At 45.0% G+C, this 72,089-nt stretch overlaps 1 protein-coding gene across 2 annotated transcripts; it reads left to right on the forward strand.

The window, feature by feature from the left end:
- The first annotated feature begins 4,258 nt into the window (after positions 1 to 4,258).
- On the forward strand, positions 4,259 to 35,760 carry LOC148523022 (WAP four-disulfide core domain protein 8-like). Of its 2 annotated transcripts, none has more exons than XM_088473317.1 (7): positions 4,259 to 4,396; positions 14,872 to 15,045; positions 16,323 to 16,469; positions 23,057 to 23,191; positions 26,161 to 26,307; positions 28,187 to 28,218; positions 35,488 to 35,760. In XM_088473317.1, exons 1-6 carry the CDS (start codon positions 4,306 to 4,308, stop codon positions 28,195 to 28,197), a joined length of 705 nt encoding a protein of 234 aa, XP_088329443.1. In that variant the 5' UTR covers positions 4,259 to 4,305; the 3' UTR covers positions 28,198 to 28,218; positions 35,488 to 35,760. The 2 variants fall into 2 exon arrangements, with proteins under 2 accessions (XP_088329443.1, XP_088329444.1); XM_088473318.1 differs by having other exon boundaries at positions 35,491 to 35,760.
- Positions 35,761 to 72,089: the final 36,329 nt, after the last annotated feature.

Raw genomic sequence — 72,089 nt, forward strand, 5'->3', positions numbered from 1 at the left:
ATAAGCTCTATCTATTCCCCCTGAGCCCTTCCCAGTGTATAGAGAGGTAACACTATATAAGTGCTCTGTATATTCCCCCAGAGCCTTACCCAGTGTATAGAGAAGTAACACTATATAAGCGCTCTATCTATTCCCCCTGAGCCCTTCCCAGTGTATAGAGAGGTAACACTATATAAGCTCTATCTATTCCCCCTGAGCCCTTCCCAGTGTATTGAGAGGTAACACTATATAAGCACTCTATCTAGTCCACCTGAGCCCTTCCCAGTGTATAGAGAGATAACACTATATAAGCGCTCTATCTATTCCCCCTGATTCCTTCCCAGTGTATAGAGAGATAACACTATATAAGCTCTATCTATTCCCCCTGAGCCCTCCCCAGTGTATAGAGAGGTAACACTATATAAGCTCTATCTATTCCCCCTGAGCCCTTCCCAGTGTACAGAGTGGTAACACTGTATAAGTGCTCTATCTATTCCCCCTGAGCCCTCCACAGTGAATAGAGAGGTAACACTATATAAGCTCTATCTATTCCCCCTGAGCCCTCCCCAGTGTATAGAGAGGTATCACTATATAATTGCTCTATCTATTCCCCCTGAGCCCTTCCCAATGTTTAGAGAGGTAACACAATATAAGTTCTATCTATTCCCCTGAGCCATTCCCAGTGTATAGAGAGGTAACACTATATTAGCTCTATCTATTCCCCCTGAGCCCTTCCCAGTGTATAGAGAGGTAACATTATATAAGCTGTCTATCTATTCCCCATGAGCCCTTCCCAGTTTATAGAGAGGTAACACTATATAAGCTCTATCTATTCCCCCTGAGCACTTCCCAGTGTATAGAGAGGTAACACTATATAAGCTCTATCTATTCCCCCTGAGCCCTTCCCAGTGTATAGAGAGGTAACACTATATAATTGCTCTATCTATTCCCCCTGAACCCTTCCCAGTGTATAGAGAGGTAACACTATATAAGCTCTATCTATTCCCCCTGAGCCCTTCCCAGTGTATAGAGAGGTAACACTATATAATTGCTCTATCTATTCCCCCTGAACCCTTCCCAGTGTATAGAGAGGTAACACTATATAAGCTCTATCTATTCCCCCTGAGCCCTTCCCAGTGTATAGAGAGGTAACACTATATAAGTGCTCTATCTATTCCCCCTGAGCCTTTCCCAGTGTATAGAGAGGTAACACTATATTAGCTCTATCTATTCCCCCTGAGCCCTTCCCAGTGTATAGAGAGGTAACATTATATAAGCTCTCTATCTATTCCCCATGAGCCCTTCCCAGTTTATAGAGAGGTAACACTATATAAGCTCTATCTATTCCCCCTGAGCCCTTCCCAGTGTATAGAGAGGTTACACTATATAAGCGCTCTATCTATTCCCCCTGAGCCCTTCCCAGTGTATAGAGAGGTAACACTATATAAGCTCTATCTATTCCCCCTGAGCCCTTCCCAGTGTATAGAGAGGTTACACTATATAAGCTCTATCTATTCCCCCTGAGCACTTCCCAGTGTATAGAGAGGTAACACTATATAAGCTCTATCTATTCCCCCTGAACCCTTCCCAGTGTATAGAGAGGTAACACTATATAAGTGCTCTATCTATTCCCCCTGAACCCTTCCCAGTGTATAGAGAGGTAACACTATATAAGCTCTATCTATTCCCCCTGAGCCCTTCCCAGTGTATAGAGAGGTAACACTATATAAGCTCTATCTATGCCCCCTGAGCCCTTCCCAGTGTATTGAGAGGTAACACTATATAAGTGCTCTATCTTTTCCCCCTGAACCCTTCCCAGTGTATATAGAGGTAACACTGTATAAGCACTCTATATATTCCCCCTGAGCCTTTCCCAGTGTATAGAGAGGTAACACTATATAAGCTCTATCTATTCCCCCTGAGCCCTTCCCAGTGTATAGAGAGGTAACACTATATAAGCTCTATATATTCCCCCTGAGCCCTTCCCAGTGTACAGAGTGGTAACACTATATAAGCTCTATCTATTCCCCCTGAGCCCTCCCCATTGTATAGAGAGGTAACACTATATAAGCAATCTATCTATTCCCCCTGAGCCCTCCCCAGTGTATAGAGAGGTAACACTATATAAGCTCTATCTATTCCCCCTGTGCCCTTCCGAGTGTATAGAGAGGTAACACTATATAAGAGATCTATCTATTACCCCTGAGCCCTCCCCAGTGTATAGAGAGGTAACGCTATATAAGCTCTATCTATTCCCCCTGAGCACTTCCCAGTGTATAGAGAGGTAACACTATATAAGCTCTATCTATTCCCCCTGAGCCCTTCCCAGTGTATAGAAAGGTAACACTATATAAATGCTCTATCTATTCCCCCTGAGCCCTCCCCAGTGTATAGAGAGGTAACACTATATAAGCGCTCTATCTATTCCCCCTGAGTCCTTCCCAGTGTATAGAGAGGTAACACTATATAAGCTCTATCTATTCCCCCTGATCCCTTCCCAGTGTATAGAGAGGTAACACTATATAAGCTCTATCTATTCCCCCTGAGCCCTTCCCAGTGTATAGAGAGGTAACACTATATAAGCTCTATCTATTCCCCTGATCCCTTCCCAGTGTATAGAGAGGTAACACTATATAAGCTCTATCTATTCCCCCTGAGCCCTTCCCAGTGTATAGAGAGGTAACACTATATAAGCTCTATCTATTCCCCCTGAGCCCTTCCCAGTGTATAGAGAGGTAACACTATATAAGCTCTATCTATTCCCCCTGAGCCCTTCCCAGTGTATAGAGAGGTAACACTATATAAGCTCTATCTATTCCCCCTGAGCACTTCCCAGTGTATAGAGAGGTAACACTATATAAGCTCTATCTATTCCCCCTGAGCCCTTCCCAGTGTATAGAGAGGTAACACTATATAAGTGCTCTATCTATTCCCCCTGAACCCTTCCCAGTGTATAGAGAGGTAACACTATATAAGCTCTATCTATTCCCCCTGAGCCCTTCCCAGTGTATAGAGAGGTAACACTATATAAGCTCTATCTATTCCCCCTGAGCCCTTCCCAGTGTATAGAGAGGTAACACTATATAAGCTCTCTATATATTCCCCCTGAGCCTTTCCCAGTGTATAGAGATGTAACACTATATAAGCTCTATCTATTCCCCCTGAGCACTTCCCAGTGTATAGAGAGGTAACACTATATAAGCTCTATCTATTCCCCCTGAGCCCTTCCCAGTGTATAGAGAGGTAACACTATATAAGTGCTCTATCTATTCCCCCTTAACCCTTCCCAGTGTATATAGAGGTAACACTGTATAAGCACTCTATATATTCCCCCTGAGCCTTTCCCAGTGTATAGAGAGGTAACACTATATAAGCTCTATCTATTCCCCCTGAGCCCTTCCCAGTGTATAGAGAGGTAACACTATATAAGCTCTATATATTCCCCCTGAGCCCTTCCCAGTGTACAGAGTGGTAACACTATATAAGCTCTATCTATTCCCCCTGAGCCCTCCCCATTGTATAGAGAGGTAACACTATATAAGCTCTATCTATTCCCCCTGTGCCCTTCCGAGTGTATAGAGAGGTAACACTATATAAGAGCTCTATCTATTACCCATGAGCCCTTCCCAGTGTATAGAGAGGTAACGCTATATAAGCTCTATCTATTCCCCCTGAGCCCTTCCCAGTGTATAGAGAGGTAACGCTATATAAGCTCTATCTATTCCCCCTGAGCCCTTCCCAGTGTATAGAGAGGTAACACTATATAAGCTCTATCTATTCCCCCTGAGCCCTTCCCAGTGTATAGAGAGGTAACACTATATAAATGCTCTATCTATTCCCCCTGAGCCCTCCCCAGTGTATAGAGAGGTGACACTATATAAGCTCTATCTATTCCCCTGATCCCTTCCCAGTGTATAGAGAGGTAACACTATATAAGCTCTATCTATTCCCCCTGAGCCCTTCCCAGTGTATAGAGAGGTAACACTATATAAATGCTTGGCATGTTGATAAATTACATATTTTGATATTTTGGTACAAGCAGTTCTTTTTTGTGATGCTAATTAATATTGTGAGAACTTTGCCTCTAGCTAAACACTTACATGCTGCAATAGTTGAACACATTTTTTCTTGTGACATTAATAGAATGCTTAGTGTTAAGTAACGCCTAAAATAATTAGGATGGACAGTGTGCATAGTTACTATTGTGAAATAATGTACAATAAAGAATGTCCTCTTCCCTGTTCCTCCTTTGCTACTTCCTTGTGTAGTTCCTATAAAGCGCTCAGCACTTCCCCTGGGTCACACACACTTCTCCGGGACTCAGATATGTCTCCTGTTACTGGCTCCGTCTTGCTGCTTATCCTGTGCTGTGTGGGCTCCTCAGCTACAGATCCAGCTAACTCCATCCTAGATCCAGGTAAGTAACACATCTGAATGCAGGAAGACCCTCCTGAGTTACAGAATAGCGACGTTACACTTATACACTGTGACTCAGTGGCGTAACTATGGAGGGTGCAGGGGGTGCGGTTTCTATGGGGCCCGGTGGCTTAAGGGGCCCGCCGGCCCAGCGATTGCACCCCCTGCACCCTCCATATGCCGGACGCCCACTGAGATTGTGTTACCAGCGGACGCCCGGCTCCTAATCAAACCTCCGGCGGCAGCCGGAGGACGGAGCTCACTCCGTCTTCCGGATCCCGCAGTGCACTATGGGAGTGACATCGTGACCTCACTCCTATAGTTTCGAGGAGCTGGGGCCGGGGCGGACGGCGGCTTCGCTTCACAAGAGCGGGGATAAAGGTAAGTGGTTATTTTTTTTGTGTGTGTGCATGCGCGCGCTCGGGGTCAGGGGGGGCAGCTACAGGGGGCTCACTGCTGGGGGCATTACAGGGGGCAGCTACAAGGGGCTCACTACTAAGGGCAGCTACAGGGGGCTCACTACTGGGATCTCGCTACTGGGATCTCGCTACTGGGGGCTCACTACTGGGGGCAGCTACAGGGGCTCACTACTGGGGGCATTACAGGGGGCTCACTACTGGGGGCAGCTACAAGGGGCTCACTACTGGGGGCATTACAGGGGGCCCACAACTAGGGGCATTACAGGGGGCTCATTACTGGGGGCAACTACAGGGGGCTCACTACTGGGGGCACTGCGTAAGGGGCACCATTACAGTGGGCATTTAATGTTTTAGGGGAACTACTATGGTTATTGTGTAAGACCTAAGTTAGGGGGGGCCACTTAAAAAAGTTGCTATGGGGCCCAAAAAGTTCTAGTTATGCCCCTGCTGTGACTGATACACTAATGTGTGAATGAATCCTGTAGTGTGATGATATTCTGTATGATGAATCTCTCTGAATGCTTTACCATTGCAAGAGAACACAATATAGATATTTCTATATGTACTGTAGTATTATAAAGGTAAGATCCTATTTTGTGCTGATGTGATTCTATAGGTTCCTACTTAAAAGCTAATTGCACTTTGTAGATGTTTCCTTAATTCTTCAAACTATAGAAAGTCCCTGCCCTGCATATTACAGTATGGTCAGAGCCTATTGCAGTAGTGGTACAGTCATATGTTTCTGCTTCTATCAAGTGATGTGGAAACTAAAAAGGTTATAAGTAAATGGGTATAGAAATATGCCGTTATATGTAGGAGATGGGTATAAAAATATGCCATTATATGTAGGAGATGGGTATAGATATATGCCGTTATATGTAGGAGATGGGTATAGAAATATGCCGCTATATGTAGGAGATGGGTATAGGAATATGCCATTATATGTAGGAGATGGGTATAGAAATATGCCGTTATATGTTGGAGATGGGTATAGAAATATGCCGTTATATGTAGGAGATGGGTATAGAAATATGCCGTTATATATAGGAGATGGGTATAGGCATATGCCATTATATGTAGGAGATGGGTATAGGAATATACTGTTATATGTAGGAGATGGGTATAGAAATATGCCATTCTATGTAGGAGGTGGGTATAGAAATATTCCGTTATATATAGGAGATGGGTATAGAAATATGCCGTTATATGTAGGAGATGGGTATAAGAATATACTGTTATATGTAGGAGATGGGTATAGAAATATGCCATTCTATGTAGGAGATGGGTATAGAAATATGCCGTTATATATAGGAGATAGGTATAGAAATATGCCGTTATATGTAGGAGATGGGTATAGAAATATGCCGTTATATATAGGAGATGGGTATAGAAATATGCCGTTATATGTAGGAGATGGGTATAGAAATATGCCGTTATATGTAGGAACTGGATAAAGAAATATGCCGTTATATGTAGGAGATGGGTATAGGAATATACTGTTATATGTAGGAGATGGGTATAGGAATATGCCGTTATATGTAGGAGATGGGTATAGGAATATGCCGTTATATGTAGGAGATGGGTATAGAAATATGGCATTCTATGTAGGAAATGGGTATAGAAATATGCTGTTATACAGTCAGGTGCATAAATATTGGGACATTGACAGAATTCTCATATTTTGGCCTCTATTCACCACCACAATGGCTTTGAAATGAAACAAACAAGATGTGCTTTAACTGCTAACTTTCAGATTTAATTTGAGGGTAATTACATCTAAATCAGGTGAACGGTGTAGGAATTACAACAGTTTCTAAATGTGCCTCCCACTTTTTAAGGGGCCAAAAGTAATGGGTCTATCAACTCAAAAGCTATTTCATGGACAGGTGTGGGCTATTACCTCGTTATTTCATTATCAATTAAACAAGTAAAAGATCTGGAGTTGATTCTAGGTGTGACATTTGCATTTGGAATCAGTTGCTGCCGACTCTCAATATGAGATACAAAGAGCTGTCACTATCAGTGAAGCAAGCCATCATTAGGCTGAAAAATCAAAACAAACCCATCAGAGAGATAGCAAAAACATTAGGTGTGGTCAAATCAATTGTTTGGAACATTCTTAAAAAAGAACGCATCGGAGAGCTCAGCAACACCAAAATACCCGGAAGACCACGGAAAACAACTGTGGTGGATAACAGAAGAATTATTTCCCTGGTGAAGAAAAACCCCTTCACAACAGTTGGCCAAATCAAGAACACTCTGCAGGAGGTAGGTGTATATGTGTCAAAGTCAACAATCATGAGAACACTTCACAAGAGTGAATATAGAGGGTTCACCACAAGATGTAAACCATTGGTGAGCTACAAAAACAGGAAGACCAGATTAGAGTTTGCCAAACAACATCTAAAAAAGCCATTACAGTTCTGGAAAACATCCTATGGACAGATGAGACAAAGATCAACTTGTACCAGAGTGAAGGGAAGAGAAGAGTATGGAGAAGGAAAGGAACTGCTCATTATCCAAAACATACCACCTCATCAGTGAAGCATGGTGGTGGTAGTGTCATGGCATTGGCATGTATGGCTGCCAATGGAACTGGTTCCCTTGTATTTATTGATGATGTGACTGCTGACAATAGCAGCAGAATGAATTCTGAAGTGTTTCGGGCAATATTATATGCTCATGTTCAGTCAAATACTTCACAACTCATTTAACGGCGCTTCACAGGGCAGATGGACAATGACCCGAAGCATACTGGAAAAGCAACCAAAGAGTTTTTTAAGGCCAATATGTGGAATGTTATGCAATGGCCAAGTCAATCCCCTGACCTGAATCCGATTGAGCATGCATTTCACTTGATGAAGACAAAACTGAAGGGAAAATGCCCCAAGACCAAGCAGGAACTGAAGACATTTGCAGTAGAGGCCTGGCAGAGCATCAACAGGGATGAAACCCAGCATCTGGTGATGTCTATGCGTTTCAGACTTCAGGCTGTAATTGCCTGCAAAGGATTTGCAACAAAGTATTAAAAAGTGAAAGAATAATTTAGGATTGTTTAGTTTTTCCAATTACTTTTGCCCCTTAAAAAGTGGGAGGCACATATAGAAACCGTTGTAATTCCTACACCGCTCACCTGATTTGGATGTTATTACCCTCAAATTAAATCTGAAAGTCTGCAGTTAAAGCACATCTTGTTTGTTTCATTTCAAAGCCATTGTGGTGGTGAATAGAGGCCAAAATATGATAATTCTGTCAATGTCCCAATATTTATGCACCTGACTGTATGTAGAAAATGGGTATAGAAATATGCCATTATATGTTGGAGATGGGTATAGAAATATGCCGTTATATGTAGGAGATGGGCATAGAAATATGCCGTTATATGTAGGAGATGGGTATAGAAATATGCCGTTATATGTAGGAGATGGGTATAGGAATATGCCGTTATATGTAGGAGATGGGTATAGAAATATGCCGTTATATGTAGGAGATGGGTATAGGAATATGCCATTATATGTAGGAGATGGGTATAGAAATATGCCGTTATATGTAGGAGATCTGTATAGAAATATACCGTTATATGTAGGAGATGGGTATAGAAATATGCCGTTATATGTAGGAGATGGGTATAGAAATATGCCGTTATAAGTAGGAGATGGGTATTGGAATATGCCGTTATATGTAGGAGATGGGTATAGAAATATGCTGTTATATGTAGGAGATGGGTATAGGAATATGCCATTATATGAAGGAGATGGGTATAGAAATATGCCGTTATATGTAGGAAATGGGTATAGGAATATGCCGTTATATGTAGGAGATGGGTATAGGAATATGCCGTTATATGTAGGAGATGGGTATAGAAATATGGATGGCTTCACTGTAGTCAAAAGCATTTTGGATATTTTTATAGCTGCGTACCAGAAATTGTGCTCATACCAGAAATGTTACCCCTTGCACGATGTAGAGATACAATACAATGAACCATGCTAACCACAGCTAAACTCAACTTTTCTTATGCTCTTCAACAAATTTATGAACTTTTATATTTGGAATCTGGATCAGAAGATATTTTCATGTTACAGATTTGTAATCTCTACAGCACTCACCCCACCCTCCACCATTCAGAGTATTATGCACACGATGTCTCATACAAAGCTGCATCCAGATGTTTTCCCATGTAAAACATACAACTCGCACAGTGTAATAGGATGTGAGCCTAAGACCCACACAAAACTAGTTAAAAAATTTGCACAATAATAGATCTGTTTCAGGCTAGCCAGTTTAGCCTGAGCAGCAACATGTAGCAGAAGCCTGCACAGATCAGTGAGATCCATTAGGTTTCTGTGTGTACAAAGGGTATGAAAGTGTTAAAAAATTAGGTGAAGTCTTCCCCCAAGAGCACAACCAGCACCAAGCTCTGTGAGCCAATCCTGGTTGTAAAAATATGGGGTATTAAAAGACTTGGGGGTCCCCAGTATTTTCATTCACCAGCATCAGGCTGTGACTCAGTTCTGGCTGTGGATATATGGGGAAAAAAATGAGTAGGGGTCCCCACATATTATCCTCAAAGAGCACTTGGCTCTAGCTAGTGGGGGTATAATTCCACAGCAGTGGGATACACTTGATGGGGACCCCAGTCAAAACATTCACAACCCCACACTAGTCAGCTATAGGCAGAGGTTCCTCAGAAAATGGTAACCCCCATAAAGGAGTTCCCCACTTGAGTATATACCAGGCTGATATCCCGGGCTATCCTTTGTGCCCCTGGGTAATAGGTGCAGAGTTTATGTGTATAAAATATAAATAATATTGTAATTTGCAGTGGGACTACTGGTCCCAGAGTCCTGTGCCGACATGTTGGCACTTGGAGATCCCCAAGTGCTGACATTCCGAGACCTAAGGGCACCTCTAGTCCCATTGTAAAGAAAATATTGAACAAAAGACATGACACACCAAATATTGTATTAGTTTAATACACAGTCACCCGTACTTGCACTCACACTCACACTACAGAATCACCTACTCCACGGTGTTCATCTGTCCTCTTCTCCATGCAGGAATCCTGGGACTTGACAAAATACAAAAATGAAGTAGCAGAGCCCATGGACAATAGTACTGTACTCTAAGTATTGTCATTCCTGAATGAGCATTCAGCTGCAGCAATGCCCATAGAAATCGATGGTCAGATCATTCATTGGCTGATAGAGGCAAGCCCCCGGTTCTCTCTGCCAATAACCACTTCATCCCTTAGACTTCAATGGTAGGAGGTGCCTAGTTATTCAATTTCATTCTTACCACTGAAGTCTATGGGGGAATAATTTATTGGCTGAGAGGGCCGGGGGCTTGCCTCTCTCTGCCAATAAGTGGTCCACGGCTGGTGGCTCATTTGGGATGTGTTGTACTTAGAGTACAGTACCATTGTTAGTGGGCACAAGTAATTCATTTTTTTTTAACTTTACCAAGACCCAGGATGCCTACATGGAATGAAGAGGACCTGAACCAAGGAGTGGGTGAGTATTTAAATTTTTTGTTAAAGCCAGGATTGGGGATTCTACTGGAAAAAGGGACGGAGTAGCAGCAGGGAGGTAAGTATTTCTACTAATTACTAATGCTTTGTTTGGCTAAATATTGGGCTATTCATGTGAATGTCCTAATGATCTAGATTGGGGGATAATTAATAATTTTAGGTAAGGACAATATTAATTAACATTTTAATTACAGGGGTCATATAAATTTATTAATTTTCTATGGGGCATTCATATTTGATTCATCAAGAGGGTAATCATTGTATATTATGAGGGCAAAACCTATAGTATAGTGCATATCTGGATCTCTTTTACAACAAATAAAAACTAATTTATTATTTAACACACAGCAACAGTCCATGTTTATGAGCACAGATCGTTCATGGAGTGTGGTGTATTTTGTTGATGTTAAATAATGGAGATATTGGGCTGACTCGTCTGTGTTGATGTTGTGCTCCTCCATTGGCACTAGGGCATCTACTACTCCAGCCACATGTACAGGTTTGGGGAGCACAAATGAAGGGGTGTAAATCAGTATGTTACCAGTAGATCCATGGGCTCATAATCTGGTTCCTGCTGTCTGATGATGTGACATATACCGAGGCATTAATACACCAATAACAACATGATATTTGCAACAGCTCAGTGATGATAGAGTCAAAGTATCAACTTACTGTACTCTCTTACTGTACTCACTTACTGTACTCACTCACTGTACTTATTTACTGTACTCACTTACTGTACTCAATCACTGTACTTATTTACTGTACTCACTTACTGTACTCACTCACTGTACTTATTTACTGTACTCACTTACTGTACTTACTGTACTCATTTATTTACTCTAATCACTTACTGTACTCACTTACTGTACTCACTCACTGTACTTATTTACTGTACTCACTTATTTACTCTAATCACTTACTGTACTCACTCACTGTACTCACTCACTGTACTTATTTACTGTACTCACTTACTGTACTTACTGTACTCACTTACTGTACTTACTGTACTCACTTATTTACTCTAATCACTTACTGTACTCTTACTGTACTCACTTACTGTACTCACTGTACTCACTTACTGTACTCACTGTACTCACTTACAGTACTCACTTACTGTACTCACTGTACTCACTTACTGTACTCACTTACGGTACTCACTTACTGCACTCACTTACTGCACTCACTTACTGCACTCACTGCACTCACTGTACTCACTCACTGTACTCACTATACTCACTGCACTAACTTACTATACTCACTTACTGTACTCACTCACTTACTGTACTCACTCACTGTACTCACTTACGGTACTCACTCACTTACTGTACTCACTTACTGTACTCACTTACTGTGCTCACTTATTGTACTCACTTATTGTACTCACTCACTTACTGTACTCACTGTACTCACTTACTGTGCTCACTTATTGTACTCACTTATTGTACTCACTCACTTACTGTACTCACTTACTGTACTCACTTACTGTTCTCACTTACTTACTGTACTCACTTACTGTACTCACTCACTTACTGTACTCACTTACTGTACTCACTGTACTCACTTACGGTACTCACTTACTTACTGCACTCACTTACTGTACTTACTGCACTCACTTACTGTACTCACTTACTTAATGTACTCACTATACTCACTGCACTAACTTACTATACTCACTTACTGTACTCACTCACTTACTGTACTCACTTACTGTACTCACTTACTTACTGTGCTCACTTATTGTACTCACTCACTTACTGTACTCACTTACTTACTGTTCTCACTCACTTACTGTACTGACTTACTGTACTCACTCACTGTACTCACTTACTGTACTCACTCACTTACAGTACTCACTCACTTACTGTACCTCTCCAGGCAGCTAATCATATTCCTACCCCTCATGTTACCTCCATAAGCTTTTCTCCCCACTCTCCCCCTCTGTGCATTGCACATAGATTTTACATCAGTTTTGTCTGCACTCACAATTGAATCATATACAGCCCACTAAGAGCTCTGCAATCTGGCCAGACCAATAAGCAACATGTAGCACTTATCCTGGAGCTCAGGCCGGGGAGCCGGGGAAATTCCAGGTGGGCCAAACTGTTTCATAGCCACACACACTCTATCATGGGAGGGTGGGGACTATGGTGATGGCGATGTTCACTGTAGAAGTGCCAGGCTGCAGTGCTTCTGCTTGCCAGGCAGTCATCAAGGCCAACCCAGCTGGCATCTACACACAGAGGAAAAAGCACTGCACTATGTACTTCCCATGAGCCTCTGTGGATGGATCAGGGGAGCATGTGTACAGCTCTCATTGTTGGAGCCCATCACATGTTCCTCTGACCCTGACTGGAGATCAGCAGCAGCACAGCCTCAGACTGTGCCTGGTCTCCTGGCTGACATAGGCTTCTTGTGAGTACAGCAATGCTCCCAGTCTGCTGCTGTGTCTTCCCATCCCAGCACCCTTTCTCCAAATTACTGTTCCTCCCAGCACCCCTGCTCACAGTCCAATCACTCCTGCTCCCAGTCCCAGCACTACTGCTCCCTCTCTCAGCCCTCCTGCTCCCTGTCCCAGCACTCCTGCTCCCTGTCCCAGCGCTCCAGCTCCCTCTTTCAGCCCTCCTGCTCCCTCTCCCAGCCCTCCTGCTCCCAGTCCCAGCACTCCTTCTCCCTCTCTCAGCACTCCTGCTCCCAGTCCCATCACTCCTGCTCCCAGTCCCAGCACTCCTGCTCCCAGTCCCAGCACTCCTTCTACCTCTCTCAGCACTCCTGCTCCCTCTCCCAGTACTTCTGCATCCTGTCCCAGCCCTCCTGCTTCCTGTCCCAGCCCTCCTGCTCCCTGTCCCAGCACTCCTGCTCCCTGTCCCAGCACTCCTGCTCCCAGTCCCAGCACTCCTGCTCCCTCTCTCAGCACTTCTGCTCCCTCTCCCAGCCCTCCTGCTCCCTCTCCCAGCACTCCTGCTCCCTCTCCCAGCTCTCCTGCTCCCTCTCCCATCAATCCTGCTCCCTCTCCCAGCCCTCCTGCTCCCTCTCCCAGCACTCCTGCTCCATCTCCCAGCACTCCTGCTCCATCTCCCAGCACTACTGCTCCATCTAGCAGCACTCCTGCTCCATCTAGCAGCACTCCTGCTCCATCTCCCAGCACTCCTGCTCCCTGTCCCAGCACTCCTGCTTCCTCTCCCAGCACTGCTGCTCTGTGTATCAGCACTCCTGCTCCCTCTCCCAGCACTCCTGCTCCTTGTCTCAGCCCTCCTGCTCCCTCTCTCAGCCCTCCTGCTCCATCTCCCAGCTCTCCTGCTCCCTCTCTCAGCACTGCTGCTCCTTGTCTCAGCCATCCTGCTCCCTCTCTCAGCACTCCTGCTCCCTCTCTCAGCACTCCTGCTCCATCTCTCAGCACTCCTGCTCCCTCTCTCAGCCCTCCTGCTCCCTCTCTCAGCTCTTCTGCTCCCTCTCTCAGCTCTCCTGCTCCCTCTCTCAGCACTCCTGCTCCCTCTCCCAGCACTCCTGCTCCCTCTCTCAGCACTCCTGCTCCTTGTCTCAGCCATCCTGCTCCCTCTCTCAGCACTCCTGCTCCCTCTCTCAGCACTCCTGCTCCCTCTCCCAGCCATCCTGCTCCCTCTCCCAGCACTCCTGCTCCCTCTCTCAGCACTCCTGCTCCCTCTCCCAGCCATCCTGCTCCCTCTCCCAGCCCTCCTGTTCCCTCTCTCAGCACTCCTGCTCCTTGTTCCAGAATCCCTGTGCCACCCACTCCCTACACCCATATTCTAGTTTCCTGTTCTTTTTATTCTTAGTCCCAGCATCCCTGCTCCCAATCTTCTGTTCCTCCTTTTCCCAGTCCCAGCACATCCTTCCAGTCTGTCATCCCTTCCTCTCCCACTCACGGAATTACTTATCCCATTCCGCTGTTCTTTCCCTCCTAGTCCCAGCATCCCTATATTCAGAGTGAAAAAGTTAAAGAGCTGAATGATTTATATGGTAGCCAATGGGAATGATGTGGGAGGAGCTGTGAGAGGTGATATAAGCTGGTGGTGGCTATGTGCAATAGTTTTTGTTTTCCGGGGAGCAGACATTACCCTCCCGTCCCTTGCTCATCTCAGTCTGCGCCATATGTATGTGATCACTGATGCCAAGGGGCAGAATTGTAAGCCAGTTGGCAGCATAATACTCTGCTTGGATCAGCCCTAATGTGTGTACTCAGGTCTATTACCAGGAACAGAACACACACAGGAGTCACTCATTAGGCGGGAGATGAGCCTCTCGGCGCTGTCTGGCTGCATGTTACCCTTATACCCTTATAGTGGATGGATCTGGGAGATATAAGGGATATTTCCCAAGGTTTAAGCGTTGTCATTTAAGGACATTGGTATTTTTCTAACCTTATTATGTTAATTATTCACTGTAATGTGATTTCCTATCATTTGTAATCATCCATTTATGATATAACTGCAGTATATTAAATATTTCTCAATTTTTTTTAGTAATAATTGTGACTTTATTAAAGTTCATTTTACCTTTGAATTTTAGGGATTGATGGTATCTTTACTATACAGAAACTCGGCACTTGTCCCGCAGATGTGGATTACCCAACCTGCAAAGACTCCATGTTAGCATCAGAATGTAAGACAGACAAAGACTGCAAGGGGGAGAGAAAGTGCTGCTACTCGGGCTGCCGAATGCGCTGCCTGCTGCCTGTGGGAGGTAAGAGATGGCGATTGCTCACATGATGGCAGGAGACCATTCTCCTCTCTAATCTGTGTGACCAGCAACAACATAATATTTGTGTATTTATATTAGGGATGTACAGGCTCGGATAGGTTAGAGTTTGCACGCCGAGTTCAGAGTTTTCCCTCCAAAAAACAGGACTCAGAAAGAGGCAAATCATCATCTTGCATGGACAAACATCATCATTCCTGGATAAAAGTCCAGGAGTGATGATGTTTGTCCATGCAAGATGATGTTTAGGGTCTTTCTGTGTCCCATTTTTGGGATGGGAAAATCCAAAATCGGCGTGCAAACTCTAACCTATCCGAGCCTGTACATCCCTAATATATAGTCTATATTATTAGCAGAATGTATGGTGATACCAGTTACAGATCATTCAGGTTCTGTGTGACATCTTTCTGTTTCAGAGGAGATTATTAAACTGTCAACCCTTGGTCTCTGGGAGGTGCTCAGGCCAAAGACCCCGGTGCACATCCATATATATATGTCAATAATCCCTTTAATACATCACTAAGATTTATTATGCCTTTTGGATCAATTGTCAGGCATACATTTTTTTTAAAAGAGCACTACATGATCGCTGTGAGCTTAGGTTTAGTAAAACTATAAAGCAGCTTCATGCCCCAATAATTTGTATATTAAGAGCAAGAACATATTCCAAATATCTTTGGGATATGGTGCAAGTACAATTTTTGAGTCCTGTTTTTGATTTGCCAATTCTACAGTAATTAGAGCTGAAATGATGATCCCTATCCTCTATGATACAATATGGTGCAATTCAGATGGGACTATAAACAATTTATACCAGATTCCAATGGACACAAAATGTTCTGAGCATATGGGTGGAATCAGCAAATATCTTACTGGACAGTTTTGAAATTGTGACTTCTCTACTTTCAGTATGCGGCAACGTGCCAGCAATGTACGATAGCATGCCACCACAGCCCCAGGGCATCAGTCACATGCCTTCTTCTGTAATAGTTCTTACATGTCTGTAATACTATTATTGTCTTGTGCCTGAGAGCTGGATCTGGGAGAATCATTTCTCTTTATCATGCAACAAGTTTCGTGGGTGGAATCTTTTCTGAGTAGGTAACATATGGTGAGGGACAGCACTGGTAGGTGCCAATTCTCAGAATACTTATATTGGGCAGGACGATGGCTCAGTTGCTGGTACTAATAGTAACAATAAGTTAAAAATAAAAATGACAATAATAAACTCTATCCTTCATTGTGTTTCTATTTATTTTCAGATAAGATAAACTCATGCCCTTACTTCAATTCTTCTATATGTATATATGCCAAGCCTGGCGCACCCCCAGAGTGCCACAGTGATGACCAGTGCCAAGGAACTGACCGCTGCTGCTGTGTCGGTTGTAGAAGCCAGTGCACCCCAACTGGTAAGAAGGCCAACCACCCAGGAAAATGGATGTTCTTCTAGTGAATGGATAATTATCAGCCTAATAAATGCATGAATGCCACACATATCAGATTTTTGGGGGGGCCGACCAAATGATATTTGTAATATCAAAAATCCCCAGGGTAAATAGCAAACACATGACATCAACAAACAATTGTCTATGAGATAGGAAAACCTGACACAAAGGGGAGCAGAGCCAGGTTACATTGGGAAAGGAGGAATGGGTAATAACCATAAAGTATAATGGTCAAAACCATAAAACCACTGGGAGATCAGCCAATCAGGTTCAAAGTTCATGCCCCCCAATGGAAATGTTGCAAGTACGAAGCACAAGAACCCAATGCAAATCACGAATGCACATGTTTGATTTATAATTATAAGATCAGTTCTATTGATCTAGAGATTGAATAGTTCCCACCCTAAACTCCCAATCCTGCAGCGTAAGTGGCCGCACCTATACAAAATGCAAGTGTGACAAAATAGTCCAAACTCTTAGACACTAAGACATGCCTGGCCAGCCTGTGGCTCTCCAGCTGTTGTGAAACTACAAGTCCCAGCATGCTTTGCCACAGTTTTATTTTTAGGGTATGCAAAACCATTTGCAGGGGATGCTGAGATATGTAGTTTCAGAGCAGCTGGAGAGCCACAGGTTGGCCAGGCCTGCACTAAGACACCACTTCAGTACAGCAATAAGCTAATACAGAGTTGTGCCCTCATACACCTATCCTTGGTCTGGGTACAGTACTTAGGATTAGTATTTTTGGAATAAATGAAATGGCATGAAGTTACTAATTAAGTATAATGATGTTTGGCATGAGAGATGCTGTAGGTCACTCGTATTGGATGTTTGCTTTATACCCAGATTAGTGACTGAGGGGTCTATGTACTAAAGCCTTGGAGAGAGATAGAGTAGGTGAAGATAAAGAGCCTGATTCAGAGACGCTCGCTGCTGGCACTACAGTACAGAATGCACAGTCACAGGCAGCATCTGCTGATTACAATGATATACACCATGCCTATATTCTGTGTGTGATGTGTACAGTACAGTATGTACAGTCACAGGCAGCGTCTGCTGATTACAATGATATATGCCATGCCTATATTCTGTGTGTGATGTGTACAGTACAGAATGCACAGTCACAGGCAGCATCTGCTGATTACAATGATATACGCCATGCCTATATTCTGTGTGTGATGTGTACAGTACAGTATGTACAGTCACAGGCAGCATCTGCTGATTACAATGATATGTGCCATGACTATATTCTGTGTGTGATGTGTACAGTGCAGTATGCACAGTCACAGGCAGCATCTGCTGATTACAATGATATACGCCATGACTATATTCTGTGTGTGATGTGTACAGTACAGTATGTACAGTCACAGGCTGCATCTGCTGATTACAATGATATGCGCCATGCCTATATTCTGTGTGTGATGTGTACAGTGCAGTATGCACAGTCACAGGCAGCGTCTGCTGATTACAATGATATACGCCATGCCTATATTCTGTGTGTGATGTGTACAGTACAGTATGTACAGTCACTGGCAGGGTCTGCTGATTACAATGATATGCGCCATGCCTATATTCTGTGTGTGATGTGTACAGTACAGTATGCACAGTCACAGGCAGCGTCTGCTGATTACACTGGTATGCGCCATGCCTATATTCTGTGTGTGATGTGTACAGTACAGTATGCACAGTCACAGGCAGCGTCTGCTGATTACACAGATATGTGCCATGCCTATATTCTGTGTGTGATGTGTACAGTACAGTATGCATAGTCACAGGCAGCGTCTGCTGATTACAATGATATGTGCCATGCCTATATTCTGTGTGTGATGTGTACAGTACAGTATGCACAGTCACAGGCAGCGTCTGCTGATTACAATGATATGTGCCATGCCTATATTCTGTGTGTGATGTGTACAGTACAGTATGCACAGTCACAGGCAGCGTCTGCTGATTACACTGATATGTGCCATGCCTATATTCTGTGTGTGATGTGTACAGTACAGTATGCATAGTCACAGGCAGCGTCTGCTGATTACAATGATATGTGCCATGCCTATATTCTGTGTGTGATGTGTACAGTACAGTATGTACAGTCACAGGCAGCGTCTGCTGATTACAATGATATGTGCCATGCCTATATTCTGTATGTGATGTGTACAGTACAGTATGCATAGTCACAGGCAGGGTCTGCTGATTACAATATGCGCCATGCCTTTATTCTGTATGTGATGTGTACAGTACAGTATGCATAGTCACAGGCAGTATCTGCTGGTAACAATGATATGCGCCATACCTATATTCTGTATGTGATGTGTACAGTACAGTATGCACAGTCACAGGCAGGTTCTGATGATTACAATGATATGCACCATGCCTATATTCTGTATGTGATGTGTACAGTACAGTATGCACAGTCACAGGCAGGGTCTGCAGATTACTATGATATGCGCCATACCTATATTCTGTATGTGATGTGTACAGTACAGTATGCACAGTGTGACACAGTCAGATTAGGAGGTCCCTCTCCTGGGTAGGGGACTCCTTCCTTACACACACACACAGCAGCAGGGAAGCAGCACACCAGTCTGGAAGTGAGTACAAGCTGGTCGGCGCCAGTCTTTATTGTACAATGTCAGAAATAACATAAAGAAAACATAAACATAAATTCTAGCCCTGTCGGGGCACTAACTTCACAGGTAGTTCCCTCACTACCAGAACCTGGCAGGGCCTAATGCCCTCACCAGCAACAAAGCACAGCACAGTACTCACAGATAGGTTTTCCAAGTGTCTCTGAGCAAACTCCCTGTCTGCTCTCCCAGGTGAGACCATCAGCCCTAAACACACTAGGCTTATATTGGCCACTCTCAGGTGGAAACCCTAACAAGCCTGTTACCAGGCTAAGAGAACCAAAACCTGAAGTGTCCGTGGGTGGATGCCTCCCTCTCCTCTCACCCACAACCCCCAGGTCCCAAACCGGCTTTTCAAAAAGCCGAAACTCAAGCCTGCTACACTACAGACTTTCTCCTGGGGGTTTAAAATACAAAAGACAGGAATCTGGGACAAATGTACCTGCCACAGACCACTTTACCAGTGATCCTATCACATATCCCCCCCCTTTGTTTCAACCTGTGGGGCGGAACAACTGAAGCCCCCAAACAATGAACGCGTGACAACGCATCAGCATTGGCCAGCTGGCTTCCTGGCCTGTGTTCCACTGAAAATTTAAAAGTTTGTAACGCCAAGAACCATCTTGTAATTCTCACATTACTGTCCTTATTTTCAGACATCCACTTCAGAGGGGCATGGTCAGTGATCAATTTGAACTTTCTTCCGACCAAGTATTACCTGAGAGCCTCTAACGCCCACTTTATGGCCAACGCCTCCTTCTCCACTGTGGCATAGTTTCTCTCATGTACATTCAACTTTCTGCTAAGATAGAAAATAGGGTGTTCCTCACCCTCCTTGTTCTGGGACAGGACCGCTCCTATACCTACTTCTGATGCATCGGTTTGTACTATGAATTCCCTTTCAAAATTAGGAGTCATCAGGACTGGTTGGGAACACAACGCTACTTTCAACTCCTGAAAAGCTTTCTCTGCCTCAGGACTCCATTCTACCATGACTTTTTGTTTGCCTTTGGTCAGGTCAGTCAGTGAGACTGCCATGGTGGCAAAGTTGGGTATAAACCTCCTGTAGTACCCCGTAATTCCCAAGAAGGCTCTCACCTGCTTCTTATTCAGAGGCCGTGGCCAGTTTTGTATGGCATCAACTTTATTGAGCTGAGGCTTTATCAGGCCTCTGCCAATGGTGTATCCCAGATATTTTACTTCCTCCATGCCTAGACAACACTTTTTTGGTTTGGCTGTCAAACCTGCCTTATAGATGGAGTCCAACACTGCTTGTACCCTGGGTAAGTGAGACTGCCAATCGGGACTATGAACGACCACGTCATCCAGATAAGAAGCCGCATACCGTCTATGGGGCCTTAGAATCCTGTCCATCATTCTTTGGAAAGTAGCAGGTCACACCAACAGTTTTCCCCTCATGCCGTAAGGGGTTCACCAGCTCAGCTTTTATAAGTGTCACCAAGCTACCAGAGTCTAACAGTGCCTCTACTCGGTTGCCATCTACAGTGAGTACACACATGTGCTTATCAGTCACAGCCTGCCGGTCAGCCGTACAGGCCATCTGTGCAAAGAAAGACCCCCTGCGGTAGACATGAGCAGTATCACATTGCATAGGTTCAGTTGTAAGTGCACAATTAGCGGCAATATGGCCGAAGCCACCACATCGGAAACACTGAGTCATATTAATGTCTAGTCGTTTACGAGGCAAGAACCTTCCCGGCCTGTCAGGCCTGTCTCCAGGTTCTACACCCTCAGTCTTAGGTACATTCCACCGCCCAGCACCCTTCTCCCATGGAACAGTCTTACCAGTGTCTGTGGGAGTTTGCCGGTGTGCCATCGGGGCTCGGTGGGGCATACTCATCAGCTCCTCAGCCGCCACGTACCTCTCCACCAGCTCGACCAATTGGTCCGCAGACTTAGGGTCTGCATGGCTCACCCACTTGCGCAGAGTCACAGGTAATGATCGCAGGTACCGGTCCATCACGACCCTTTCCACGATCTGTGGTCCCGTCAGTGTCTCTGGCTGTAGCCATTTTGAGGACAGATGGACGAGGTCATGCATCTGTGAACGTGGAGGCTTGTCCTTATGGAACTCCCAGCGGTGGACTCATTGGGCACGAACAAAGGTGGTGACTCCCAAGCGAGTTAGGATCTCCTGTTTTAGTTTTTTATAGTCCTTGGCATCAGCCAGGCATAAGTCGAAATAGGCCTTTTGTTGCTCCCCAGACAAAAAAGGTGCCACCAGACTTGCCCACTGCTCCTGGGGCCAACTCTCCCTTTCGGCCGTTCTTTCAAATGCGGCGAGATAGGCCTCCACATCATCGCCCGAAGTCATCTTTTGGAGGATGTGACTGGCTCGTACGGAGTGAGTGGTAGTGGGAGGACCAATAGTAACATCTCTGGGCCGGGCGACCAGGTGCTATCCCACCTCTCTTATGGCCTGGCTGTTTTCCGCTAAGGCCTGGCGGGTTTCCTTGATGGCGACCTGTTGTTGCCTCTGGGCTGTCTCCAAGGCCAACAGTTGCACCCTGGTGGATTCCTGCTGAGCCCTGGTAGATTCCAGCTGAAGTTGGTTCGTCTCCTGCTGAAGTTTGTTCGTCTCCTGCTGAGCTCCTGTAGCTTGGAGCAAGGCCTTAATAATTTCCTCCATTTTGTCCTGGGGTGTAGGTTGGAAGCTGAACCTTGCCTCTCTGAGCATTGGCTGACGCCTCCTCTATGGGACTCCAAGGACACAGTGTTATTTCCACACTCACAAATTGGGTGTCTGTCCCTTTAATTTTTAAATGGAAAGTTTTCCTCTCGCTGCAACTTCAGTGTGTGTGGCTGCCCACATTCTCCACCATATTGTGACACAGTCAGATTAGGAGGTCCCTCTCCTGGGTAGGGGACTCCTTCCTTACACACACACACAGCAGCAGGGAAGCAGCACACCAGTCTGGATGCTAGTACAAGCTGGTCGGCGCCGGTCTTTATTGTACAATGTCAGAAATAACATAAAGAAAACATAAACATAAATCCTAGCCCTGTCGGGGCACTAACTTCACAGGTAGTTCCCTCACTACCAGAACCTTTCAGGGCCTAATGCCCTCGCCAGCAACAAAGCACAGCACAGTACTCACAGATAGGTTTTCCAAGTGTCTCTGAGCACAGACCACTTTACCAGTGATCCTATCACAACAGCACAGGCAGCATCTGCTGTTTGCAATGATATGCGCCATGCCTATATTCTGTGTGCGATGTTCTAACCAATGGTGAAATGGTCGGATCCGCCAGCAGACTTGAGCATTGCTCAGTTATAGATGTGTCCTCATACAGCTATCCTCCTCACATATTACATAGCCCTTCTAGTTGTGCCATGCCGTGACTCGGTAGCACTGACTAGATATTGCTGCATGTCTTTTTGAACAACTTTTTACCTTCGAATGCATCTTGTTTGCAAAGCAATGTGTATAGGATGCACAGGCGGCTTCAGCTGATTAAATGTGGCATGCCTGTAGTATGTTCTGTATGCGCCTGCGGATGTATGTGCATGCCTATGTGTATGTGACAGAGGATAGGGGTATGTGACAGAGGATAGGGGTATGTGACAAAGGATAGGGGTATAAACGTCTTATTTCCTCAGCATTGTAAAAGAGTCACCCTGTAATGGAAGCACGAAAATTAAACTTGTTTGGAAAATCAGGGTTTTCTGTGACTTTCCTTATGAAAAGTCTTACCATAGATATGTATATGCGTCTTCAAATGCTAGTATATAAGAGCTCCGTGTCACCCCTTATGTAAGATCTTCATATGTAACTGTGATATTTGTAAATATTGGTTATAAAAACTAAGCAGAGCATGAAACGCTTCATATACAGTAAAGAGCGGATAGGCAGCACCCTCCCCCCATGTTATTGTTGAATGCTGGTCTCCTTGTTGTTATAGTGAAACCGGGGCTATGTCCAAAGAAGTTTTGTGGTGGAATACTGTCGCTTCCACAGTGTACGAACGACAATGGCTGCACTGGAGACATGAAGTGCTGTGATGTGTGCGGGAAGAAGTGTGTGGCTCCACTAAAAGGTAACACATATATATAGGCACTTAGCAATTCTATATGCCAAAATAGATTATTCCATCGGTGCCATTTCTGAAGGTTAATACCGGGGTGACCTTCAGTAACATGTCTATTGCTAAGTGCACTCAGTCATTGGGGGTAATTCTGCTCATATTTCATGTACAAGCCAATTACCCCCAGTTTATACTGATGTCACAGGCAGAGGGACTGAGATTTAGGTCTGCCGGTCATTCATGAAGTATAGGATGGTTATCAGAGCAAGTGCAGCTAAATCAACTCTTTTCAAATGTATCAAGTGCTTAACAATATACAGTAACATTGGAGAAAATAAATGGGGATTAAGCACATACAAATACGGAGTCAATGTAACTTAAACATCTAGATGACTTGACGCGTTTCTCTACCTATAACAGCAGTTTCACAGAAGGATGAGATATAAACAGGTGGAGGATGTTCCACTGTTTGCTATAATTTCAATCTGGTGCTAGAACATAATAATGTCCTGAATTGCACCTTTATCTGACCATTTACTTACTAGTTACCATCAATACAGCTATTGAATGTCACAATCACCTACACTGTCCATTTATTTAACTCCACAACTTTTAAGATAAATAGTTTTTCATGAGTTTACTTTGTTTTTGTTGTTTTAGGTCTTAGTTGATTGTTCATAGTAACCTGTATGTTTGTTCTTATTATGTTGAACAGGGGTTTTTTATTTGTATTATATTGTGATCTTCATGAATATATTTCCGTCTTGAAATAATTTCCATTGGATTATGAAATGAGTCTTAGGACCTGATTCAGACCCACTTGCGAGCGGCTGTCCGCTCGCAAGTGGGTCGATGTTATGGACTGAGCATGCGCACGACAGAGGGAGCTCCGTCGTGCGCATGCGCCAGACGTGACGAACGAAGGAAAGTCCTTCGCTCGTTGTGTCCGATCAAAAGGGGGCGTGCTGTCAATGTTGATTGACAGCACGCCCCCTTTGGTGGGCGTGCCGGGGGCGTGCCTCTCTGATGGGGCGTTCCCACGGGAAGGCCTCCCGTCAGAAGCCGGCCCACTGACATCACTAGTGATGTCAGTGGGAGTGGTTTTGGCTCTGATAGAGCCAAAATCACTCCGGAGCTTGCGGTTGAAAACCTCAACCGCAGGCTCCGACTCGCAATTTCGATGGTCGCGATGGTCTCGACCATCGCGGCCATCACAATGCACGCTCGTATAGCCTGTGGGTGGTGACCCACAGCTATACGAGCGTCCAGGAGGACGCTCCATGAAAATGGAGCCCGGCCCTCATTCAGAGCGTGCGCTCTGCTCAGAGCGTACGGCTCTGAATGAGGGCCGTAGTCTACTATTAATATATATGATCATTGATTACTTATTTCATTGCATTTTTTTAAATATATTATGAATTGGTATCTATATACTGTATGTTTTCATATAATGGAATATTCATTTTATTACTAGAATTGTTATTATTTTGGGGGTATTATATTTATGTACAGTATCTGTCAGGTTGGAGAATCTATATGTAGATTTATCGGTTATATAATATAGGAATAGTTTTTTATTGTATATTTGAGAGCAGATAATCCGGGACAGAGAATCGCTATTAATGATGATAGTCGCACATAATACCAGTGGGGCAGTGACCCTGATGTAGAGCAGGATGGAGTACCGATGTTTGTACAGACGAGTGAGTTGTTGCACTCCACATGCACAAATAATTCTGGGAAGCGCTTACTGCGCCTGCACGAGCCCAGGTGTGCGATGGCGTATGCAGTTGTGTGAGACATTGTTAGGGTTAGATCGGAACTTGTTATTCACGGGCATTCCTGGGTGGGAACTGGAAGTGGAAGTAAAAGTAATCCTTTCATAGGCATGTTACGGGACTGCCATGGGCGTGTAAGTGCATGCTGCTGCGTTCTCTTGTGCAGCACCACAGTCACAGTGGCCATATTTTGAGAAAGGTTAAAGTCAATGGTGCGTCAGTGGTGAAGTGGTCGGATACACCCAGCGGACTTGCTCAGCTACAGATGTGTCCACGTACATCTAGCCTCCCTGTGCGTTATATAGCCCTTCCAGCCGGGCCATGCCGTGGTGAGACTTGGTAGCGCTGAACGACTTTTCGTGTGACTTTTTCCCTTAAAATGCGTCTTACTTGCAAAGTGATGAGAACACACAGGCAGCTTATGCTGAGTAAATGCGGCATGCCTGTGTTCTGTGTGCCACTGCGGAGGAATCTGCATGTGACACGCTGCATTACAGCCGCTGGCAGTGTAACACAGAATATAGACATGACACTTATCATTTTAATCAACAGTAGCTGCTTGCACGCCCTATGCACTTTGCTTTGCTAATAAAATGAATTTTAAGGGAAATAGTCACACAAATGACGTTCAGTGCTACCGAGTCACACAGCGCTTGTGCGTTATGTGTAACACGACTTGTAGCACACGGAGGATAGATGTATGTGGTCACTTCTGTATGCAAAGTAAGCATCACAGCAGATATGCCAACGTTCTGGCTGCTCCTTCCGGGAGGGGGCAGCCAGATCGGCAAAATTGGGGGGTGTGGCCAGGTGTTGTGGGTGAAGTGGGGGCGTGGCCACACACTTGCATCATTTTGGCCCCGTTCCCGCTGCACAATGCCGATTCGGCATGAATCGCATCAAAGGCCCCCCGCTTCCTGGGGCTTCTCACTGATCGCAGGTTGGGACAGGAGGGGTCGGCAGCTTGCATGAGACTCGCCTGCCTTCCCAGTAGGCTGGGAGTGGCACCCGATTTTCTGGATGCTCCCGACCAAATTGGGAGGGTAGGCAAGTATGGTTTACTCAGTCCATGGCACGCTAAAGCACAAGGGGAATGCTTACACTGGCGTTTGCATATTTTTGCACATGCAAATCCATATGAAAATTCAACTATTCAAGAATAACGCCCTTCCCTAAGGCACAATATGTGTTTCTCATCCACAGAGCATGATGGCTTCTGCCCATCCTACCCTGCAAACTTGCCATGTGCCACCCTGAAACAATCTCTGTGCAGCTCAGATGCCGATTGTCCCAAGACCCAGAAATGCTGCACATCTGGAAATGTTCAGAAGTGCACAGGACCCGTCTTACGTAAGTGTATATGGATCCAATAAATCTTATTCTGCACATTTATACAGGGCAGGTAAATTGTGACTGCTGGGATGTGCCACCAACTTATAGGCACAAGGGGGGACCTCAGCCTCCACTGGGTCATGGCCCACCCCGTCCCCATCCCTGGGTTAGTTAGTAGTCTATGAGGTTTATTTATCAAGCAGTGAAAAACTTAGAGAAGTGACCAGTGGAGAAGTTGCCAATAGCAACCAATCAGATTTGAAGTAACATATATCAAGTACAGTCTATAAAATAACAGGCAGGAGCAGATTGGTTGCTATGGGTACCTTCTCCATTGCTTCACTTCACTGCTTGAAAAATGGACCCTCTGGGCCTGATTCAGACCCGCTCGCGAGCGCTGAGCGCTCGCAAGTGGGTAGATGTTGAACAAATACACATGCGCATGATGGAGGTGCCTCCGTCTTGCTCTTGCGCGAGACTCGAATAACGATGGCCAAGCCATCGCTATAGGTCTCGCACCAAAGGGGGCGTGCTGTCGATGGTGAGTGAGAACACACCCCCTTTGGTGGGCGTGCCGGGGGCGTGGCTGCCCAGACGAAAACATTCCCATGGGAACACCTACCGTCTTGGTCCGGCACCACTGACATCACTAGTGGGAGTGTTTTTGGCTCTGATAGAGCTAAAAGCACTCCAGGGCTTGCGGTCAACGAGACCCTACCACAAGGGTCTTGTCGCAAGCCCGATGGTCGCGATGGTCTTGACCATCACGACCATCTTTTTGGGCGGTTGCATAAGCTGTGGGTGGTCACCCACAGCTATGCGAGCGGCCAGGAGGCCACTACAAAATTAGAAAGGATGGCCCTGTTTCAGAGCGAGCGCTCTGTCAGAGAGTCTGGCTCTGAATCAGGGCCTCTGGGCCTGACTCAGAGCCGGACGCTCTGACCAGAGCGCTCGCTCTGAAACAGGGCCGTCCTACCTAAAAATGGAGTGGCCTCCTGGCCGCTCGCATAGCTGTGGGTGACCACCCACAGCTTATGCGAGTGGCCAAAAAAATGGTCGCGATGGTCAAGACCATCGCGACCAACGGCCTTGCGATGAGACCCTGCGGTAGGGTCTCGCTGCCGCAAGCCGAGGAGTGCTTTTAGCTCTATCAGAGCCAAAAGCACTCCCACTGACATCACTAGTGATGTCAGTGGGGCCACTCCCAAATGGTAGGCGTTCCCATGGGAACGCCTCCGTCTGGGCAGCAATGCCCCCGGCATGCCCACCAAAGGGGGAGTGCTGTCATGCACCATTGACAGCACGCCCCCTTTGGTGCGAGACCCATATCGACAGCTTGGCTGAACGGGTCTCCGATCCCACACACGATCTGGCAGCAGACTGTCAGAGATTGGCAGTCTGCTGCCGTTTGTGGGCAGGGAGGGTGTGGTGATGCCCTCTGTTTCCTGAATGGAGGTGTGTTGCCGCCGTCGGGGGAGGGAAGAGGTCAGGATCTCCGTTGGCTGATGGAGATTTCCTCACCTCTTCCTCGCATCTGCAGTGGCTGGTTGCGTGACTCCATGGATCACCTTATCTGGCTGATGTTCCACAGATTATCCGATGCTGCGTTGGACAACGCAGCTGGGATAAGTAATGCAGCAGGAGGTGTGCCCAATGCATTTCCCCCCATTTCTGATGTCACAGCAGCACATTTCTGTGTATACTGTGTGGGGGTTTTCTGAACTTTAAGCGCATACACAGTTGCACATAATCACTCAACTACGTGAACAAGGCATTGCGTGCGGATTGCGTGCGCCTCATATTCAGACCTGTAAATCTGAGTATAATCGATATTCTACTTCTATGCATCCAGGTAATGTGCTGATTGACATTCTCTCCCCCTTTCTCTGTGTTACAGCAGCTAAATAGTGAAATGCGTGGATGTCTAAGGTGAGATTCCGCCAGTCACAGTGACGTCATTCATTCCATTTACATTTCTCTTCTGTTCAGTCACTTTGCATTTTGTTAATTGATAAAAAAACTAGTAACACTACTATGTGTGACAGCATTCTTACTCTGCAGCTTTATTTCCTCACCTGTCTAATACTTTTATACAGTATTTTATATATATATATACTTTTTTTTTCAAAAGTAGAAAACACAAAATTGTTGATTAAATGATGCAAATAATATCTATTTACACCTTATTCAGTATCATTTTATTAACAGTTCTGCATACTTGTGAATAAATAATATTATACTGAATAGCTATTATTTGCAATAAAAGGTGAAGACTGTTGGCTATGTCTGGGTCTTTTTTGTGATTAATAAAACATTGACCCTTCAGTCTTTACAGCAGGGAATAGCAGGGATTAAAGTGGTCCTGGGGAGGTGGTGGAACTCCTCTCCTCTACTGCCAGCCCCCAGGCCAGAACTAGTGACACTGTAAAGTGAATGGCCGGTGTTCTTTGGGTCCCCAGAAGCTTTGGGGGGCTATAACAGTCTAAAATACATTTTAGATGCTTTTTTAGCACTTCAGCTCACACTACAATGTTACGTCACTTTAAAAGAAAAAAAACTTCTATATCATCAGTGTAACTATTAGTTATCTTTCATCCTCCTACATCTCTCCAGCGTCACCCCCTGTTACTCATCAGCGCCATTCCCCCTGCATCTCACCAGCTTCATCTCCATTGTTTTACCAGCATCATCCCCCTGCATCTCACCAGCTTCATCTCCCTTGTGTCTTATCAGCATCATCATCCTGCATCTCACCAGCTTTATACCCCATGTGTCTCTCCAACGCCATCCCCTCACTGTCTCTCAGCACCATCTTCATGTGTTTCACAAGCATCAGCTCCCCTGCAAGCCACTGTGTCTCTCCAGCTTGCCCCTTTGTGTTCTCCCAGCAGCTCCCAGACTCTGTGTCCCCCACCAGCAGCTCCCTGACCATGTCTCCTCTCCCAATATCATCTTATCCCCCATGTCCCTCTAGCTGCAGCTCCCAACTCATGTGTCTCCTCTCCCACCAGCAGCTTATTTCCCCCCTCCCCCATGTCCCTCTGTCAGGAGTTTATCTTTGTGCCTGGGTCTTTGTGATTACCCTGGCCCCTGATCCTCTTTGTGGCTCCTCAGTGCACTATGCAGTAGTGATGATGGCATGAGGTCACATAAGCCATGCCGCAAAAGGAGACACCGGGATGCAGGGTGGGCCCACAAAGTGAGTGACAGGAGGGGTGGTCCGCGGAGGAGGAAGTGGAATATGGAGCCAGAAACTGAGACGCTCTCTGTGGGACATCTGTGCAGGGATCTGGTGGAGGTAGAACTAGTTTCACCTACGATTACAGGTGACTGAACTCAGTTCCACCTCATTCCAGACCACTTTAACCCCTCGGTAATACAGATAAATACACAATACACAACAGGAAGAATGACAAGTGAACAGGAAAAGCAGTAGCTACAGCTCAGAGTTATATGTGATCAAATGACAGCACCTTGATAAATAAAATCCCATAACTAACATATATAATGATAACGGATGACCTGGCTATTACAATCCTGGTAATTTGGTACATACAGTACTGTAGTTATACCCAGTTATACATTATTTAGGTAGAACAGAATCAGAAGCATAAAAGTTACAATAGCATTGAGGGCATCCAGGGAGTGCTAGCAGTACATTGCAAGTACAACTTTTCTCTCAAAGTATCAGTACCTCCTTCTTCCTGGTTTTGTATTGCATCTGTTTCAGTTACCTGCTCTATTATTGCTTCACATCATTCATCTCCAGTCTGTTTCAGTTACCTGCTCTGGTATTGCTTCACAGTATTCTGTTCCAGTTACCTGCTATAGTATTGCTTCACATCATTCATCTCCTGTCTGTTTCAGTTACCTGCTCTAGTATTGCTTCATTGTATTCTGTTCCAGTCTGTTCCAGTTACCAGCTCTAGTGTTGCTTCACAACATTCATCTCCAGTCTGTTTCAGTTACCTGCTCTGGTATTGCTTCATTGTATTCTGTTCCAGTCTGTTCCAGTTACCTGCTCCAGTATTGCTTCACAGCATTCATCTCCAGTCTGTTTCAGTTACCTGCTCCAGTATTGCTTCACTGCATTCATCTCCAGTCTGTTCCAGTTACCTGCTCCAGTATTGCTTCACTGCATTCATCTCCAGTCTGTTCCAGTTACCAGCTCTAGTATTGCTTCACAACATTCATCTCCAGTCTATTCCAGTTACCTGCTCTAGTATTGCTTCACAACATTCATCTCCAGTCAATTCCATTTACCTGCTCTAGTATTGCTTCACAGCATTCATCTCCACTCTGTTCCAGTTACCTGCTCTAGAATTGCTTCACATCAGTCTATAATTCATAGCACTTAGCTCCAGTCTGTTCTAGTTACCTGCTCTAGTATTGTTTCACATCAGTCTGCTTCAGTCTGTTCCAGTTACCTGCTCTAGTATTGCTTCACATCATTCTACTCCAGTCTGTTCCAGTTACCTGCTCTAGTATTGTTTCACATCATTCTGCTCCAGTCTGTTCCAGTTACCTGCTCTAGCATTGCTTCACACAATTCTGCTTCAGTCTGTTCCAGTTAACTGCTCTAGTATTGCTTCACAGCATTCTGCTCCAGTCTTTTCCAGTTACCTGCTCTAGTATTGCTTCACATCATTATGCTCGTCTTTTCCAGGTACTTGCACCAGGATTGCTCCATGGTATTCTGCTCCAGATTGGTACAATTAACTGCTCTATTATTCATAGCACTTAGCTCCAGTCTGTTCCAGTTACCTGCTCCAGTATTGTTTCACATCAGTCTGCTTCAGTCTGTTCCAGTTACCTGCTCCAGTATTGCCTCACATCATTCTGCTCCAGTCTGTTCCAGATACATGCTCTAGTATTGCTTCACATCATTCTGCTCCAGTCTGTACCAAATACCTGCTATAGTATTGCTTCACACAATTCTGCTCCAGTATGTTCCAGTTACTTGCACCAGGATTGCTTCACAGTATTCTGCTCCAGATTGTTACAGTTAACTGCTCTAGTATTCACAGCACTTAGCTCCAGTCTATTCCAGTTACCTGCTCCAGCATTGCTTCACAGCATTCAGTCTTGGTATATTCCTGCAGTATGTCTGAGTGGTGCTTATGGCATCAAGGTCCAGTATTTCCTGCAGCCTGCTTCAGTAGTGATTCTGGCAACCAGTTCCAGTTTACACATACAGTACAGCTAGCCCATGTGGTCCCAATCTGGATCATCAAACTCAGTGTTGTGACACATATGTCCACAGCCCTGCACTGCCTGCATCAGCTACCTTTCTATAATGTCTCTCCTACTTTATCATCCCTTTGATATCAATTTAGGTCACAAAAAAGGCCTGTCCTAGTCATCTCCCACCCATTATGGTGGACTCTTCCTGGACCTAGTGTCCTCTCATCTCAGCTTCACAAACTGCCTTTCCCATTGCTTCCCTTTTACCTCACCATACCTAATACACCCCCATCTGCTCCCAAATACATGCGGGCACATTAATAGCATAGTAAACCTGCTCATCCACACCTAAACTAGACCTTTCTCCAACTTCTACTCTATCCAGTCCTAATGCCATTGTCCCACCACATATAGGGTCCCATTCAGACCTGGTCCCAAGCGCTGAGTGGTTGCAACCAGGTCGATGTTAAGGCCCTGTACATGCGCAGTGGCCACACTGCGTGCGTGCAAGCCCCGGAGTGAGAGATAAACTCTCTCGCTCCGGAGCTCATTACAAAAGGGGTGGCTGTCGATGTTGATCGATAGCTCACCCCGTTTTGTAGGCGGGGCGGGGTGGTGGCAAAACAAATGGAGGCATTCCTAATGGAACACCTGCCATTTTGTGGGCGGCCACACTGACATCATCAGTCCCAGGGGCTTGCGGTTGCCGAGACCCAACCTTAGATTCTCGTTGCAAGCCCCGATGGTCGCGAAGGTCTTGACCATCGCAACCATCACCCTGGTCAGTCACTGAAGTTGTGGGTGGTAACTCACAGCTTAGCCAGTGACCAGGAGGCCGCACTAAAAAAAACAAGCGGCCGCCCTCATTCAGAACAAGCGCTGGCTACTTGCGAGCGCCACTGAATGAGGGCCATAGTCTCTGAAATTGAATAAAAAAAACACCCTTTGCAACACCATTCCCATCCACTCCAGGGCAAAATGAAAAAATCTTCATCCAATGAAAACTTCTCCCATTACAAATGTATAATTTTCTCCTGACTCCACCAAATATAATGCCACATTATCTACCTCTCTATTTTATTTCTGTTTTCTGGTGTCATTTGGGCATTATGGGGCTCATGTAGAGTTATATGACAAAACAGGACCATACATATTATACTACTATATTAAAGAGGTCTTAGTGGGGTCATCTCCTACTGAGATTCTTTTATTATTAATTATTATTATTATTATTATTATTATTATTATTATTATTATTATTATTATTTTTATTTTTTATTTATGTGATACAACAATGTTTCCACAGTATATAAAGGTTACACAAAACACAAATATGCCAGAATTAGGTGGAGGATGTAGGACAGGGGTCTTCAACCTTTAAGACAGTGAGGGCCTCATTAAAAAAATTCAAAAAGCCGAGGGCCACTAATATACACTGCGGTATTTAGACCCTACCCCCTCCTCACACAATTATGACCAATAACTGCCCGTTCTACAATTTGAACAATGTCCCATAACCCCAGTAGTGATCCCCCTATGCAGTGCCCCTTATGCAGGCTCCCAGTAGTGGTCCCCCCTATGAAGTTCCCCCAGTAGTGCCCTTTATATAGTACACCCAGTTGTAGTCCCCCCTATGCAGAGCCCCCAGTAGTGCCATTTATATAGTGTCCCAGTACTAGACCTCCCTATGCAGTGCCCCCAGTAGTGGACCCTAAATAGTGCCCTCAGTAGTAGTACCCCCAGTTGTGGTCCCCCCTATGCAGAGCCCCCAGTAGTGCCCTTTATATAGTGCCCCCGGTAGTGTTCTCCCTATGCAGGCCCCCAGTAGTGATTCCCCTATGCAGGCCCCCAGTAGTGATCCCCCTATGAAGTGCCCCTTATGCAGTGCCCTCAGTAGCAGTTCCCCCTGTGCAGTGCCCCAGTACTGCCATTTATATAGTACCCCCAGTAGTAGTTCTCCCTATGCAGTGCCCTTTATATAGTGCCCCCAGTAGTGGTTGCCCCTTTGCAGTGCCCCCAGTAGTGCCCTTTATATAGTGCCCCAGTAGTAGTCCCCCCTATGCAGTGCCCTCTGTAGCGGTCCCCCCTATGCAGTGCCCCAGTAGTGCCCTTTATATAGTACCCCCAGTAGTAGTTCTCCCTATGCAGTGCCCTTGATATAGTGCCCCCAGTAGTGGTTGCCCCTTTGCAGTGCCCCCAGTAGTGCCCTTTATATAGTGCCCCAGTAGTAGTCCCCCCTATGCAGTGCCCTCAGTAGCGGTCCCCCCTATGCAGAGCCCCCAGTAGTGCCCTTTATATAGTGCCCCCAGTAGTGCCCCAAGAGTAGTCCCCCCGGTGCAGTGCCCCCAGCAGTTCAGCAGTTTAGACAAAGACACATACGTAAAAAAAATTAAAATAAAACACTTATCTGAATCCGTGCTCCAGCTCCAGCTCCCGCTGCCGTCCACCCCTCTGTCCTCCCGGGCTGACATGCTCTGCATTATGGGAGAGACGTCATGGCATCTGCAGTGGGTGCAGCAGCCAGTGAGTCTGTCTGCTTCTCATTGGCTGGCTGCCAAAGCATACACACTGCCAACGGCGGCGATGTGCTTGTTTTTTGTGTGTAGTGTAGACTGCACTCACTGTGGTCTGCACTACTGTAACCATCATTGGGCCATGGGGAACGCGGGGCCACGGGTTGAAGGCCCCTGATGTAGAGTGAAGCAGGTACTGCTCACTATAGTCTACAAGCTAGGAAATGGGTTGTCATAAAGAGGGAAATCAGAGTAGAGATGGGAAAAGCAGATGATAGACAAGTAGGGGTGTTAGGGGGTGTTAGAATTGAATGAAGAGGTGATTTTTAGGAGGATTTTTAAGAGCTGGGAGATTGGCCATGGGAAAGTATGCTATCAGATGGGGGCAGCACAGGATGGGGCAGCACAGGATTGGGGCAGCACAGGATGGGGGCAGCACAGGATAGGGGCAGCTCAGGATGGGGGCAGCACAGGATGGGGGCAGCACAGGATGGGGGCAGCACAGGATGGGGCTTCTGTGTGGTTTCTTTTAAAGTTTGTCACAATATCTTGGTTGCACATGGATAAAATATGCTGTATATCAACCTATTGGCTAAATAACTACTGTAGTTAGTGTTGGTAATATATCTTATACTAGCTAATGTACCAGGTTTCACCTGCATAGACCTTAGATATTTACTGTTTCCATTTCCATCTCACCACTCCAGAAACACATTAATCCTTCACCTCTATAGTAATGAATCATTGCTATAGTAAGACATTCCCCTCCTTCACCTGTATAGTAACACATTTCCCTTCCTCACCCCTGTAGTAACACTTTCCCTTCCCTCACTATACAAATAGGGGAGTCACACCAACTGCCAGTGATGTTTGGCAGCACTTAGGGTGACAGTTGGTGTGTGAATATGACCTGTGCCTTAGCCACGATGAGTCAGTCAGGCAGGACAATGCACAGGGGGAGGAGATATTTTAGCCCTTTGCACCCCCTTCTGAGTCAAATTTTTAACAATTCCTTCTTAGTGGGCATCTACATCATGGTGTTAATTAGTCAATGAGTAAGTCAGGACAGTTTATTTTAATTATATATATATATATATGAGGTGCTCACCATACTACCAGCCTACCTACAGTATTGTACGTTCACACCTTAACAAGGAGCCATTGAGCCCCGGAACGTTGGATACTTTTTGTGACAACATTTAATACAATTATATCAGTCTCTGAGTGTCACAGTTCATTTGCCTTCATATATATATATATATATATATATATATATTATATATATATATATATATATATATATATATAACATTACAAGTATGAGGTGCTTACCATACTACCAGCTGACCTGCTGTATTATACTATACATCATATCAGCCATGAAAATGGACACTATATGGTTAATGTTTTTTTTTCTATAACAGATACATGAGTAATGCTGTATGCTGTAAAGTAACTATCTAATGTTAATATTTTTTTTAATTTTTTTTTGTATAATCAGCAGATGGATCTGGATCAGCGAGAAAATAAATTGCTGTGTATATGTGCGATGTCATTCTATACGAGGCTGATGAAGCAGGACAAAACAGTGCTCATTGTTCTATTATACACCTGATTGGTGAGGGTGACATGGCCTCTTCCTCCTAGTCACCACTTACAGGCTATACTTGCTCTCCTTTGTCTTCTTTAAATGTTCTGACCTGTTTTCCATCTTATGAGTTTGGAATGTACTAAATGTTCACTTCTACAAACAAATAAACCTATTTTGCTGCCATATATTGAATTGTCTCTGATTGTGCACCGAGAAACTTGCACTTTAGTTATATGAAATAAATGGTTTTATAAGTATTTACCCCCATAATATCTATTATTGTAATTACTGTATGCCATCTTGGCTGTGAGGATACATGGGTAATTATCTACCAGTTTTGCACTTCTGAGGGGACAGATATTAAAATGCAGTTTAATGAAGCTAGGGTCAATTTAATCAGTGAGGACATTAATATTACGTTTATCAATGGGACACTGTGTTTTATATAATAATTTGGGTACAATATTGTATGGGTTTGTTATTGAACAAGCATGTAAGTAGTATTACTGTGTCTCTGCTATCATCAGACATGGATATCTGAGGGGCCCAGTGCTATTTAGCATTGAGCCAGAAATCTCTAAGTGTGGGGGCACAAACATTACTCTAAACCCTATAAAGAGATAGTTTGGCACATTACATTTATATGTTTCCCTTCTGGAGTCACTAAGTGATATATTTAATGTATTACCAGTTATTTATATAATGCAGGGTGCTCATATTCCTGTGCACATTACAAAGGAAATGTCAGTCACTCATATCAGTCCCTGCCCTAGTGGAGCTTACACTCTATCGTATGTTCCATGTGTGCACACTGGGGTTATCCTACCCATTGGAACTGGATTAGAGTAACTCAAATGAAGGCTGGTAGAGGACACTGAGGGGATTAGTTTGTATTCTAAGCTGACTCTTTCTGTATTCATTGGGTGCTTGGTGGAAAATAAATCTATTCCCATCTCATGAGCCTCACACAGACCTATCTGTGTATGAATTACATCTTCATTGTCCACATTACAAATAATGATTTTAGTATTCAGAAAATAATTAGGCAGGGAGCACATAAGCCTGATGTGCGGTATTACATAGGTGCAAGGTAGCAGCTGTACAATCTGTAACAGCCAATATGCTAAGGTCTCAGGAGGGGTCTGGTGTAACTTGTAACCTCCTGACTACATTGCAGATCTGAGTGCTGCATCCTAAGACACAGCATCTGATCTGCTGCGAGACCATCGGCAGTCTGAGTAACCAGGAAGTCTGCGCCGAAAGAGGAAGACCATCGCCTCTGTACTCCCGTAGAACAGGGGTTACGCCCTCATTTGCCAGAACAGAGGCCATCCCCGGCCACTGTCCAATCAGGCTATGGTTTTGGGGAACTGCAAGATATCTCGCAGTAGAAAACTGTCTCATGTCGGGATATATTTACTAAAGGTTGATTTTGACCGATATTGGATTTTTGGTGTATTTATAGGTGATTTTAAGTCAATTTTGCAAATCAGGAATTTACTAAAGTCAAAATCAACTACAGGATTGACTAGAAAACCAAAAAGCAAACAGACAGGCAGCTATGTGTGGTGCTCATGGTTGTTTGTGAATATGAAGTTTTTGTTCCTCAAGGAAATTTATCACTGCAATGTGATTATTAATTTTCCAAAGATACTGTATCTGGGTTAAAACAAAGAATATGTTACTTTTATATCATCAACATACAGCAACAGAAAATAAGAAACAACCTAGGCCCATAAAGGACACTACCTCACTTCTTCAGCACTAATCACCAAGGACAGCCAGTCTATGTACAAGTCTCCATTCTGCCTGATTGTGGCCTCCTAGACCACAGACCTCCTGGCCTGGCTCGGTTGCCACAGCCCAACCTGGGCTATATTCTCTGGGCAGCAAATAAATGTGGTCACATTCCTTTGTAAACTTGTTTGGATGGATCCCACCTTCACAGATCAGATTCAGTGGCTCACCAATGCCACCCAGCTTCCTTCTACTATTTATTTCCCTCCAATAACCTTAGGGGTTGGATGAGGTACAAATATCACAACAACTTTCTCCATTCTAATACATTTACGATAATGCCTTTTGGTTATTCTTCTTCTATTTCAAAACATCCAATTATTTTTCTTGAACCTCTAACCCAGTGGTTGTCAAACATGGTCCTCAAGACAACACACAGTTCACATTTTCCAGAATACCCAGCAGGAGCACAGGTGTATTCATTACTCACTGACACATTTTAAAAGATCCACAGGTAGAGCAAATAATTTAACTTGTGATTCTGTAAGGACACCTGGAAAACATGCACTGTTTGGGGTCCTGAGGACTGAGTTTGAGAACCCTTGCTCTAGCCCAAGATTCTCTATTACCACATTAATCTCTTTTTGGCTGTACTTCAAAACTTCATTATTTTCCCCCACATCAGAAGTACAGAGGTTAGGATCTTCATTTTGCACACTTTTAGTGACATCTGGAATTATTAAAGCAATGTCACAGACTTTAATGGGTACATTTACTAAAGTGAGAGTTTTTAGAAGTGAGTTTTAATAGTGATGTTCCCCATAGCAACCAATCAGATTCTACTTATCATTTAACTAGCACCTTGTAGGAGATAATAGATATAATCTGATTGGCTGCTATGGGCAACACAACATTGCAGTTAAAACTCACTAAACTTTCAATCGTCAGAGGGTGCCCTGTGTAACATTATGCTATAAAATACATTCTTAATAAATTATATGAAATAAAGACTCGGAGACATGAAATTTGGCAGAATAATTAGTTGGTAATTTATTAAAATTATCTAATGAGTATTATATTATTCTAAACTGATTGGAGATACGGTGGTAAAGAAAGGACAGCAACATACAGCTTACTAAAGACACGCAACACACAGACACGCAGCACACAGACACACAGCACACAGACACGCAGCGCACAGACACGCAGCACACAGACACGCAGCGCACAGACACGCAGCACACAGACACACAGCACACAGACACGCAGCGCAGACACGCAGCGCACAGACACGCAGCGCACAGACACGCAGCGCACAGACACGCAGCGCACAGACACGCAGCACACAGACACGCAGCACACAGACACACAGCACACAGACACGCAGCATGCAGCACACAGCGCTCAGACATGCAGCGCACAGACACGCAGCGCACAGACACGCAGCACACAGACACGCAGCGAACAGACACGCAGCGCACAGACACACAGCACACAGACACGCAGCACACAGACACGCAGCACACAGACATGCAGCGCAGACACGCAGTGCACAGACATGCATACCAATCGGACACCACCTAAGGTGCAGAGCAACCGATAACTTAAACATCTGTCAACAATAGGTTTCCACTCAGTCCTCTAACATGACTATCCACCCGGAAGGGTGATGACGCTATCCCCGGCAGGGTGATACAGTGACCTTAATGAGTCAAAGAGGGTGAGCGCACCCAAATACTATAAAACTACAAACTGAAAGCTATTTGCACCCTAAGCGATGACCTGCCGCTCTTTCCCGCCAATGCGAAGGTTTAGTTACAGAACCAACACACCGCCACTATATCATAACTAAAACACTGAAGAAATAACCTGGAACAGATCCTCAACAAAAATCGAAACCCCCTCCTCAGTCAAATGAACGCCGTCTCTCCTATACAGATATGCATGCCGGAAATGTATCCTGTCATGCACAACAACATCACCACCAGAGGCCAACACCTGCTTTGCGACTGCTGCATTCACCTTCTTTCTGGCTTCATCAATCGCCCTACCATTCTGTACACCATGCCAGACCAGCCGAGGCACAATACACGACCATACAATCTTGCAAGAAGGTCATGCTGATGCAATCCTAGCAACATCGTCAGCCATGAATCTCCTCAATTCCAGCCCAGTCATCTTACCAAGATCATTTCCACCTAAGTGAATCAGCAAAACCTCGGGAGTCCCAAAACGCATTGCACATTCTAAAAGTTTAGGACACAAAGCCTGCCACAACATTCCTCTCACACCAATCCACCACACACAATCAGAGCAAGGGAAGGAAGGAGCACCACAAGCCTTCATGAACTTAGCAGCCCAGAAAACATAGGAGTGGCCAAAAATCCATATTTTGAGAGAGTCAATTTTAACACCTGAAGGGGGAGAAAAAGAATGCAAAATTAAATTAATAAGTAGCGGAGGATCTGCCAAAAAGAAAAATATTGGTCTAACCAGCTGCCAGGCTGAAATTTAGACACGCTTCAGTGCCAATTCGAAGCAAACTAAGACACATAAGGGTAAAATGGGGGTGGGGAGGGGAGAGGAGGGGGTAAGCAGGGAAACATGGATAACTAGGCTGCAGGAAAAACTGAAAAACCTGCTGAGGGACATACTAATTGTAATTAGTGATGTCAATAAGCCGAATTAGGTTCATCAGTTCAGGCAAAGATAAAAGGCCAAATGCCTCCAGACTTCTGGTGCCACAGCGGCACGTAGCTAATCCCCGAGTCAGGTAAACAGGAGAAACAAGACACACAAGACCATACGTTGAAGGTAAACAAACAAATAACAAGACAAACGAATAAACAAAACATTATTAAATGTGAAATGCAATCAATGCAGAGGCCGAATATAACGCTTATAACTGGATGATTTCCAACGGCCTAAAGCTTTAATCTCGGATACAGAAAATCCTGCTATAGCAGAGGAAGTTACTGCCCCAATACGAAATGAGTGCATACCGAAATCCTTGGGGGAGAGGCCGACACGAGAGACACAGCGCTTCAAAACCCAACCGAACTGGTATTTGGTTAATGGTGAACCATCTTCATGCAGAAGCCAAGAGCCCGCAGTAGCAGGCCTGACCTGAAGATAACACTTGGCCAGGGCAATGGGGCAAATACGCAAGTCCTCAGAAGGAACAAGTGAAATCCAACGTCCCCTACCCAGCTGATCAGTTTTGGAGCGCCTAAGCCTACAAAGCAATGACCTCTTCTCTACCAGAGCGTCCGCCAAAGGAGAGCAGAATCAGTTTGCTTGGATGCCGCCACCAACTCCGAAATCCGGAAAGCCCTATGAAAGGCCATAAAAAAAGCTAGTTTGAACAAATCAACTTCAAAAACAGAATCCGCCATGACCGCTATGGCCGCGAGGATTTTTAACTTAAAGAAAAATAAAATACCAGACAAATAACGCAAAACCACAGCTCTGGATCTGCCAGAGACATAGAGATGCCAAATAAAAGAAAGCCTAAACTGATGCCTGCTCTTACCTCCATGCCTGTGGCGACAGGAATATTCTTCCCACTCTTCCCAAGGATGGCTGTAAACTCCCAAAGTACCCGGGATGAGAGACCGGCATGCTAAGCCCTCCATGCCGGCTTGAAGACCTGGCAAACATAAGAGGGGCAAAGCACACCAGTAGCATCAGCCCCAGGGGCCAAAGATCGAAACCTTGCCCAGTGAAACCGTGATAACACATCTGCGATTTCATTCTCTGCCTCGGGAATATGCCGCGCTCTAAATGAAATATTGCAGAGCAAGCAAGTTAGGATTAACTGCGCCAAAACTCACAACACTAGCAATAATTTGGCACGCAGCTGATTAATCGCATGCACAACGCCAAGGTTATCACACCTGAGCACTATACTGCGATCACACAAACGCTCACCCCACACTTCCAATGCAACCATAATTGGAAAGAGTTCGAGGAGCAACAGGTCCCATGTGAGACCCAAACGCACCCATTCCTCAGGCAAAGGTGCCGAACACCAGGACCCGGCAAGGTAGCAACCAAAACCCGCTGAACCCGCCACATCGGTGAAAAGATGCAGCTGAAAGCTGTCGACAGCTGGAGCCATCCAAATCACTACACCATTAAATTTGTGAAGAAAAGATGCCCAAATGGACAGATCCCTCTTGATTTTTGTAGGACAGGCGAACCATATGGTGCGGTCTGGATGCCTCAGCCGTGGACCGCTCCAGCTTTCAACAGAAAACTCTGCCCATCGGGCTAAGCCTACTGGCAAAATTCAGCAGACCTAAGATCGATTGTGCCTGCCGCAAAGAAATTTTGTTTGCCGCCAGACATGTAGCAATCGCGTCGCGCAATTTCGCCACCGTGTCCCGAGGAAGCCTGCAAACCCCCCGCCAAGGAGTCAATGTCGATGCCCAAAAATGATAGGCAAGCGAGAGGACCCTCAGTCTTCTCATGGGCAACCGGTACCCCGAAATGGAAAAACATAGCTCATAAAGAAAACAAAAGAAAAGCACAACATTCTGAATTTGCAGGACCCACACACAGAAAATCAACGAGATAGTGAGCTATCCCGTGACCCCCACAAGAAGTCTCCACGCACCAATGAAGAGAGGTGCTAAATCTTTCAAAAAAGGCACAGGAAACAGAGCATCCCATAGGCAAGCACTTGTCTATAAAATATCTGCCGCCAATGTAAATCCCCATGTACCTGAAAGAGTCAGGATGCAGGGGAAGTAGACAAAAAGCCGATTCCACATCTATCTTAGCCATGAGAGCACCAGGTCCATACAACCTAACCATCTCCAAAGCCTCGTCAAATGACTGATACACCACCGAACAAAATTCCGGGGGTATAGCACCATTCACTGATGACCCAGATGGTTATAACAGATGCTGAATGACCCTAAATTTAACTGGAGACTTCTTGGGGACAACATCCACTGGAGAAAGAATCAAATCCTCCAGCGGGGGTTGTTCAAATGGACCTGCCATTCGCCCTAGGCTACCCTCCTTCTGAATTTTGGCTTTTAAGACATCAGGCAACTTGCGCGCTGACCGCAGATTCTTAGGGGGGCCAACCCTAACCTTATCCCTAATGGGTAACCGAAAACCAAAAGTGAAACCGGAATACAAAAACTGTGCATCCTCAAGGTTTGGATACCAATCCAACCATTTAGTCATAGCATCCAAACGCACTGGGGACGATGCCTTACTTAGCCCCGGTATTCCCGGGTGGCTTGGAAGAGTGCTGTCCCGCCAGTCAGGAACAATTGGACACAGGATGGGCTCCGCTGCAATGCAAACAGAGGTGACGAAAACGACACCGCTGCCCCTGAGTACAGGTGGCATTGTTAAAAGCAAAACATTTGCCTTTATTCTGAGTCTGAGCAGAATAACGACCTGGTCCCAGTGTACACCAAATAAGGGAAGACGCGGTGGCTGCATGACTTCCAGTCACACCTCCACATCCTTACCACCAAACTCAATGACAGGCCTGCCATCCCGCTTCTGACAAAACTCTTCATCGTAAGCCTGCCAGGCAAATCCCCGGGAACCACGCTGCATGCCATTAATCAGGTGCAGATACCTGATAATATTTAAATGTTCCTCAGGATGAGTTATTAAATAGCATTATGCAAACATGCAAAAACCCACGATCCAATTACTAAAGGATTTGAAAACGTCCAGGCCGACTCCTCCCTTAGCCTTGGCCGCCTTAAAATCCTTTTTTGCTTTGTCATTGAGCACAAAAATGTCCACGTAGAGGCCCTTAGTTATCTTACGTTTACACCATGGGCGCAAGCCGCACAGAACTGCCGTATTATCGCAGCGAACCCCCAGTGACCATTTAGAACGTTTGCGGGAAGCGATCTGCGAATGGGAATGACGGCGCTTTGATGACTTATCCCTCCAATCGGCCATGCATTTAGCATATTTAGCTGCCCGCTTGTGCGCCCTGGCAGAGCTGCTGGCATCTGACACTAGCGATGAAGAGGAACAACAGCTGCTACTGTCATCGTTCTCATCATAAGTAGACCCACCTGATGTACTCGGCTGCTCGTCGTCCAAAGAATTGGGCGAGATCACCTCCTCATCCACAGCTGCATCCTCGGGACTGTCGCTGGCATCACCATCTGAAAAAGAGGGTAACACAGCATCTGGTGCTGCCGCCCTGATTGCAGACAAAGGTGCAGAAGAAGGAACAGCTGAATTGCCCGAAATCATGGAAGGGACCGATCCTGAGGTACCTTGCACCATTAAGGACCCAAATGCGCGCACAGCTGACAGAAACTGCTCGGGCATGGGTGTTGGTATTTGAGATGTAGAAGCTGCCAGGGGCGCACAAGCAGGAGACCCGGCTGCAGGCAGTTGTGATAAAGCAGCCACAAATGGGGCAAATAATGTGGCCATGGAGGACATGATATGGATAACCCCTGCAGGATCCCCTGAGCTTAAGGGCATTGTAAGTGCATTCATGTTGGGGGGCCCTATTCTAAGACTATCCCCTTGTGTCTGGGTATCTATCCCTGCAGAGCTGCTGGCAGAGCCCACCTGCAGCAAGCTCTTAGTCACATCACTATAATGGCAGCTAAGCCCCGCCCCCCGAGCAGGCTCAGGGAGCTGAGCAGGGCAGCCATTTGTAATTTGGGCCTGAGGGCCTCCTCCTGCCCTGGAGGTCCGACTGGGGGCCCGAGACCGGACTGGTCTCGAACCCATGGCCACCTCATTTACCAAATGCACCCCAGCCGGTATCCAGGTGGGCAGGTACAGTAACAGAGGTGCGCTGACCCGCCCGCCTACCAGAGCCAGCAGCCGCAGGCCCTGGAGCGATGGCTATGAGGGAGTCGCCAACATCAGAGGCTGGCATTGCCGCTGCGGGCACATGTGCCCGCACTCCACAGCCTCCAGGGCTTGCAGACAAGCCAGATGAAGTGGTGGTCACGGGAGGGGACCCGGCGCCATCAAGGTAATGGCTAGGGGGGTATTTTGATCGCTGCGGGTGAGACATGGGCACAGTGCTATAGCCAGATGTAGGGAAAGATGACACAGGAGGAGGAGAGGGAAAGAAAAGGAATGTAGAAAAAACGGCAGCAGAAGAGACAGTGAGGGAGGATAGAAACTGAAAAGAAATGAAAATAAAATGCAGGGAGAAAAAGCAATAACCAAATATACATCTCACACTAATGCAATGAGCACAACACATATCTCTGCCAGAAGACGGGAACAAAAGAGGCTCTGTCTCAGCCCACACACCCAGTTAAAACACACACACCTATCCTATAGGGCAACTAAGTCACATGGTGTTACCCAAGCCAGCCCCCAGACTCGAAGTTTAACCCACGCCGATCTTATTCAATCACTCTGTTTGTCTTCTAAAAACTCTCACTTTAGTAAATTAACCCCTAAGTGTCTCTGTATTATATCAACATCATTTCTAATATTGTTTCATATAGTCTTGCCAGTGATTTTATGTGACAAGCTTATGTTTTATACGCTGCTAGTTATGTATACTCTGTTCTGTGTAGATCTGTATTAGTTGCCTATGACTGGCTACCTCTTACCGTGTGACAGGGTTGAATCCATGTTATCTTACTGCAGTGTCTGGGAATGAGAAGCTGACACAAGCTGTATACAGGGTCCTATCCATTAAAAGATCTTTCTGAAAGACAAAAGACAAAAGATTTATCTTTTGAAAATTCCTGGGGCTGTGTGACAGATATCTGACATGTACATGACAGATTTTTGCAAACGACGAACGATGAACGATATTACATGACATCATTCTGGGAGTGGATTTTTTTTTCTGTTTCTTTTCATTTTCATTAAAAAAATTGTTCGTCGTTTACCACAACAGATATTTCTAATTTAGTATAAATACAAATTTGGTCCGACGCGCTCTTGAACAGGAAGCTAATCAGAGGGTGCAAATCATGTTTTGATTAAGATGTTGCTGAATTCCTAATGCTGCCTGAAATGCCTGTGGCTTCCCTGTGCAACTGTCGACTAAAGTGATAAATATAATGCGTGTGAGGCACAAATAGGAATGAATATATTTATTTATTAAATCAAAAAAGTAAATAAAAAGTATAAAATTATAGAAGTATTAAAAAATATATGTTCAACAATTTGAATAATAAAACAGCACTAGATATGCTAATAGATTGGAATAAAATGAACCGCTGTCATACCAGGTACCTTAATACATAACAATATTGATCAATTTCATAAATTGCGTTAAAATGATTTTGACAAACAATGCATACATTGATAAAACAATATAGTTGTTATGCAGGCTGTGAGCCAATTGTGTTATGATTGCAGTGAATAAAATTCTGCAAGATGTCCTTCAGCATAACAGGTAATTAAGTCTTTGAATAGTTGGGTGTTTGAATGGTGGGTTGTAAACTGGGTAGAATTAGGAGATGTGTAACTTCAGTCTTTACCTCATTCTCCCTCTGGGTAGGTGAGGTGTATATCTTGCAGAAACTCTATATGAGCGTGGGTCAGTGCGTGCACCTCCTACCTCCATGTCAGTGTTGACATCTGTTCGTTGTGATGTTGCCTCCGTCAGGCTGCTTCCCGGGTCCTGATAGTAATGTTAGAGACCCGTCCTCAGCGGGTCCTGTGGCGGCAGCCAGATCGTCATTCTCTTCAGCTGCTGGGAGTAAGGGGTAGCAGACGGTGAGCGTGCACGCCTGCGTCACCGCCGGATCCCTTCTTCCGGGTAGCGTTCCATGCAGGGGGCACGGCCAACATGTTTCTTCTGTCCAATCAAATGCGGGCTTCGTCAGGGCTGCTGCCATGGGAGGGACCCGGTAGAAAGTACTGTAAGATTTGGGGAATCAGCCTGACACCCCCCAAAAGATGCTCTGACATGGGGGTTCACTATGGTACCCCCAGATTTGGCTTGCTGAAGGTATTTGGTGTTTTTAAATGGGCTCAATAGCTGCTAAATAGCGTTTTTGTATAAGTGGTGCAGAATAGTATTCAGGAGGTTTTTTAGCATAAAATAACTTTTCCCAGCAAATTAGGGGTACATGAAAAGGGGGGCCAGCATATTTAAAAGTTGCTAAAGTTAAGTTTAAAAAAAATTATGAAAACTACACCTGCCACAAGCCCCTGCAATGAAAAAACATATGGGGCATACTTGGGGACCCCCCCAGAGTCAATGTCAGAGTTCAGCCTGGGATCGGCCATCACTTAACGTCCCGCCGGCTTCCTCTGACTTCCCGGGCAGTCGGGCGGCTGGTACGGCGACGTGGGAGGTGCTGAGCATTCTCCCTGATGCTGGTGTCTCAGGCGGCCTGGTGCGCGGGGATTGGAGTTCCTGTCATTGGTGTATCAGGTAGTTGCCTGAACAACCATTGTCGCTGCAAGTGTTACTAGTGGTCTCTTGTTCCAGGTTCCCTTGTTTCCAGTGACCTCAGCCTGTGTGCAGCTATATCATTCATCTCATCAGTGCTTTACCACCTCAGCCTGTGTGCAGCTATATCATTCATCTCATCAGTGCTTTACCACCTCAGCCTGTGTGCAGCTATATCATTCATCTCATCAGTGCTTTACCACCTCAGCCTGTGTACAGCTATATCATTCATCTCACCAGTGCTTTACCACCTCAGCCTGTGTACAGCTATATCATTCATCTCATCAGTGCTTTACCATCTCAGCCTGTGTGCAGTTATATCGTTCATCTCACCAGTGCTTTACCATCTCAGCCTGTGTGCAGCTATATCATTCATCTCATCAGTGCTTTACCACCTCAGCCTGTGTGCAGCTATATCATTCATCTCATCAGTGCTTTACCACCTCAGCCTGTGTACAGCTATATCATTCATCTCACCAGTGCTTTACCACCTCAGCCTGTGTACAGCTATATCATTCATCTCATCAGTGCTTTACCATCTCAGCCTGTGTGCAGTTATATCGTTCATCTCACCAGTGCTTTACCATCTCAGCCTGTGTGCAGCTATATCATTCATCTCACCAGTGCTTTACCATCTCAGCCTGTGTACAGCTATATCATTCATCTCATCAGTGCTTTACCATCTCAGCCTGTGTGCAGCTATATCATTCATCTCACCAGTGCTTTACCACCTCAGCCTGTGTGCAGCTATATCATTCATCTCATCAGTGCTTTACCATCTCAGCCTGTGTACAGCTATATCATTCATCTCATCAGTGCTTTACCATCTCAGCCTGTGTACAGCTATATCATTCATCTCACCAGTGCTTTACCACCTCAGCCTGTGTACAGCTATATCATTCATCTCATCAGTGCTTTACCATCTCAGCCTGTGTGCAGTTATATCGTTCATCTCACCAGTGCTTTACCATCTCAGCCTGTGTGCAGCTATATCATTCATCTCACCAGTGCTTTACCATCTCAGCCTGTGTACAGCTATATCATTCATCTCATCAGTGCTTTACCATCTCAGCCTGTGTGCAGCTATATCATTCATCTCACCAGTGCTTTACCACCTCAGCCTGTGTGCAGCTATATCATTCATCTCATCAGTGCTTTACCATCTCAGCCTGTGTACAGCTATATCATTCATCTCATCAGTGCTTTACCATCTCAGCCTGTGTGCAGTTATATCGTTCATCTCACCAGTGCTTTACCACCTCAGCCTGTGTGCAGCTATATCATTCATCTCATCAGTGCTTTACCACCTCAGCCTGTGTACAGTTATATCATTCATCTCATCAGTGCTTTACCACCTCAGCCTGTGTACAGCTATATCATTCATCTCATCAGTGCTTTACCACCTCAGCCTGTGTACAGTTATATCGTTCATCTCACCAGTGCTTTACCATCTCAGCCTGTGTACAGCTATATCATTCATCTCATCAGTGCTTTACCACCTCAGCCTGTGTACAGCTATATCATTCATCTCATCAGTGCTTTACCATCTCAGCCTGTGTACAGCTATATCATTCATCTCACCAGTGCTTTACCACCTCAGCCTGTGTGCAGCTATATCATTCATCTCACCAGTGCTTTACCATCATCTCATCAGTGCTTTACTATCTCAGCCCGTGTACAACTATATCATTCATCTCACCAGTGCTTTACCACCTCAGCCTGTGTACAGCTATATCATTCATCTCACCAGTGCTTTACCATCTCAGCCTGTGTGCAGCTATATCATTCATCTCACCAGTGCTTTACCATCTCAGCCTGTGTGCAGCTATATCATTCATCTCATCAGTGCTTTACCACCTCAGCCTGTGTGCAGCTATATCATTCATCTCATCAGTGCTTTACCATCTCAGCCTGTGTGCAGCTATATCATTCATCTCACCAGTGCTTTACCATCTCAGCCTGTGTACAGCTATATCATTCATCTCATCAGTGCTTTACCATCTCAGCCTGTGTGCAGCTATATCATTCATCTCACCAGTGCTTTACCACCTCAGCCTGTGTGCAGCTATATCATTCATCTCATCAGTGCTTTACCATCTCAGCCTGTGTACAGCTATATCATTCATCTCATCAGTGCTTTACCATCTCAGCCTGTGTGCAGTTATATCGTTCATCTCACCAGTGCTTTACCACCTCAGCCTGTGTGCAGCTATATCATTCATCTCATCAGTGCTTTACCACCTCAGCCTGTGTACAGCTATATCATTCATCTCATCAGTGCTTTACCACCTCAGCCTGTGTGCAGCTATATCATTCATCTCATCAGTGCTTTACCACCTCAGCCTGTGTACAGTTATATCATTCATCTCATCAGTGCTTTACCACCTCAGCCTGTGTACAGCTATATCATTCATCTCATCAGTGCTTTACCACCTCAGCCTGTGTACAGTTATATCGTTCATCTCACCAGTGCTTTACCATCTCAGCCTGTGTACAGCTATATCATTCATCTCATCAGTGCTTTACCACCTCAGCCTGTGTACAGCTATATCATTCATCTCATCAGTGCTTTACCATCTCAGCCTGTGTACAGCTATATCATTCATCTCACCAGTGCTTTACCACCTCAGCCTGTGTGCAGCTATATCATTCATCTCACCAGTGCTTTACCATCATCTCATCAGTGCTTTACTATCTCAGCCCGTGTACAACTATATCATTCATCTCACCAGTGCTTTACCACCTCAGCCTGTGTACAGCTATATCATTCATCTCACCAGTGCTTTACCATCTCAGCCTGTGTGCAGCTATATCATTCATCTCACCAGTGCTTTACCATCTCAGCCTGTGTGCAGCTATATCATTCATCTCATCAGTGCTTTACCACCTCAGCCTGTGTGCAGCTATATCATTCATCTCATCAGTGCTTTACCATCTCAGCCTGTGTGCAGCTATATCATTCATCTCACCAGTGCTTTACCATCTCAGCCTGTGTACAGCTATATCATTCATCTCATCAGTGCTTTACCATCTCAGCCTGTGTGCAGCTATATCATTCATCTCACCAGTGCTTTACCACCTCAGCCTGTGTGCAGCTATATCATTCATCTCATCAGTGCTTTACCATCTCAGCCTGTGTACAGCTATATCATTCATCTCATCAGTGCTTTACCATCTCAGCCTGTGTGCAGTTATATCGTTCATCTCACCAGTGCTTTACCACCTCAGCCTGTGTGCAGCTATATCATTCATCTCATCAGTGCTTTACCACCTCAGCCTGTGTACAGCTATATCATTCATCTCATCAGTGCTTTACCACCTCAGCCTGTGTGCAGCTATATCATTCATCTCATCAGTGCTTTACCACCTCAGCCTGTGTACAGTTATATCATTCATCTCATCAGTGCTTTACCACCTCAGCCTGTGTACAGCTATATCATTCATCTCATCAGTGCTTTACCACCTCAGCCTGTGTACAGTTATATCGTTCATCTCACCAGTGCTTTACCATCTCAGCCTGTGTACAGCTATATCATTCATCTCATCAGTGCTTTACCACCTCAGCCTGTGTACAGCTATATCATTCATCTCATCAGTGCTTTACCATCTCAGCCTGTGTACAGCTATATCATTCATCTCACCAGTGCTTTACCACCTCAGCCTGTGTGCAGCTATATCATTCATCTCATCAGTGCTTTACCATCTCAGCCTGTGTACAGCTATATCATTCATCTCATCAGTGCTTTACCACCTCAGCCTGTGTGCAGCTATATCATTCATCTCATCAGTGCTTTACCACCTCAGCCTGTGTACAGTTATATCATTCATCTCATCAGTGCTTTACCACCTCAGCCTGTGTACAGCTATATCATTCATCTCACCAGTGCTTTACCATCTCAGCCTGTGTGCAGCTATATCATTCATCTCACCAGTGCTTTACCATCTCAGCCTGTGTGCAGCTATATCATTCATCTCATCAGTGCTTTACCACCTCAGCCTGTGTGCAGCTATATCATTCATCTCATCAGTGCTTTACCATCTCAGCCTGTGTGCAGCTATATCATTCATCTCACCAGTGCTTTACCATCTCAGCCTGTGTACAGCTATATCATTCATCTCATCAGTGCTTTACCACCTCAGCCTGTGTACAGTTATATCGTTCATCTCACCAGTGCTTTACCATCTCAGCCTGTGTACAGCTATATCATTCATCTCATCAGTGCTTTGCCACCTCAGCCTGTGTACAGCTATATCATTCATCTCATCAGTGCTTTACCACCTCAGCCTGTGTGCAGCTATATCATTCATCTCATCAGTGCTTTACCACCTCAGCCTGTGTACAGCTATATCATTCATCTCATCAGTGCTTTACCACCTCAGCCTGTGTACAGCTATATCATTCATCTCACCAGTGCTTTACCATCATCTCACCAGTGCTTTACTATCTCAGCCCGTGTACAACTATATCATTCATCTCACCAGTGCTTTACTATCTCAGCCCGTGAGCAGCTATATCATTCATCTCATCAGTGCTTTACCACCTCAGCCCGTGTACAACTATATCATTCATCTCACCAGTGCTTTACCACCTCAGCCTGTGTACAGCTATATCATTCATCTCACCAGTGCTTTACCATCTCAGCCTGTGTGCAGCTATATCATTCATCTCACCAGTGCTTTACCATCTCAGCCTGTGTGCAGCTATATCATTCATCTCATCAGTGCTTTACCACCTCAGCCTGTGTGCAGTTATATCGTTCATCTCACCAGTGCTTTACCATCTCAGCCTGTGTGCAGCTATATCATTCATCTCATCAGTGCTTTACCACCTCAGCCTGTGTGCAGCTATATCATTCATCTCATCAGTGCTTTACCACCTCAGCCTGTGTACAGCTATATCATTCATCTCACCAGTGCTTTACCACCTCAGCCTGTGTACAGCTATATCATTCATCTCATCAGTGCTTTACCATCTCAGCCTGTGTGCAGTTATATCGTTCATCTCACCAGTGCTTTACCATCTCAGCCTGTGTGCAGCTATATCATTCATCTCACCAGTGCTTTACCATCTCAGCCTGTGTACAGCTATATCATTCATCTCATCAGTGCTTTACCATCTCAGCCTGTGTGCAGCTATATCATTCATCTCACCAGTGCTTTACCACCTCAGCCTGTGTGCAGCTATATCATTCATCTCATCAGTGCTTTACCATCTCAGCCTGTGTACAGCTATATCATTCATCTCATCAGTGCTTTACCATCTCAGCCTGTGTACAGCTATATCATTCATCTCACCAGTGCTTTACCACCTCAGCCTGTGTACAGCTATATCATTCATCTCATCAGTGCTTTACCATCTCAGCCTGTGTGCAGTTATATCGTTCATCTCACCAGTGCTTTACCATCTCAGCCTGTGTGCAGCTATATCATTCATCTCACCAGTGCTTTACCATCTCAGCCTGTGTACAGCTATATCATTCATCTCATCAGTGCTTTACCATCTCAGCCTGTGTGCAGCTATATCATTCATCTCACCAGTGCTTTACCACCTCAGCCTGTGTGCAGCTATATCATTCATCTCATCAGTGCTTTACCATCTCAGCCTGTGTACAGCTATATCATTCATCTCATCAGTGCTTTACCATCTCAGCCTGTGTGCAGTTATATCGTTCATCTCACCAGTGCTTTACCACCTCAGCCTGTGTGCAGCTATATCATTCATCTCATCAGTGCTTTACCACCTCAGCCTGTGTACAGCTATATCATTCATCTCATCAGTGCTTTACCACCTCAGCCTGTGTGCAGCTATATCATTCATCTCATCAGTGCTTTACCACCTCAGCCTGTGTACAGTTATATCATTCATCTCATCAGTGCTTTACCACCTCAGCCTGTGTACAGCTATATCATTCATCTCATCAGTGCTTTACCACCTCAGCCTGTGTACAGTTATATCGTTCATCTCACCAGTGCTTTACCATCTCAGCCTGTGTACAGCTATATCATTCATCTCATCAGTGCTTTACCACCTCAGCCTGTGTACAGCTATATCATTCATCTCATCAGTGCTTTACCATCTCAGCCTGTGTACAGCTATATCATTCATCTCACCAGTGCTTTACCACCTCAGCCTGTGTGCAGCTATATCATTCATCTCACCAGTGCTTTACCATCATCTCATCAGTGCTTTACTATCTCAGCCCGTGTACAACTATATCATTCATCTCACCAGTGCTTTACCACCTCAGCCTGTGTACAGCTATATCATTCATCTCACCAGTGCTTTACCATCTCAGCCTGTGTGCAGCTATATCATTCATCTCACCAGTGCTTTACCATCTCAGCCTGTGTGCAGCTATATCATTCATCTCATCAGTGCTTTACCACCTCAGCCTGTGTGCAGCTATATCATTCATCTCATCAGTGCTTTACCATCTCAGCCTGTGTGCAGCTATATCATTCATCTCACCAGTGCTTTACCATCTCAGCCTGTGTACAGCTATATCATTCATCTCATCAGTGCTTTACCATCTCAGCCTGTGTGCAGCTATATCATTCATCTCACCAGTGCTTTACCACCTCAGCCTGTGTGCAGCTATATCATTCATCTCATCAGTGCTTTACCATCTCAGCCTGTGTACAGCTATATCATTCATCTCATCAGTGCTTTACCATCTCAGCCTGTGTGCAGTTATATCGTTCATCTCACCAGTGCTTTACCACCTCAGCCTGTGTGCAGCTATATCATTCATCTCATCAGTGCTTTACCACCTCAGCCTGTGTACAGCTATATCATTCATCTCATCAGTGCTTTACCACCTCAGCCTGTGTGCAGCTATATCATTCATCTCATCAGTGCTTTACCACCTCAGCCTGTGTACAGTTATATCATTCATCTCATCAGTGCTTTACCACCTCAGCCTGTGTACAGCTATATCATTCATCTCATCAGTGCTTTACCACCTCAGCCTGTGTACAGTTATATCGTTCATCTCACCAGTGCTTTACCATCTCAGCCTGTGTACAGCTATATCATTCATCTCATCAGTGCTTTACCACCTCAGCCTGTGTACAGCTATATCATTCATCTCATCAGTGCTTTACCATCTCAGCCTGTGTACAGCTATATCATTCATCTCACCAGTGCTTTACCACCTCAGCCTGTGTGCAGCTATATCATTCATCTCACCAGTGCTTTACCATCATCTCATCAGTGCTTTACTATCTCAGCCCGTGTACAACTATATCATTCATCTCACCAGTGCTTTACCACCTCAGCCTGTGTACAGCTATATCATTCATCTCACCAGTGCTTTACCATCTCAGCCTGTGTGCAGCTATATCATTCATCTCACCAGTGCTTTACCATCTCAGCCTGTGTGCAGCTATATCATTCATCTCATCAGTGCTTTACCACCTCAGCCTGTGTGCAGCTATATCATTCATCTCATCAGTGCTTTACCATCTCAGCCTGTGTGCAGCTATATCATTCATCTCACCAGTGCTTTACCATCTCAGCCTGTGTACAGCTATATCATTCATCTCATCAGTGCTTTACCATCTCAGCCTGTGTGCAGCTATATCATTCATCTCACCAGTGCTTTACCACCTCAGCCTGTGTGCAGCTATATCATTCATCTCATCAGTGCTTTACCATCTCAGCCTGTGTACAGCTATATCATTCATCTCATCAGTGCTTTACCATCTCAGCCTGTGTGCAGTTATATCGTTCATCTCACCAGTGCTTTACCACCTCAGCCTGTGTGCAGCTATATCATTCATCTCATCAGTGCTTTACCACCTCAGCCTGTGTACAGCTATATCATTCATCTCATCAGTGCTTTACCACCTCAGCCTGTGTGCAGCTATATCATTCATCTCATCAGTGCTTTACCACCTCAGCCTGTGTACAGTTATATCATTCATCTCATCAGTGCTTTACCACCTCAGCCTGTGTACAGCTATATCATTCATCTCATCAGTGCTTTACCACCTCAGCCTGTGTACAGTTATATCGTTCATCTCACCAGTGCTTTACCATCTCAGCCTGTGTACAGCTATATCATTCATCTCATCAGTGCTTTACCACCTCAGCCTGTGTACAGCTATATCATTCATCTCATCAGTGCTTTACCATCTCAGCCTGTGTACAGCTATATCATTCATCTCACCAGTGCTTTACCACCTCAGCCTGTGTGCAGCTATATCATTCATCTCATCAGTGCTTTACCATCTCAGCCTGTGTACAGCTATATCATTCATCTCATCAGTGCTTTACCACCTCAGCCTGTGTGCAGCTATATCATTCATCTCATCAGTGCTTTACCACCTCAGCCTGTGTACAGTTATATCATTCATCTCATCAGTGCTTTACCACCTCAGCCTGTGTACAGCTATATCATTCATCTCACCAGTGCTTTACCATCTCAGCCTGTGTGCAGCTATATCATTCATCTCACCAGTGCTTTACCATCTCAGCCTGTGTGCAGCTATATCATTCATCTCATCAGTGCTTTACCACCTCAGCCTGTGTGCAGCTATATCATTCATCTCATCAGTGCTTTACCATCTCAGCCTGTGTGCAGCTATATCATTCATCTCACCAGTGCTTTACCATCTCAGCCTGTGTACAGCTATATCATTCATCTCATCAGTGCTTTACCACCTCAGCCTGTGTACAGTTATATCGTTCATCTCACCAGTGCTTTACCATCTCAGCCTGTGTACAGCTATATCATTCATCTCATCAGTGCTTTGCCACCTCAGCCTGTGTACAGCTATATCATTCATCTCATCAGTGCTTTACCACCTCAGCCTGTGTGCAGCTATATCATTCATCTCATCAGTGCTTTACCACCTCAGCCTGTGTACAGCTATATCATTCATCTCATCAGTGCTTTACCACCTCAGCCTGTGTACAGCTATATCATTCATCTCACCAGTGCTTTACCATCATCTCACCAGTGCTTTACTATCTCAGCCCGTGTACAACTATATCATTCATCTCACCAGTGCTTTACTATCTCAGCCCGTGAGCAGCTATATCATTCATCTCATCAGTGCTTTACCACCTCAGCCCGTGTACAACTATATCATTCATCTCACCAGTGCTTTACCACCTCAGCCTGTGTACAGCTATATCATTCATCTCACCAGTGCTTTACCATCTCAGCCTGTGTGCAGCTATATCATTCATCTCACCAGTGCTTTACCATCTCAGCCTGTGTGCAGCTATATCATTCATCTCATCAGTGCTTTACCACCTCAGCCTGTGTGCAGCTATATCATTCATCTCATCAGTGCTTTACCATCTCAGCCTGTGTGCAGCTATATCATTCATCTCACCAGTGCTTTACCATCTCAGCCTGTGTACAGCTATATCATTCATCTCATCAGTGCTTTACCATCTCAGCCTGTGTGCAGCTATATCATTCATCTCACCAGTGCTTTACCACCTCAGCCTGTGTGCAGCTATATCATTCATCTCATCAGTGCTTTACCATCTCAGCCTGTGTACAGCTATATCATTCATCTCATCAGTGCTTTACCATCTCAGCCTGTGTGCAGTTATATCGTTCATCTCACCAGTGCTTTACCACCTCAGCCTGTGTGCAGCTATATCATTCATCTCATCAGTGCTTTACCACCTCAGCCTGTGTACAGCTATATCATTCATCTCATCAGTGCTTTACCACCTCAGCCTGTGTGCAGCTATATCATTCATCTCATCAGTGCTTTACCACCTCAGCCTGTGTACAGTTATATCATTCATCTCATCAGTGCTTTACCACCTCAGCCTGTGTACAGCTATATCATTCATCTCATCAGTGCTTTACCACCTCAGCCTGTGTACAGTTATATCGTTCATCTCACCAGTGCTTTACCATCTCAGCCTGTGTACAGCTATATCATTCATCTCATCAGTGCTTTACCACCTCAGCCTGTGTACAGCTATATCATTCATCTCATCAGTGCTTTACCATCTCAGCCTGTGTACAGCTATATCATTCATCTCACCAGTGCTTTACCACCTCAGCCTGTGTGCAGCTATATCATTCATCTCATCAGTGCTTTACCATCTCAGCCTGTGTACAGCTATATCATTCATCTCATCAGTGCTTTACCACCTCAGCCTGTGTGCAGCTATATCATTCATCTCATCAGTGCTTTACCACCTCAGCCTGTGTACAGTTATATCATTCATCTCATCAGTGCTTTACCACCTCAGCCTGTGTACAGCTATATCATTCATCTCACCAGTGCTTTACCATCTCAGCCTGTGTGCAGCTATATCATTCATCTCACCAGTGCTTTACCATCTCAGCCTGTGTGCAGCTATATCATTCATCTCATCAGTGCTTTACCACCTCAGCCTGTGTGCAGCTATATCATTCATCTCATCAGTGCTTTACCATCTCAGCCTGTGTGCAGCTATATCATTCATCTCACCAGTGCTTTACCATCTCAGCCTGTGTACAGCTATATCATTCATCTCATCAGTGCTTTACCACCTCAGCCTGTGTACAGTTATATCGTTCATCTCACCAGTGCTTTACCATCTCAGCCTGTGTACAGCTATATCATTCATCTCATCAGTGCTTTGCCACCTCAGCCTGTGTACAGCTATATCATTCATCTCATCAGTGCTTTACCACCTCAGCCTGTGTGCAGCTATATCATTCATCTCATCAGTGCTTTACCACCTCAGCCTGTGTACAGCTATATCATTCATCTCATCAGTGCTTTACCACCTCAGCCTGTGTACAGCTATATCATTCATCTCACCAGTGCTTTACCATCATCTCACCAGTGCTTTACTATCTCAGCCCGTGTACAACTATATCATTCATCTCACCAGTGCTTTACTATCTCAGCCCGTGAGCAGCTATATCATTCATCTCATCAGTGCTTTACCACCTCAGCCTGTGTACAGTTATATCATTCATCTCATCAGTGCTTTACCACCTCAGCCTGTGTACAGCTATATCATTCATCTCACCAGTGCTTTACCATCTCAGCCTGTGTGCAGCTATATCATTCATCTCACCAGTGCTTTACCATCTCAGCCTGTGTGCAGCTATATCATTCATCTCATCAGTGCTTTACCACCTCAGCCTGTGTGCAGCTATATCATTCATCTCATCAGTGCTTTACCATCTCAGCCTGTGTGCAGCTATATCATTCATCTCACCAGTGCTTTACCATCTCAGCCTGTGTACAGCTATATCATTCATCTCATCAGTGCTTTACCATCTCAGCCTGTGTGCAGCTATATCATTCATCTCACCAGTGCTTTACCACCTCAGCCTGTGTGCAGCTATATCATTCATCTCATCAGTGCTTTACCATCTCAGCCTGTGTACAGCTATATCATTCATCTCATCAGTGCTTTACCATCTCAGCCTGTGTGCAGTTATATCGTTCATCTCACCAGTGCTTTACCACCTCAGCCTGTGTGCAGCTATATCATTCATCTCATCAGTGCTTTACCACCTCAGCCTGTGTACAGCTATATCATTCATCTCATCAGTGCTTTACCACCTCAGCCTGTGTGCAGCTATATCATTCATCTCATCAGTGCTTTACCACCTCAGCCTGTGTACAGTTATATCATTCATCTCATCAGTGCTTTACCACCTCAGCCTGTGTACAGCTATATCATTCATCTCATCAGTGCTTTACCACCTCAGCCTGTGTACAGTTATATCGTTCATCTCACCAGTGCTTTACCATCTCAGCCTGTGTACAGCTATATCATTCATCTCATCAGTGCTTTACCACCTCAGCCTGTGTACAGCTATATCATTCATCTCATCAGTGCTTTACCATCTCAGCCTGTGTACAGCTATATCATTCATCTCACCAGTGCTTTACCACCTCAGCCTGTGTGCAGCTATATCATTCATCTCATCAGTGCTTTACCATCTCAGCCTGTGTACAGCTATATCATTCATCTCATCAGTGCTTTACCACCTCAGCCTGTGTGCAGCTATATCATTCATCTCATCAGTGCTTTACCACCTCAGCCTGTGTACAGTTATATCATTCATCTCATCAGTGCTTTACCACCTCAGCCTGTGTACAGCTATATCATTCATCTCACCAGTGCTTTACCATCTCAGCCTGTGTGCAGCTATATCATTCATCTCACCAGTGCTTTACCATCTCAGCCTGTGTGCAGCTATATCATTCATCTCATCAGTGCTTTACCACCTCAGCCTGTGTGCAGCTATATCATTCATCTCATCAGTGCTTTACCATCTCAGCCTGTGTGCAGCTATATCATTCATCTCACCAGTGCTTTACCATCTCAGCCTGTGTACAGCTATATCATTCATCTCATCAGTGCTTTACCACCTCAGCCTGTGTACAGTTATATCGTTCATCTCACCAGTGCTTTACCATCTCAGCCTGTGTACAGCTATATCATTCATCTCATCAGTGCTTTGCCACCTCAGCCTGTGTACAGCTATATCATTCATCTCATCAGTGCTTTACCACCTCAGCCTGTGTGCAGCTATATCATTCATCTCATCAGTGCTTTACCACCTCAGCCTGTGTACAGCTATATCATTCATCTCATCAGTGCTTTACCACCTCAGCCTGTGTACAGCTATATCATTCATCTCACCAGTGCTTTACCATCATCTCACCAGTGCTTTACTATCTCAGCCCGTGTACAACTATATCATTCATCTCACCAGTGCTTTACTATCTCAGCCCGTGAGCAGCTATATCATTCATCTCATCAGTGCTTTACCACCTCAGCCTGTGTACAGTTATATCATTCATCTCATCAGTGCTTTACCACCTCAGCCTGTGTACAGCTATATCATTCATCTCACCAGTGCTTTACCATCTCAGCCTGTGTGCAGCTATATCATTCATCTCACCAGTGCTTTACCATCTCAGCCTGTGTGCAGCTATATCATTCATCTCATCAGTGCTTTACCACCTCAGCCTGTGTGCAGCTATATCATTCATCTCATCAGTGCTTTACCATCTCAGCCTGTGTGCAGCTATATCATTCATCTCACCAGTGCTTTACCATCTCAGCCTGTGTACAGCTATATCATTCATCTCATCAGTGCTTTACCATCTCAGCCTGTGTGCAGCTATATCATTCATCTCACCAGTGCTTTACCACCTCAGCCTGTGTGCAGCTATATCATTCATCTCATCAGTGCTTTACCATCTCAGCCTGTGTACAGCTATATCATTCATCTCATCAGTGCTTTACCATCTCAGCCTGTGTGCAGTTATATCGTTCATCTCACCAGTGCTTTACCACCTCAGCCTGTGTGCAGCTATATCATTCATCTCATCAGTGCTTTACCACCTCAGCCTGTGTACAGCTATATCATTCATCTCATCAGTGCTTTACCACCTCAGCCTGTGTGCAGCTATATCATTCATCTCATCAGTGCTTTACCACCTCAGCCTGTGTACAGTTATATCATTCATCTCATCAGTGCTTTACCACCTCAGCCTGTGTACAGCTATATCATTCATCTCATCAGTGCTTTACCACCTCAGCCTGTGTACAGTTATATCGTTCATCTCACCAGTGCTTTACCATCTCAGCCTGTGTACAGCTATATCATTCATCTCATCAGTGCTTTACCACCTCAGCCTGTGTACAGCTATATCATTCATCTCATCAGTGCTTTACCATCTCAGCCTGTGTACAGCTATATCATTCATCTCACCAGTGCTTTACCACCTCAGCCTGTGTGCAGCTATATCATTCATCTCATCAGTGCTTTACCATCTCAGCCTGTGTACAGCTATATCATTCATCTCATCAGTGCTTTACCACCTCAGCCTGTGTGCAGCTATATCATTCATCTCATCAGTGCTTTACCACCTCAGCCTGTGTACAGTTATATCATTCATCTCATCAGTGCTTTACCACCTCAGCCTGTGTACAGCTATATCATTCATCTCACCAGTGCTTTACCATCTCAGCCTGTGTGCAGCTATATCATTCATCTCACCAGTGCTTTACCATCTCAGCCTGTGTGCAGCTATATCATTCATCTCATCAGTGCTTTACCACCTCAGCCTGTGTGCAGCTATATCATTCATCTCATCAGTGCTTTACCATCTCAGCCTGTGTGCAGCTATATCATTCATCTCACCAGTGCTTTACCATCTCAGCCTGTGTACAGCTATATCATTCATCTCATCAGTGCTTTACCACCTCAGCCTGTGTACAGTTATATCGTTCATCTCACCAGTGCTTTACCATCTCAGCCTGTGTACAGCTATATCATTCATCTCATCAGTGCTTTGCCACCTCAGCCTGTGTACAGCTATATCATTCATCTCATCAGTGCTTTACCACCTCAGCCTGTGTGCAGCTATATCATTCATCTCATCAGTGCTTTACCACCTCAGCCTGTGTACAGCTATATCATTCATCTCACCAGTGCTTTACCATCTCAGCCTGTGTGCAGCTATATCATTCATCTCATCAGTGCTTTACCATCTCAGCCTGTGTGCAGCTATATCATTCATCTCATCAGTGCTTTACCACCTCAGCCTGTGTACAGTTATATCGTTCATCTCACCAGTGCTTTACCATCTCAGCCTGTGTACAGCTATATCATTCATCTCATCAGTGCTTTACCACCTCAGCCTGTGTGCAGCTATATCATTCATCTCATCAGTGCTTTACCACCTCAGCCTGTGTACAGCTATATCATTCATCTCACCAGTGCTTTACCATCTCAGCCTGTGTGCAGCTATATCATTCATCTCATCAGTGCTTTACCACCTCAGCCTGTGTACAGCTATATCGTTCATCTCACCAGTGCTTTACCATCTCAGCCTGTGTGCAGCTATATCATTCATCTCATCAGTGCTTTACCACCTCAGCCTGTGTACAGTTATATCGTTCATCTCACCAGTGCTTTACCACCTCAGCCTGTGTACAGCTATATCATTCATCTCACCAGTGCTTTACCACCTCAGCCTGTGTGCAGCTATATCATTCATCTCATCAGTGCTTTACCACCTCAGCCTGTGTACAGTTATATCATCCATCTCATCAGTGCTTTACCACCTCAGCCTGTGTACAGCTATATCGTTCATCTCACCAGTGCTTTACCACCTCAGCCTGTGTACAGTTATATCGTTCATCTCACCAGTGCTTTACCATCTCAGCCTGTGTACAGCTATATCATTCATCTCATCAGTGCTTTACCACCTCAGCCTGTGTGCAGCTATATCATTCATCTCATCAGTGCTTTACCACCTCAGCCTGTGTACAGCTATATCATTCATCTCACCAGTGCTTTACCATCTCAGCCTGTGTGCAGCTATATCATTCATCTCATCAGTGCTTTACCATCTCAGCCTGTGTGCAGCTATATCATTCATCTCATCAGTGCTTTACCACCTCAGCCTGTGTACAGTTATATCGTTCATCTCACCAGTGCTTTACCATCTCAGCCTGTGTACAGCTATATCATTCATCTCATCAGTGCTTTACCACCTCAGCCTGTGTGCAGCTATATCATTCATCTCATCAGTGCTTTACCACCTCAGCCTGTGTACAGCTATATCATTCATCTCACCAGTGCTTTACCATCTCAGCCTGTGTGCAGCTATATCATTCATCTCATCAGTGCTTTACCACCTCAGCCTGTGTACAGCTATATCGTTCATCTCACCAGTGCTTTACCATCTCAGCCTGTGTGCAGCTATATCATTCATCTCATCAGTGCTTTACCACCTCAGCCTGTGTACAGTTATATCGTTCATCTCACCAGTGCTTTACCACCTCAGCCTGTGTACAGCTATATCATTCATCTCACCAGTGCTTTACCACCTCAGCCTGTGTGCAGCTATATCATTCATCTCATCAGTGCTTTACCACCTCAGCCTGTGTACAGTTATATCATCCATCTCATCAGTGCTTTACCACCTCAGCCTGTGTACAGCTATATCGTTCATCTCACCAGTGCTTTACCACCTCAGCCTGTGTACAGTTATATCGTTCATCTCACCAGTGCTTTACCATCTCAGCCTGTGTACAGCTATATCATTCATCTCATCAGTGCTTTACCACCTCAGCCTGTGTGCAGCTATATCATTCATCTCATCAGTGCTTTACCACCTCAGCCTGTGTACAGCTATATCATTCATCTCACCAGTGCTTTACCATCTCAGCCTGTGTGCAGCTATATCATTCATCTCATCAGTGCTTTACCACCTCAGCCTGTGTACAGCTATATCGTTCATCTCACCAGTGCTTTACCATCTCAGCCTGTGTGCAGCTATATCATTCATCTCATCAGTGCTTTACCACCTCAGCCTGTGTACAGTTATATCGTTCATCTCACCAGTGCTTTACCACCTCAGCCTGTGTACAGCTATATCATTCATCTCACCAGTGCTTTACCACCTCAGCCTGTGTGCAGCTATATCATTCATCTCATCAGTGCTTTACCACCTCAGCCTGTGTACAGTTATATCATCCATCTCATCAGTGCTTTACCACCTCAGCCTGTGTACAGCTATATCGTTCATCTCACCAGTGCTTTACCACCTCAGCCTGTGTACAGCTATATCATTCATCTCACCAGTGCTTTACCACCTCAGCCTGTGTGCAGCTATATCATTCATCTCATCAGTGCTTTACCACCTCAGCCTGTGTACAGTTATATCATCCATCTCATCAGTGCTTTACCACCTCAGCCTGTGTACAGCTATATCGTTCATCTCACCAGTGCTTTACCACCTCAGCCCGTGTGCAGCTATATCATTCATCTCATCAGTGCTTTACCATCTCAGCCCGTGTGCAGCTATATCATCCATCTCATCAGTGCTTTACCATCTCAGCCTGTGTACAGCTATATCATCCATCTCAGCCTGTGCTTTACCATCTCAGCCTGTGTGCAGCTATATCATCCATCTCACCAGTGCTTTACCATCTCAGCCTGTGTACAGCTATATCATTCATCTCATCAGTGCTTTACCACCTCAGCCTGTGTGCAGCTATATCATCCATCTCACCAGTGCTTTACCATCTCAGCCTGTGTACAGCTATATCATTCATCTCATCAGTGCTTTACCATCTCAGCCCGTGTGCAGCTATATCATTCATCTCATCAGTGCTTTACCACCTCAGCCTGTGTGCAGCTATATCATCCATCTCACCAGTGCTTTACCACCTCAGCCTGTGTGCAGCTATATCATTCATCTCATCAGTGCTTTACCATCTCAGCCCGTGTGCAGCTATATCATCCATCTCATCAGTGCTTTACCACCTCAGCCTGTGTGCAGCTATATCATCCATCTCACCAGTGCTTTACCATCTCAGCCTGTGTACAGCTATATCATTCATCTCATCAGTGCTTTACCATCTCAGCCCGTGTGCAGCTATATCATCCATCTCATCAGTGCTTTACCATCTCAGCCTGTGTACAGCTATATCATCCATCTCAGCCTGTGCTTTACCATCTCAGCCTGTGTGCAGCTATATCATCCATCTCACCAGTGCTTTACCATCTCAGCCTGTGTACAGCTATATCATTTATCTCATCAGTGCTTTACCACCTCAGCCTGTGTGCAGCTATATCATCCATCTCACCAGTGCTTTACCATCTCAGCCTGTGTACAGCTATATCATTCATCTCATCAGTGCTTTACCATCTCAGCCCGTGTGCAGCTATATCATTCATCTCATCAGTGCTTTACCACCTCAGCCTGTGTGCAGCTATATCATTCATCTCATCAGTGCTTTACCACCTCAGCCTGTGTACAGCTATATCATTCATCTCACCAGTGCTTTACCATCTCAGCCTGTGTGCAGCTATATCATTCATCTCATCAGTGCTTTACCATCTCAGCCTGTGTGCAGCTATATCATTCATCTCATCAGTGCTTTACCACCTCAGCCTGTGTACAGTTATATCGTTCATCTCACCAGTGCTTTACCATCTCAGCCTGTGTACAGCTATATCATTCATCTCATCAGTGCTTTACCACCTCAGCCTGTGTGCAGCTATATCATTCATCTCATCAGTGCTTTACCACCTCAGCCTGTGTACAGTTATATCATTCATCTCATCAGTGCTTTACCACCTCAGCCTGTGTACAGCTATATCATTCATCTCACCAGTGCTTTACCATCTCAGCCTGTGTGCAGCTATATCATTCATCTCACCAGTGCTTTACCATCTCAGCCTGTGTGCAGCTATATCATTCATCTCATCAGTGCTTTACCACCTCAGCCTGTGTGCAGCTATATCATTCATCTCATCAGTGCTTTACCATCTCAGCCTGTGTGCAGCTATATCATTCATCTCACCAGTGCTTTACCATCTCAGCCTGTGTACAGCTATATCATTCATCTCATCAGTGCTTTACCATCTCAGCCTGTGTGCAGCTATATCATTCATCTCACCAGTGCTTTACCACCTCAGCCTGTGTGCAGCTATATCATTCATCTCATCAGTGCTTTACCATCTCAGCCTGTGTACAGCTATATCATTCATCTCATCAGTGCTTTACCATCTCAGCCTGTGTGCAGTTATATCGTTCATCTCACCAGTGCTTTACCACCTCAGCCTGTGTGCAGCTATATCATTCATCTCATCAGTGCTTTACCACCTCAGCCTGTGTACAGCTATATCATTCATCTCATCAGTGCTTTACCACCTCAGCCTGTGTGCAGCTATATCATTCATCTCATCAGTGCTTTACCACCTCAGCCTGTGTACAGTTATATCATTCATCTCATCAGTGCTTTACCACCTCAGCCTGTGTACAGCTATATCATTCATCTCATCAGTGCTTTACCACCTCAGCCTGTGTACAGTTATATCGTTCATCTCACCAGTGCTTTACCATCTCAGCCTGTGTACAGCTATATCATTCATCTCATCAGTGCTTTACCACCTCAGCCTGTGTACAGCTATATCATTCATCTCATCAGTGCTTTACCACCTCAGCCTGTGTGCAGCTATATCATTCATCTCATCAGTGCTTTACCACCTCAGCCTGTGTACAGCTATATCATTCATCTCACCAGTGCTTTACCATCTCAGCCTGTGTGCAGCTATATCATTCATCTCATCAGTGCTTTACCATCTCAGCCTGTGTGCAGCTATATCATTCATCTCATCAGTGCTTTACCACCTCAGCCTGTGTACAGCTATATCATTCATCTCATCAGTGCTTTACCACCTCAGCCTGTGTGCAGCTATATCATTCATCTCATCAGTGCTTTACCACCTCAGCCTGTGTACAGTTATATCATTCATCTCATCAGTGCTTTACCACCTCAGCCTGTGTACAGCTATATCATTCATCTCATCAGTGCTTTACCACCTCAGCCTGTGTACAGTTATATCATTCATCTCATCAGTGCTTTACCACCTCAGCCTGTGTACAGCTATATCATTCATCTCATCAGTGTTTTACCATCTCAGCCTGTGTGCAGCTATATCGTTCATCTCATCAGTGCTTTACCACCTCAGCCTGTGTACAGTTATATCGTTCATCTCACCAGTGCTTTACCATCTCAGCCTGTGTACAGCTATATCATTCATCTCATCAGTGCTTTACCACCTCAGCCTGTGTACAGCTATATCATTCATCTCATCAGTGCTTTACCACCTCAGCCTGTGTGCAGCTATATCATTCATCTCATCAGTGCTTTACCACCTCAGCCTGTGTACAGCTATATCATTCATCTCACCAGTGCTTTACCATCTCAGCCTGTGTGCAGCTATATCATTCATCTCATCAGTGCTTTACCATCTCAGCCTGTGTGCAGCTATATCATTCATCTCATCAGTGCTTTACCACCTCAGCCTGTGTACAGTTATATCATTCATCTCACCAGTGCTTTACCATCTCAGCCTGTGTACAGCTATATCATTCATCTCATCAGTGCTTTACCACCTCAGCCTGTGTACAGCTATATCATTCATCTCATCAGTGCTTTACCACCTCAGCCTGTGTGCAGCTATATCATTCATCTCATCAGTGCTTTACCACCTCAGCCTGTGTACAGCTATATCATTCATCTCACCAGTGCTTTACCATCTCAGCCTGTGTGCAGCTATATCATTCATCTCATCAGTGCTTTACCATCTCAGCCTGTGTGCAGCTATATCATTCATCTCATCAGTGCTTTACCACCTCAGCCTGTGTACAGTTATATCGTTCATCTCACCAGTGCTTTACCATCTCAGCCTGTGTACAGCTATATCATTCATCTCATCAGTGCTTTACCACCTCAGCCTGTGTGCAGCTATATCATTCATCTCATCAGTGCTTTACCACCTCAGCCTGTGTACAGTTATATCATTCATCTCATCAGTGCTTTACCACCTCAGCCTGTGTACAGCTATATCATTCATCTCACCAGTGCTTTACCATCTCAGCCTGTGTGCAGCTATATCATTCATCTCACCAGTGCTTTACCATCTCAGCCTGTGTGCAGCTATATCATTCATCTCATCAGTGCTTTACCACCTCAGCCTGTGTGCAGCTATATCATTCATCTCATCAGTGCTTTACCATCTCAGCCTGTGTGCAGCTATATCATTCATCTCACCAGTGCTTTACCATCTCAGCCTGTGTACAGCTATATCATTCATCTCACCAGTGCTTTACCACCTCAGCCTGTGTGCAGCTATATCATTCATCTCATCAGTGCTTTACCACCTCAGCCTGTGTGCAGCTATATCATTCATCTCATCAGTGCTTTACCACCTCAGCCTGTGTACAGCTATATCATTCATCTCATCAGTGCTTTACCACCTCAGCCTGTGTGCAGCTATATCATTCATCTCATCAGTGCTTTACCACCTCAGCCTGTGTACAGCTATATCATTCATCTCACCAGTGCTTTACCATCTCAGCCTGTGTGCAGCTATATCATTCATCTCATCAGTGCTTTACCATCTCAGCCTGTGTGCAGCTATATCATTCATCTCATCAGTGCTTTACCACCTCAGCCTGTGTACAGTTATATCGTTCATCTCACCAGTGCTTTACCATCTCAGCCTGTGTACAGCTATATCATTCATCTCATCAGTGCTTTACCACCTCAGCCTGTGTGCAGCTATATCATTCATCTCATCAGTGCTTTACCACCTCAGCCTGTGTACAGTTATATCATTCATCTCATCAGTGCTTTACCACCTCAGCCTGTGTACAGCTATATCATTCATCTCACCAGTGCTTTACCATCTCAGCCTGTGTGCAGCTATATCATTCATCTCACCAGTGCTTTACCATCTCAGCCTGTGTGCAGCTATATCATTCATCTCACCAGTGCTTTACCACCTCAGCCTGTGTGCAGCTATATCATTCATCTCATCAGTGCTTTACCACCTCAGCCTGTGTGCAGCTATATCATTCATCTCATCAGTGCTTTACCATCTCAGCCTGTGTGCAGTTATATCGTTCATCTCACCAGTGCTTTACCATCTCAGCCTGTGTACAGCTATATCATTCATCTCATCAGTGCTTTACCACCTCAGCCTGTGTGCAGCTATATCATTCATCTCATCAGTGCTTTACCACCTCAGCCTGTGTACAGCTATATCATTCATCTCATCAGTGCTTTACCACCTCAGCCTGTGTGCAGCTATATCATTCATCTCATCAGTGCTTTACCACCTCAGCCTGTGTACAGTTATATCATTCATCTCATCAGTGCTTTACCACCTCAGCCTGTGTACAGCTATATCATTCATCTCATCAGTGCTTTACCACCTCAGCCTGTGTACAGTTATATCATTCATCTCATCAGTGCTTTACCACCTCAGCCTGTGTACAGCTATATCATTCATCTCATCAGTGTTTTACCATCTCAGCCTGTGTGCAGCTATATCATTCATCTCATCAGTGCTTTACCACCTCAGCCTGTGTACAGTTATATCGTTCATCTCACCAGTGCTTTACCATCTCAGCCTGTGTACAGCTATATCATTCATCTCATCAGTGCTTTACCACCTCAGCCTGTGTACAGCTATATCATTCATCTCATCAGTGCTTTACCACCTCAGCCTGTGTGCAGCTATATCATTCATCTCATCAGTGCTTTACCACCTCAGCCTGTGTACAGCTATATCATTCATCTCACCAGTGCTTTACCATCTCAGCCTGTGTGCAGCTATATCATTCATCTCATCAGTGCTTTACCATCTCAGCCTGTGTGCAGCTATATCATTCATCTCATCAGTGCTTTACCACCTCAGCCTGTGTACAGTTATATCATTCATCTCACCAGTGCTTTACCATCTCAGCCTGTGTACAGCTATATCATTCATCTCATCAGTGCTTTACCACCTCAGCCTGTGTACAGCTATATCATTCATCTCATCAGTGCTTTACCACCTCAGCCTGTGTGCAGCTATATCATTCATCTCATCAGTGCTTTACCACCTCAGCCTGTGTACAGCTATATCATTCATCTCACCAGTGCTTTACCATCTCAGCCTGTGTGCAGCTATATCATTCATCTCATCAGTGCTTTACCATCTCAGCCTGTGTGCAGCTATATCATTCATCTCATCAGTGCTTTACCACCTCAGCCTGTGTACAGTTATATCGTTCATCTCACCAGTGCTTTACCATCTCAGCCTGTGTACAGCTATATCATTCATCTCATCAGTGCTTTACCACCTCAGCCTGTGTGCAGCTATATCATTCATCTCATCAGTGCTTTACCACCTCAGCCTGTGTACAGTTATATCATTCATCTCATCAGTGCTTTACCACCTCAGCCTGTGTACAGCTATATCATTCATCTCATCAGTGCTTTACCACCTCAGCCTGTGTACAGTTATATCATTCATCTCATCAGTGCTTTACCACCTCAGCCTGTGTACAGCTATATCATTCATCTCATCAGTGTTTTACCATCTCAGCCTGTGTGCAGCTATATCATTCATCTCATCAGTGCTTTACCACCTCAGCCTGTGTACAGTTATATCGTTCATCTCACCAGTGCTTTACCATCTCAGCCTGTGTACAGCTATATCATTCATCTCATCAGTGCTTTACCACCTCAGCCTGTGTACAGCTATATCATTCATCTCATCAGTGCTTTACCACCTCAGCCTGTGTGCAGCTATATCATTCATCTCATCAGTGCTTTACCACCTCAGCCTGTGTACAGCTATATCATTCATCTCACCAGTGCTTTACCATCTCAGCCTGTGTGCAGCTATATCATTCATCTCATCAGTGCTTTACCATCTCAGCCTGTGTGCAGCTATATCATTCATCTCATCAGTGCTTTACCACCTCAGCCTGTGTACAGTTATATCATTCATCTCACCAGTGCTTTACCATCTCAGCCTGTGTACAGCTATATCATTCATCTCATCAGTGCTTTACCACCTCAGCCTGTGTACAGCTATATCATTCATCTCATCAGTGCTTTACCACCTCAGCCTGTGTGCAGCTATATCATTCATCTCATCAGTGCTTTACCACCTCAGCCTGTGTACAGCTATATCATTCATCTCACCAGTGCTTTACCATCTCAGCCTGTGTGCAGCTATATCATTCATCTCATCAGTGCTTTACCATCTCAGCCTGTGTGCAGCTATATCATTCATCTCATCAGTGCTTTACCACCTCAGCCTGTGTACAGTTATATCGTTCATCTCACCAGTGCTTTACCATCTCAGCCTGTGTACAGCTATATCATTCATCTCATCAGTGCTTTACCACCTCAGCCTGTGTGCAGCTATATCATTCATCTCATCAGTGCTTTACCACCTCAGCCTGTGTACAGTTATATCATTCATCTCATCAGTGCTTTACCACCTCAGCCTGTGTACAGCTATATCATTCATCTCATCAGTGCTTTACCACCTCAGCCTGTGTACAGTTATATCATTCATCTCATCAGTGCTTTACCACCTCAGCCTGTGTACAGCTATATCATTCATCTCATCAGTGTTTTACCATCTCAGCCTGTGTGCAGCTATATCATTCATCTCATCAGTGCTTTACCACCTCAGCCTGTGTACAGTTATATCGTTCATCTCACCAGTGCTTTACCATCTCAGCCTGTGTACAGCTATATCATTCATCTCATCAGTGCTTTACCACCTCAGCCTGTGTACAGCTATATCATTCATCTCATCAGTGCTTTACCACCTCAGCCTGTGTGCAGCTATATCATTCATCTCATCAGTGCTTTACCACCTCAGCCTGTGTACAGCTATATCATTCATCTCACCAGTGCTTTACCATCTCAGCCTGTGTGCAGCTATATCATTCATCTCATCAGTGCTTTACCATCTCAGCCTGTGTGCAGCTATATCATTCATCTCATCAGTGCTTTACCACCTCAGCCTGTGTACAGTTATATCGTTCATCTCACCAGTGCTTTACCATCTCAGCCTGTGTACAGCTATATCATTCATCTCATCAGTGCTTTACCACCTCAGCCTGTGTACAGCTATATCATTCATCTCATCAGTGCTTTACCACCTCAGCCTGTGTGCAGCTATATCATTCATCTCATCAGTGCTTTACCACCTCAGCCTGTGTACAGCTATATCATTCATCTCACCAGTGCTTTACCATCTCAGCCTGTGTGCAGCTATATCATTCATCTCATCAGTGCTTTACCATCTCAGCCTGTGTGCAGCTATATCATTCATCTCATCAGTGCTTTACCACCTCAGCCTGTGTACAGTTATATCGTTCATCTCACCAGTGCTTTACCATCTCAGCCTGTGTACAGCTATATCATTCATCTCATCAGTGCTTTACCACCTCAGCCTGTGTGCAGCTATATCATTCATCTCATCAGTGCTTTACCACCTCAGCCTGTGTACAGCTATATCATTCATCTCACCAGTGCTTTACCATCTCAGCCTGTGTGCAGCTATATCATTCATCTCATCAGTGCTTTACCATCTCAGCCTGTGTGCAGCTATATCATTCATCTCATCAGTGCTTTACCACCTCAGCCTGTGTACAGTTATATCGTTCATCTCACCAGTGCTTTACCATCTCAGCCTGTGTACAGCTATATCATTCATCTCATCAGTGCTTTGCCACCTCAGCCTGTGTACAGCTATATCATTCATCTCATCAGTGCTTTACCACCTCAGCCTGTGTGCAGCTATATCATTCATCTCATCAGTGCTTTACCACCTCAGCCTGTGTACAGCTATATCATTCATCTCACCAGTGCTTTACCATCTCAGCCTGTGTGCAGCTATATCATTCATCTCATCAGTGCTTTACCATCTCAGCCTGTGTGCAGCTATATCATTCATCTCATCAGTGCTTTACCACCTCAGCCTGTGTACAGTTATATCGTTCATCTCACCAGTGCTTTACCATCTCAGCCTGTGTACAGCTATATCATTCATCTCATCAGTGCTTTACCACCTCA

This window comes from Taudactylus pleione, unplaced genomic scaffold, assembly GCF_031769625.1.
Source record: "Taudactylus pleione unplaced genomic scaffold, aTauple2 ptg000134l, whole genome shotgun sequence".
NCBI lineage: Eukaryota > Metazoa > Chordata > Amphibia > Anura > Myobatrachidae > Taudactylus > Taudactylus pleione.

What these genes read in the sequence shown, in the direction of transcription:
- LOC148523022 (XM_088473317.1), top strand. Translation starts at nt 4,306, where the DNA reads ATGTCTCCTGTTACTGGCTCCGTCTTGCTGCTTATCCTGTGCTGTGTG. An exon ending in TAACTCCATCCTAGATCCAG is followed by an intron (nt 4,397 to 14,871) that starts GTAAGTAACACA and finishes TTTGAATTTTAG; the next exon opens with GGATTGATGGTATCTTTACT. An exon ending in GTGTGTGGCTCCACTAAAAG is followed by an intron (nt 23,192 to 26,160) that starts GTAACACATATA and finishes TCTCATCCACAG; the next exon opens with AGCATGATGGCTTCTGCCCA.